General features: G+C 39.4%; 1 protein-coding gene across 1 annotated transcript; it reads right to left on the bottom strand.

The window, feature by feature from the left end:
* Positions 1–23,741: 23,741 nt before the first annotated feature.
* Positions 23,742–55,143, bottom strand: UGCG (UDP-glucose ceramide glucosyltransferase). The gene is made up of 9 exons (XM_090274566.1): positions 54,629–55,143; positions 37,793–37,934; positions 30,414–30,516; positions 29,601–29,702; positions 27,839–27,951; positions 26,347–26,525; positions 25,321–25,407; positions 24,677–24,866; positions 23,742–24,201 (listed from the first exon to the last, which is right to left on the bottom strand). Exons 1-9 carry the CDS (start codon positions 54,724–54,726, stop codon positions 24,031–24,033), a joined length of 1,185 nt encoding a protein of 394 aa, XP_090130692.1. The 5' UTR covers positions 54,727–55,143; the 3' UTR covers positions 23,742–24,030.
* Positions 55,144–72,089: the final 16,946 nt, after the last annotated feature.

The raw sequence follows: 72,089 nt of genomic DNA, 5'->3' as shown, positions 1-72,089 counted from the left end.
CTCACACTATTGGAGAGTCAAATGGAAGACTTGGAGAAGCTATCCCAGGAAGTGGCAGGAGCTTTCAGAGAACACATGTTTTTTTCACAGAAAAAAACAAAAAAACAAAAAAACATGTGACCTCTGTGGAAAAAAAATAGATAAAAGATGTAGTAAAGAAATCAACTGAGATAAAACAAGGAAGCTAGGAGAGCTAAAAAAAATAAAAAAGCAAAGACCAAGGAGCAATTAACAAATACATATCAAAGAAATACCAACCTGAGCATCATTTATGCTACAGTCAACTTAATGTGTGATGTGAAGAGCAGTGTAAAAATAAAAATCACATAAACTTCAGATGACAACACAAAGAAATAAAAGCAATGAGAAGAAGGGAGTAAGGCAGTGAAGAGCCAGCATATTCTTTTGCCAGATGTTATTGGTTGTTGACCCAAAGGTCGATCCCAACCCATTTCTCCCTTATTATTTGTATGAAATGAAAAAACTAAATACTCAATATTTCAGCCTCCTCAGAAAGATACACATCTTCTGACTTGGAAATTTGTCGAAACTGCTTTCAGTAAAAAAAGCAGATTGCAGAACTGCACACAAAAATCATCGTTTGTGTGTTATGGGTGAGTATGTACTCCCCCCTCAAATGTTAACGCCCTAATCCCTGGTATTTCAGGATGTGACTTTATTTGAAGATAAGGTCTTTAAAAAGGTAATTAAGGTTAAATGAGGTCATTAGGTGGGACTTTAATCCAGTATGATTCGTGTCTTTATAAGAAAAGGAAATAGGGACCCAGACACACACAGGGAGACCCTGTGAAAACAGGGGTAGAAAACCGCAATCTGCAAGACAAGGAGGGAGGCCTCAGAAGAAGCTAACCCTGCTGACACCTTTATCTGAAACATCTAGCTTCCGGAGTTGTGAGGGAATAAATTGCTGTTTAGATCACCCAGTCGGGCCCTGACTGGTATGGCTCAGTGAGTTGGACATCATCCCGCAAACCAAAGGGTTGCTGGTTCGATTCCTGGTCAGGGCACATGCCTGGGTGCAGGGCAGGTCCCCTGTTGGTGGTATGGGAGAGGTACCCGGTCAATATTTCCTTCCTCCCTTTCCCCCCTCCCTTCCCTGTCTCTAAAAATAAATAAATAAATAAAATCTTTAAAAAAAAAAAGTCACCTCATCTGTGATACTGTACTTTATTACAGCAGGCCTAGCAAACTAATACAGTGTGTATAAGCAACAAAATAATACTGAAAAATAATCTATTAAACGCTTGCTGAGTTTAATTCTGGAGGGGTAGTTCTATAAGGGACTTTTAATTATACATTTTATTTTATACATTTTTATTTAAACATTAAGTACAATTTCTTTCTTAATGAAAAATAAGAAAACTTTTGAAATTATGTAGGATAAAAGCAAGAAAAGAGCTAAATGCATACTCACTGACACATTTCTGAGCTGTCAATAATGCAATTCATTCAAGTGCATCTTGTCTTGGTTACAGAGTTCACCATATCCCTGAGACAAAAGCCCAGATTAGTGGTTAAGATGAATACACTTAGTGTTGTTGATAGTGGAATCAGTCGAGAATGTTCCACTTGTCCTCACAAAGGTGACATTTTGAGCATTCTTCTAATCCGCAGTGTGGCTGGTTCCATAATGGCTGTTCTCTGCCAGCCCTCGGTATTACAGCAAGCACAAGCAAAGGCAATTTTATGGGGCCAGGGTCAACGTACTCTCCGATTTGCAGCACGCCTCAGCTGGCCTGCTTTACTTGTTTACCTCCCTGTCTGTGCTCTGCGAATATTTAAATTTGTAACCCCATTGTAAACAGAGCATGGATGGAGGCAGACCTTGGGGAGTGAGACCCTCCTCTTCCTTCTTTCCTTCACCTGTGCTCTGAACAAAACCAAAGGAGCGTTGCCTATGATCAGCTGTGGAAAAACTTCGTTATGTCGACCTAGTAGTTTGGTCTGGGGGCAAGAATTGGGGGTGGGAGGTGTTATGGTACGGTCTTTTTTTCCTAACATATACTGAGCCCTTACTATATATGTGAGTCAATTATGTTACGTGAATTTCATTTATTATTTCATTTAAGCATTACAACAACCCTGTGAGGTAGATTCTATTACAGTCTCCATTTTAATACATGGGGCAGCTGAGCCTGAAAGAGGTTAAGAAGGTTGGTTAAATCTCTCAGCTAGTAGAGGTAAAAGCAGGATTTGAACCCATGTTGTCTGGCTGTAAACCCAATGTTCTTTTCCTCACTACACAGTGTATAAGAAGGCCTGATATCAAATACTAAGATGGCCACTTACTTAGATAAATGATATCCGTTCCTGCTTTTGAGACTTATTTTCCCCTTTTGTAGAGAGAGGGGCTTCACCTCGGTACCTTCCAAAAAAAGGCCTTCTAGCTTAGCCATGCTGGGGTTGGGCCCAAACCATTGTTGTGGTGAATGGTCTAAATGGAAGACTGCACCAGCAGACGCAGCCTTGGCTTCAGCACAGGACTTGGCTTAGCTGTAAGAAGGCAACTATTTCTCGAGGGCAGAAGTCGTTGCCAGGCCAAATGTGGCACCTTCTCTGCAAGATCTGCCCAGGATTAGGACCCATCCATGGCCAGGCTGTGCTGCAAGGTCTTGGGGCACTTTTACGACCCTGCTTGCCTTCTCTTCCTGTCCCATCCCCACTTTTATGTCTATTCTCTCACTGCTGTCTTATCACTGGCCTTCTCCTGGTGACAGCTGATGGCAATACACCTGCAACTGCAGGTATTGGGACCAGTGAATCTATGATGAGTAGAACCCCTAGTAAAGGGCCATTTTCCAATGCTCCTTCTCATCCAAGACCTGACTCCACAAAGAAAATGACTGTCATCCTCACTCCCCTGGTGCCTCACAGCTTTACAGAGCCTCGTTAACACTATGGCACCTTGCTTTTTCTTCTTACAGTTTTTAAAAAGATTATATTTTATTTTTAGAGAGCGGGGAATGGAGGGAGAAAAAAGAGGGAGAGAAACATCAATGAACGAAAAATGCATTGATCAGTTGCCCTTCACATGCCCCCAGTTGAAGGGACCTGGCCTGCAACCCAGGCATGGGCCCTGACTGGGAATCAAACCAGCGGCCCTTTGGTTTAGCAGACCGATGCTCAATCCACTGAGCCACACCAGCCCGGGTTTGCTATGAAAGCTACTTTCTAACAGCACTCCAGGAGAGGCCTTCCTTGAAGAAAGGGCTGTCATTGATTTTCTTCCCACAGCATCACTTCCACCTGCATCTTCTTTCCAGCGCATGCTGAAAACTACCTGGGAAGGCAACAGAATTAAGCAGACTGTGGTTCATGTTCCCTAAATCCAGAGAGCTGGCTGCAACATATCAGAACAAGAGCAGTCCCAGAGATGAGGCAGGGAGAGGGGTGCACATTTATTCAAGCCCGTGTTGGGGTCAGAAGGCTTAAGGCACGTAGAAATCAACAGGGCAGAGGTCACTGAACTTCCCACGCCCAGGAACACTGAGCAGCAATAGGCTCCCTCGGTGTTCAGATGGGAAACTAAGGCCTGAAGAAGGGAAGGGGCCTATGAATCAGTGATAACCTTGGGTTCCTGAATATTATTTCAAGGTCATTTCCATTGCAGCCCTTATCGCATTTGAAAGCTGCCTCCTCCAACTGCATAGCCTGGGAAAGGCCAGTGCTGGTGGATCTGGGTAACATTTCTGTTTCCAGCCTTGATCTCGGGGTATGCATAGACAGGGCTTTTCAGAACCCAAGTTGAACTTTCTTTACTTGTCCCTTTTATTTTTTATTTTATTATTATTGTTGTGAGCAACCTTTTAAACAATTATTGAAATGTAATGAACATTGTCAAATGCACAAATCTCAAATGCACAGCTCAAGATCAAGATATAGAACATTTTCAACCCTCTAGAAAGTTCCCTTTGGCCTCTCTAAATACACTATTCTGATCTCCATCATTATAGATCTTTACTCCCTCCTTTTAATTCAGAACTTTTGTTAAATAAAAAAGTGGAGAGCTATCAGAGGTTAAATTACAATCTGTACAACTTAGTTAAATTACAGAACACCAGCTTTTTAAACATTTAGTGGTTATTATACACTTTTTTATACATATGTGACTTTACTCTTTGCTCAGCAAACTTTCAAGATTCCCACTAACTACAGCTGAAAAGCCAAATCCTTGGCTGACTTTATAACCCTCCAAGGTTTGGCCCCACCTACATTTCTAGTCTTATCTTTCCCTCTTCTACCCATGATGCCATCCTTCATCCAGGCTGGACTTAATTCTTCTCCAAGGGTACAGCCAGCCTTATCACCCTTCTGAACTTCTGGCTCACAGGACAGCCTCCGCTGCCTGAAATGCCCTCTAGCCCCTTCTTCACATCTCTAAATCATTGACACTTTTCCAGGCATAGCTTAGAAGTCCCTCCTGCTTGACACCTCTCTTCCAATTGGAAGTGACCTCCAGCCCGCCACCGAGCTCCCATTGTAACTTATCCATTCTTGTCCTAAAGCACGTCGCACATCCAACCTCGCAGCAGAGTTAGCTAGTAATCTCCCAACTGGACTGTGACCCATGAGACAGGATTCATGCACGTCCCACAAAGCTTCTTTGATTTCCCACAGCACCTAGAATATATTAGTGAGTAATGAACCAAGGGTGCCTGAGTTCGGAGCATGAGTAATGAATGCACTGAGTGGATACCATTTTGGAGACTCTGAGGCATGAAAGTTAAGAATGGAAGAGAACAGGGCTACTCAAGGGAACATTTATGGTGGTGTGTGGAAACCAATGACCTTAAAGTGGTAACTCAGGGGAGGGCAGAAAGGTAAGGATAAAAAGGAAGGAAGAAATAAGTACTGAGGTTGTGGAAAAGAACCGAGGGCTGCCCACTCAGCTGAAGGGGAGGGAAGGGCAGGATGTGGCAGAACCCAAACTGTCCACCCTCCCCTGAAATTCTCATCCCTGTAACACGCGAGTAGGAAGTCAAGTCCTTGCTCTGCTGGGGACTCCGTGGTGGGGGTTGGCGGAGGAAGCAGTTAGAGAGACAAGGAGAAGCAATGCTGATCAAAATGTGAAGTTAAATACACGAGAAGAACATGCATGAATGCAGTCACTTCCTCAGAAGGATTAGGAAGAAAAATGCACTTCTACTGTCATAGGCAGCTTCCCCCCCCCACCCCCCGAAAGAAGAAACACTCATTTTGAGCTGGGAAATGCAGTGGGTCTTGGGATTGAAATGAGATGAGACTTCTGCTCTCAGGAGCTGGGACCCTGAGGTTTTAGGTGGTTCCAAGTGGAACTGATGGTCAAGTTTGAAAACGCATCTGGGCGTAGCGCTCTAGCTCTAGGAAGACACCTTGAGAAAAGAGGCTCCGTGCACATGGCACCTCAAGGTAGACTTGTGTAGCTGGAGAGCTCCCACATTGGATGTGACTACACCTGAGCATAATAACACTTTCAAGGGAAAGTATTATCTCCCCCTCTGCCTCTGGGGAAAACATGGCCAGGCTACAGTGACTGGGTGCATCTTGATAACCAAAGTACTTTCTTCACTGGGCAAGGCCCCCTGGTTTCGGGAATACCATATTTTTTGTGAAAGTGATATGTAGGTCACCCCTGTGTTTGTGGTAATGGGTTAGAAGAAGCACAGAGCTGTGACATAGCGAGTAGTGGTCTTTCCAGCCTCTATTGCGGAAGATGGCAGGGAGAATGGGTTCGTTATGAGTTCTCTATGGCTGCCATGGCAAATTTACCACAGAGGTGGTGGCTTAGAAACACAAAGTTGTTGTTTTACAGTTCTGGAGGTCAGAGGTCTGAAGTGGGTCTCACTGGGTTAAAACCAGTGTCGGCAGGGCTCATTGCCTTCTACAGAACCCATTTCCTTGCCTTTTCCGGTTTTCAGCTGCCTTCCTTGGCTAACTGCCCCTTCCTCCATCTTCAAAGCCAGCAATGTAGCATTTTCAAGTCTTTTCTTTCTCCTCCACACTTAAAGGACCTTTGTAATTACATTGGGCATATCTGGATAATCTCCTCATTTTAAGGTGTGTTGCTTAGCGAGCTTAATGTCATGTGCAACCTTAATTCCTCCTTGCCAGATAATATAACATATTAACATGTAACATAACATATCCCCCTAATCCAGGGATTAAGATACAGACATCTTTTGCGGGGCTTTATTCTGCCTATCACAGCTAGCAAACAAAGAGGCTCTGCCATGGAAACCACGGAGAAAGAATCCTTATCCTTGTTTTACTTCTGTTATTCTCATCAGGTAGAAAGATCCTTGGATCCAAGAGAAAATTAACACTGTTTGGAACCAAAGCTCAAGATGGGTGAAGAGTTTGTATAGCTCTAGGCTCCCAGATCAGAATGGAATTCACCCCAAGATACTGATAATTTAGAAATAAGATTTCCAAATTGTCCGTGAAGAGTTTTGAGGACTTGCAGAGAATAGTCAGCATGTTAGAAGACTAAAAACGGGCAAAACTATGTACAAAATTTAAAAGGGAGACAATAGATTCCCTAAACTATAAATGAATGAGTCCAATATTGCTTCTGAAATAATTTTGAATGAAACATGGAAAAGAATGTTTCACAAGAATCTAAAAGGGTTTATTGCAATTAGGAAACAACATGGGTTCACTGAGGACAAATCACATCAGACATATCTTTCCTGTGTTGACATGGTCTCCCCCTTATAGTTCTAGAAGGAAGATAGACCCTGTGCACCACCAAACTATTAGCACCATACGGAGCTTTCCTAAGGCAGAGACCATATGTGGTTCATCTGCACTTTCTCAGATGTGTGCTGGAGTTGGCTCATGCTGACTCACAGGAGCTGATTGTGCAAATCTCTTCTGAACTCCATCCACATGCGGTTGATGTCACATTGGTAGTTTGAAATCTGCCATGTTGGAAGTAGTTGTACTGTGGGAGTCAGCAAACATTACAAACCAGGGATATTGTTTCTGCGTAGTTGGTTATTAAACATCCACCAGCACAACACTGCTTATACCCTAAGTATCTAGTGCAGTGCCAAGAAACAGCAGGTGCTCAATAACTGTTGTCTGAAAGAATAAGTAACTTGAACATGAAACTTGACAAAGTCTCCCATAATATAATTGTGGTCAAGAAGTGACATCTTAACTGGACACCAGTGCAACAAGAAATCAAAAGGAAAAAAATAGAAAGGAAGGAAGGAAGGAAGGAAAGAAGGAAGGAAGGGAGGGAGGGAGGGAGGGAAGGAGGGAAGGAGGAAGAAAGAAAGAAAAAATATCTATGTCAAGTTGGTGGACATTTTCTAAGAGTTGATTAAAGAGCTCTGTCCTTTGTCCTATGAATCTTGAGTAATTTTTCTGTCCACAGGAGAGAATGAGCATGATGTTTGATACAAATAAAACTTCACCATCTGGAATGATGAGCTGAACCTACCAAGGTGAAATTTCATAGGGACAAATGTCAAGTCCTGTTCTTGGATTAAGTGAGAACTAAAATAATATAACAAACTATGCAAGTACAGGATAGGGTAGGGCTGTATGAACATAGCTAAGCAGTGTGAGATGTGAAAAATGAGTCGAATTTCTCCCAACTGGCCTGATGATGACTTAAAACACTACGTCCAGATCCGGGCACCACACAGCTGAGCATTCCAAGAAGAGTGACTGGAATGATGGGAGACACAAAACTGTCTTGTGAGGAATGATAAAAGTAATTTGGAGGTTCTTATTGGAGAAGAGAGGACTCAAAGGAATATGAGGTTGACACCAAATGTTTGGATGACAATGACAAAGACAGAGCCATCACCCTGCCCAACTCCAAGGGGGCACTGTTTACACTGTAGTCCGAGTGAACAGCAACACCCAGAGCTGGGCAGTGCATGTCTGCACAATCAGAAGTGCAACTCCTGCATGTGAACAAGGGCTTCCTATTCCCAACAGTAGAAGCCCCAGGGAGTTGTATTTCAGCTGTTTCAGGAAGAACCTCAGAACTCCTGAAGAGGGTTTTCTCTTGCCTTGGGCAGATTCAAAGCAGAAGCTGGGTGATCATGTGTCTTAGATGTGCGATAGGGGATTCTGGCAACAGGAAAGCAAAAGGAGGGTATTATGTGGATGAACTTTAACATGTTTGCAATTCTGAGGGTCACTAATTCCAGGGATGAGAACTACCATTTAGGGAGCTTCTACGTGCTCTATGCATTGTATTAGGTACTTTATATATCTGATGTAATCTAATCTGCAAAATCACCCTACAAAGTGGGTATTATTATCTTTAATTTACAGATGACGAAATTGATACTCAGAGCTTATTTGTCCATGGTTCTCCAATTATTAAGTAGCTTAGCCAGGATTTAAACCTGGGAGTACATGACTTCTTGATTCTTCCTGGATCCCTGGGGATTGGGAGAACTAATCATGGCACACACCAGGACTACTGGGTAGCGGGGTAACCATTGTCGATACCAACTTATGGCCAGGGGATCTGAGGGAGGAAGTTCCCTGCAGAGAACATGGAACCGTAGCTATGGGTGCTATTGACTGGCCAGGGGTGGCCATGTTCCACGGGTAGGATTTTACACCTGGCCGGAGCTGACTTTGCTGGACCAGACTCCTAGTTTGCTCCTTCCCTTGTGCTGTCCTCACAAATTCATAACACCCTGAAGGAAATGAAGAAGATGCTCAGAGAAACACAGTTCCTGACCGAATGTCTCTGGATTAACAAATGAGAGTCAGGAGTCCCCTTATCTTGCCTGTTCACCTAAGACGCTGAAACTCAGGTCTTGATGGTGACTCTGTGGGCTCATTATCAGTGCCCGGAGTGTTTGTGTGGAGCCACCGACAGACGGGAACAAGTTCCTGGGAGCTCCCAAGTAGCTAGCAAACCAGGAAGCGTGATCTATGACTCATCCACTCATGACGCAACTCGGCGGCACTCCAGCACTCGGGTGTTCACCTTGTGTCACCGCATGCCAGAGCCGCACCTCTCCGCTGCTGGAATAGCTTGCCTGGCTGGCTGTTGAAGCATCAGAAGATATTTGTTGACTTGGACGGATCCATGCCTCTCTCATTACCTAATGAGCTGTGTGAAGACTGGCATTCCTATTCGCTAGTAATTGTTCAGTGTGAGAATTGGGCTGTGGGCTGGTGTTGTGTGTTAGGCAACTACTCTGAATTTCTCTGGTACCACCCCTGTTGACTAGACTGGTACTCACACCGAGGATTAAAGTCTACTTCCTATCAGAGAGCATACACCTGACCTCCCAGAGAACACAGACAAAGCACCATCAGAGATTCAGAGCTCACTCTCCCACGGGCTCTCAAAGGCACCATTTATTTCAGTCTTGCCATTGTTCTGAGTTTTCTCCCTGCCATCCAGGCACTCTAGACGCCAACATTATTCTGTCCCTCTTCATTCTTTTTTTCTTCATTTTTTATAAAGATTTTATTTATTTATTTTTAAATAATTTATTTGTTTATTTTTAGAGAGAGGGGAAAGGAGAAAGAGAGGGAGAGAAACATCCCTGTGTGGCTGCCTCTCACTCGCGCCCCCAACTAGGGACCTGACCTGCAACCTAGTCATGTGCCCTGCCTGGGAATCGTGTCGCTCCTCATTCTTTACACGTCAGTCAAGTTCCCATGGAATCATAAAAATCGGTGCCACAGATGAGGAAATAAAGCACAGGAAGTCCCGCCCAACAAAAAACACAGCAAGTGAAATGCTCTCTCCACTCAATTACCAGGCCCCCTTAAATGAAAAACCACCATAACGTGTGGCAGGAACAATGGGAAAGAAACTGGTAAAAGGCAGTGAATATCTTTATTTTCCTAGAAGACTCTAATACTGCCTGGAAATTCCCCGAGCTCAGAACTGCACGTGTTTGGCAGGATGGAACACTGGGAATGACTGAAGGGGGCGGGGGTAGAATACATGCTAAGTGACCGCTGTTCCTCTTCAGACCCTTCAGCGATGACCTCGAAGCAGAGAGGCAGATTGGGTCTAATTCTCTGGAGGCAGCCCGGGTCTCCCCATCTCACACAGTCCGCCTGCACCTGCTCCAGGTGCAGTGATTGGGTGCTCAGCCTGGGAAGAGCCAGGTGAGGCTGGTACGCTGCATCTCTAACCAGGTGCTCTGAGTGTGCACTCTGCTGGGAACCTTCTTGCCTCACGGCTGTATTCATGACAGCTGTGGTGACAAATGGGGGTTGTGAAGGTTCTCCAGCTAAAGAGTCCCTTCCTGCTGGAGGTCAGAACTAAAAATGACTTCTCCATTTGCACAACACTCTGGCATTTCCTGTGCACGATTATTCAAAGCCTCTATGGCAGTAGCAATGTTTAATCACTTTTTGCTCAATGTCTCCTATTGCATGGTCACAATCCTCTCATCCTCGTCATCCATCAGGAAGACGGAAGACCATGGACAGGAACAACAGGGTGGGAATTGACTGTGGGAGATGTGACAGGTGGGCGGGGCAAGGGAGAGCAATGGGGGAAAGATGGTAGAAATGTAATAGAAAAAAAAAAGGCGGAAGAGTTGGTGAATAGTTTGAGTCCTTTAACAACCATTTGTGAGGGATATAGTGAGCTGTCATCTATGTCATTCTATTGAAGAAGTCAGAGGAACATTTGATGGATGGTTACGTCATCTTGCCACTTAAAAAAAAAGTATTTATTTTTTAGAGAGAGGGGAAGGGAGGGAGAAAAACATCAGTTGTTTGCCACTTACACACCACCAATGGGGGACCTGGCCTGCAACCCAGGCATGTGCCCTGACTGGGAACTGAACCAGTAACTTTTCGATTTGCGGGATGATGCCCAATCCACTGAGCCACACCAGTCAGGGCCTTTCCATGGCCGTTTTTAATCCAGATGGGCTTTTGGCTGCAGTGCTGGTTATCTCATATCAGGTCTGCTGAGAACTCCAAAGACTGCTGCTTCCTCATTAGAGCCATCCTGAATGAATACTCCCTGAAAGAAAGATTAAAAATAAAGTTCATCTATGTACGAGAATTTCTGTAGAATTAGATCCTAGAAGTGGAACTTGTAAGTCGCAAGGCATGTGAGTTGTCATTTTCATACTGAAAATTGTACCAGTTTATACTTCCACCGGCAATGTATAAAGAGTGCTTATTTTTCCTATACCCTTGTAAATAAAATGAGTTTTAAACTTTGCCAATTTTATAGGTGAGAAAATAAAATAAAATTTGCACCTAGCTGTGGAAAAAACCCATGCTAAGTTTTCCAGGAGTCCCTTGCTATTTGGGGCCTCAGCCCCATTTCGTACATAGGGCTTCTGAAACCCTTGTGAATTCCTAAGAGCAGCAGAAGCATCTTGTTCTAATAAGGTGACTCTGGGTGGACACCTGCATGGAGGGTGGACACCTGAAAGCCATGATTAGAAGCTTGGAATCCACCCCACCCCTCCATTCTCCAGAGAAAGAAGAGGGGCAGGAAATCCAGTTGGTACCTATGTGAGGAAGCCTTCATAAAATCCCAATAGTATAAGGTTTGGAGAGCTTCCGGGTTGGTGAACACATCCACGTACCAGGAACGTGGCTCACCCCACCTGCACAGGGACAGAAGCTCCTGCACACGGGACCCTCCCAGACCTTGCCCTAGGTATCCATTCATCTGTACCCTTTATCATATCCTTTAATAAACGTAAATGTAAGTAAAGTGTTTCCCTGAGTTCTATGAGTCTCTCTAGCAAGTTAATCAAACCCAAGAAGGGGGTCGTGGAAACTTCATATTTATGATTGATCAGAATCACAGGTGACAACCTGGGCTTGCGGTTGCCATCTGAAGTGGGGTGGGATCATCTTGTGGGACTGAACCCTTAACTTGTGGGCCCTCACACTGTCTCCAGGTAGATAAGTGTCAGAATTGAATTAAACTGGACAACACCCATCGGGTGTCTCAGAGAATTGCTTGATGGGGGAAACCTTCACATACCTGTTGTCAGAAATGTTGTGACTGTAAAAGGAGGCAAAGGAGGCAAAATTGGTTCTTTTTCCTTATTGAGGTATGAGGTATGTCCTGGGTTTCAGACAGACCTCCTCCTGCCTCCATTGGAAAACAGCAACTCTATTTCTCCTTGATGATCTGGACAAATCATGCCAATCAACACCACAACACCCTTTTGCCTGTGCTTCAAGTGATCCGAGGAGCCCCAAATGGCCAAGTGACTGTTTCAGCTTCTTCTTCAGTGTCATCATTTTTGTGTCCCTCGTGGAAACATTTCATCTAAACTAGCCGAGCTCATAGTTGTGGAAATGAGCGTCAACATTTTCCTAAGTGAGTCATCAGATGTAATAGTGAAAGATGCCTCACCCACCATTTTTTTTTTTTTTTACTTCTTGCTTTCGGCCCTCTTCAATCCTGGGAGCATTGTAGGTCATGCACTAAAAAAGGTCAAAACAGCATGCAGTCATGTGGTAGAGAGTGACCCCCAAATCTAAAGTGTTCTGCCAAGCAATGTGCTTTTTTCTAATGTTAGAAGTTACATCTAGGCCCTGGCTGCTGTGGTTCAGTGGATTGAGCGTTGGCCTGTGAGCCTAGTGTCACTGGTTCGATTCTCAGTCAGGGTACATGACTAGGTTGCACGTCAGGTCTTCATTTGGGGGGGGCAAGTGAGAGGCAACCACACAGTGATGTTTCTCTCCCTCTCTTTCTCCTTCCCCCTCTCTCTAAAAATAAGTAAACAAAACAAACAAATAAATAATTTTTTAAAAAAGTTACATCTACCTCTTCCTTTCCTCTTCCAACTCCCTGGCCTTTAGGAGGGATTGCTTCTTTAATGAGGTGGCAGCCCCTGTATTTTCTTGGGATATATCTCTCACTTTAGGCACATATGTATCTTACCCAAGGTATCTGAAGCACCTGCTATACCTTGGCCTCTAAGTCTTATTAGTTTGATATCATCAATAGAATGGGCCAACATCCTGTCCATATATGACATTCTGAGCTAAGGATCACCTTGGGGCTTCAGAGGGGAGGAAGGTCATTGCAGGACTATAAGAAAAGGAGATGTTCAGTAGTGAGAAGTTTGCCCTGCCCTATAGATAGCTCACAAACGTTTATCTCTGATCATCTTCTACTATGGGCTAGGTCCCTAATTAAAATTCTTCTCTGTAGTTGAGTCAGGGATTGGGGGGGGGGTGCATAAGTTTCTTTTGTGTCTCCAGGGTCTTGGTTATCTTTAGCTCCAGACAATCCACATACATCTCGGAGTGACTCATTCTGAGCCCCTATAATATCACTGTGGGCTCCCTGACAGAAAAGGAGGAAGAGTAGCTGCATTTGCTGGCCAAAGACTCAGTGGGATTTGGCATACTCTGAATCACATGAATCCCCCCCACAAAAACAATTCTTGGGGACCTACTTCTTTCTGGTCAACGCCATACTTTTGCAATCGTCCTGATGAAGCTGTACATTTAACTAAGATGTTAATTTAACATGCTGCAGACTATTAGGGAGCAGCAGGAACAAGGTGGTCATCAAATCCAAGAGTGAGTAGGTGACTGGAACAGGGAGATAATGGTAATAGCACTGACAGCCAGTGGCACTTGGGAACATGGAGTGATGTCCTGGAGAGGTCAGGTAAGGGTCAGATGAAGTAAGCAGTGATCCTGACGTGGAGTTTCCTTGGGTGTCAACCTCCTGGGACTTGGAGAGGTCAGACCCCTCATAAAGGCAGATTTAGGATTATCTGGAAGGAGGAAGGAGTCCCTGGTAGAAAGCAAGCCGTTCGTAAGTGGCACATTCCCATCTGACATGCACAAAGGGAAAAAAAAAGTTTCTAGCCGCACTTAAGTCGTAAGAGTGGGAATGGTTCCAAAAGTACATGGAATTCCTCACCAGAATGAAAGCAACACCTTTCCTGTTGGTTTCTCTGCCTTCAAGGTCATGATCACCACACGCTCATGTGCCGCCATGCAGCAGTCAGAGAAATCTTTGTAACGCACAAAACGTTCAATGGCTCCCTGTTGCCTACAGGATAAAACCTAAATTCTTTAACCAGGATTTCAAGGTTTGGCATGGCCAGGCCCTGTCAACCTCTCCATTTTCAATTTCGTGTCCCGACCTCCATCCCTACCCTTGTTCTCAACCCTACAGCTTTCCAGTGAGAGAAATGTTCTTTAAAAGTGCACGACTTCTAATGAGGGTGGTTTCTGTGAAAGTGCCTATCACAGGGGCCTGGCTAGTCTTTTAGATTACTAAGGGAGAATCTTTTTATTATTATTTATTTTTGTTCAGCTAGGCATCTTGATGGGTTTTGGATCTGCACAGGTGTGCCTGGAGCTAAGTTTGCAATCTGTGGTTAATTTGCCCTGTACAAAGAGTGAGATGGAACCCAGAGGATGAGAAGGAACCCAGAGGATGAGAAGGTTAAGTTAGGGAGAGGGAGAGGAGAGGGGGGGGGGGGGAGAGGGGAGGAGAGGGGAGAGAATGGGGTACTACTGCCAGTAAGAAATCCTCAGTGAAAGAACAGACGAGGACTTTTCATGTCTAGGAAGCAATTTTAGGTTGTTTGCTGTGCGCTGTGGAATGGCCCTGCAGCTCCTCCCTTACAACTTATAAACCTCAACAAAGCTTGAAGCCACATTTACTTCCTGGTTTCTGTCACATCCCTGCTCCTAGGTGTTGAGATAACATAGCCATTCAGCTAAGGCTATTAAAATGTCCCCCATAATCAGTCTTATCTGATTCAAAAATTCTCATTATTCCACGTCATGCTGGCATCACCCATTTAGATCATGACTAATACATACAAGGTTCATTCCTCAGCACTGTCTTGTATTCTTGGTCTTCTCCCATGCAGACATTTTTGTTTGGGTTTATTTTCTCGAGTACTTTCCCCACCTACTTCTTCAAGCAGAGCGCATGGGTGGTAAACTTTATGAGGCCCTATAAGTCCAACAACGCTTTCTTTTTGCCTTCATCTAATAAATGATGTTTTGACTGGATATGAGATTGTGAGATCATAATCCATTTCCCTCTAAATATCATTCCTTTGATTTCCAAGAGGCTCCGATAGTGCTGATAGTCTTTGATGGCCTGCTTTTCTTTCCTTTGCTGATACATTGTTTATTCTTGCCGATAAGCATTAAATTTACCCTGGAAGCTCAGAAATTTCACCAGGACACTCTGTGTATGAGCCTGAGTCTTTTCATTACACTCACCTGGGACTAGGGAGGCCTTCAGGTCAAAATCATCATCTCTCCCTAATTTTCTTCTATCTCCTTTCTCCTTCTGGAACTTTTAAGTCTCCACCTAATTGCTCCACTAGGTCTTGTAGCTGCACTTTTCTTCATATTCAGTATGTTACGTTTTGTTTTGTTTTGCTCTGAGTTATTGACATACTCCCCACAAACACTAATTAGGTTTTCAGTTGCATTTCTAAATTTGGAAGTCATGCTTTCTAGTTCCCTAATTTTATTTTTTATGCTCTAATTCTGTCTTCTTAGACGTTCTCATTATGTTTTTTCCGCTCATTATATTTTAACTGAATTTCTCTTCTGTGTCTCCCATTAATTCTGCCTCAACTCATCGACATCTTCTGGCCATTCAGTTAGGTCTCTTTCCTGCTAGGACATGTTCCCTTTGTCTGTTATCTCTTTTGCCTGAGAATTTGGCTTCAGCTGTTGGTATCCCTCAAGTGGTGTTGGACTGACTGCCACTGTCATATGGGCCAGCTGTAACTGGGACAGGAAGGAGGGACTTTTCTGTTGAGGCTTTTGGGGGAGGGGTCTCTGTTCTCAGATGCAAGAAAGTGAAACCTTTCCGAGGCTGCTGGCCTCCCTGGAATGCTGTCAGCTTCCTCAGAGACTGTCTCAGCAAAAAGTAAGGCACCCAGATTTGGATCCTCACCCTGTGTCTGGACTCTTCCGTCAGTGGCTGAGCCGTCCTAGTTGGGAGGGACTGAGATCAGAAGTGACCCTCCAGGTTGTCACTTTCGGAGAATTCCCTAAGGCTGGACAGTGCAGGTCGGCTGGCTCAAATCAGTGGGGACTGTTGCCTGCGCTGAGGTTCAATCTCATTAGACACAGCCACGGTTACTCCTCCACTCGTTGCCCCCACCTTGGGCTATCCCATGAAAACAAAGTAAAAATTTTCAGTCCCAGTTCCCCTCCCTGGTGACAAAAGTCCAACTGGCAGTTTCCAAGAAAAAAACTATTTGAAAACTGTTAACTTTTCAACAACTTCTTCTCTGCCTCCATTTCCCGTTACCAGAACTCTTGTTTGCCAGCCGACATCTGTTGTTCCGTGTGGTCTGCTCTGCAGATTCCTGTGTGTTGTCGTAACCTCTGGTGATTACATTTCCCTTGGGCCACTATCTGGTTCCTTGTCAAAATTCCAGCGTGTGAAGGAGGAGAATTCCCCTCATGCCATCAAGCAATGCTCAGGACACCTGCTGGGTGTCCAAGAACTCAGCTCATTCCTGACACCATCTACATGGAGATACTGTCAGATCCCGCAGGTCAGGGCTCAGTCCTGGAAGACTGCTCCCCTCCCCCACCTGCAAATGTCAATCACAAGTCCAGGTTGTCACCCGCACTTCTGACAGACTGGCGATAGACTGGAGCTTCTCATACACCCTACATTAGCTCACAGAATTCACAGAAACATTATTACAAAAGCGTGGAACTCAGGGACAAATCACAGAGGCCCAACCAAGTTCACAAGGGCTGCAAAGCTCCTGCCCAACAGCATATGTGGCCAGAGAGTTTGTCAAGAGTTCTGAAAATGTTATGGCCATCTTTACGATGTAAATGACTAAAACTGACTTAAAAAGATGTTGAGATATGTGCTGATTATCATCAATTAAATAAACTGAAAATGTTATTGAGGTGCCAGGCCCCTAAAGGTTTCTGGTTCTTTCAAACTTTCAAGGAACAGATGATTCCTAGCTACGTAAGTTTTTTCTAGAGCATATATCAAAAAGGAAAAAAGAAAAATAAAAGCCCAATTAGCAACACCTCACTCTAAAGCCTAGAAAATATTAAATAAAATACTAGCAAATAAAGTTCAGAAACATTGAAAAACAGGACCCAAAGGCCACATAAGTTTTATTTCAGAAATGTAAATATATACAGACTCTGAAAATAGTGTTACTTCGAAGTTGAAAATGGTTTCGTGCTAAAAGAGGAAGGAAAATAACATTTGGGAAAACTGATTTTTGATATAGACACTTGTGTGGGCCATTTAGTTGCACAAATGCCTATCAATTATTTCCATGCCTACCTGCTCTTGCCTTGGGGAAACGTTATCCTAAACGTAAAGATTTCAGCAGTGTTCTGTTTATAATGTAAACTCTTTAATATGGTTAAAAAGTCAAGAGATGTAGAAGCAGCAATAAGAAAGCACTGACCCCCCATTAAAACAAGATTAAGAAATAGGAGATATTCCATTGACTGAAAATCATACATACAGAAATAAATACCCAATATTATCAGTCATTACAAAAACATATATTTAAACCATGAGGTACAGTATTTTCATTTGTCAAGTTTAGGAAGATCTAGAAGATAGCAATTCTGAGTCCTGCAAAGATGCCAGGTAGTGAGCAGTTATACACTTTCTCTAGAAGCATCTCAGTAATATATGTCAGAACACTGGAAGGAAATAATACATTAACAGTGGTTTTTATTTTTCCTTTATTTAAAATTGATATACAATTCACATGCCATAAAATTCATCTCTTAAACTGTACAATTCAGTGGTTTTTTAGTATGTCCATGAAATTGAGCAACCAGTACCACTGATTGCAAAATATTTTTATCACTCCAAAAAAAAAAAAAAAAAACAAAACCCAAACACCCCCCCTCCAAATCCCCAAACCCTGTATCTGTTAGGAGTTACTTCCCATTCCTCCTATTCTTCAGCCACTAGTGACCACTAGTCTACTTTGGGACTCCACGGATTTGCCTACTCTAGACAGTTTGTACACATGCCATCACATACTATGTGGCCTTTTGTTTGTGGCTTCTTTTACTTAGCATGTTTTCAAGGGTATATTGTGGCATGTATCAGTACTTTGTTCCTTTTTGGGGCTCAGTAATATTCCACCGAGTGGACATTGGGCTGTTTCCACTTTTTGACTATTATGAGTGATGATGCCATGAACATTCACATACCAGTTTCTGTGTTCCCCACTTCCAGTACTCGGGTGTGTACTAGGAGTGCTTCCATTCATTTATACTATTCTTATGATTTGAAAGCAATGTGTTACCTTAAAAAAAAATAACACAAAACAAGAACCAATAGGCTTCTAGTGTGTTGGTGAGGTGATTTACCATGATCACTTCTAATTCCTTCCTATAGCCACTGGCTTCTTGAAGTATACAAAAACCAGAACCAGAAGATTCTGGAAGAATAAAACAAAAATTCAGTATTTTACTCATATGCAGGGATATCCTTTTATTAAGCAGAAGGAGAAAACAAAATAGCAAATGCATTTCTAAGACAACGGGCAGGTGAAAAGTGTTACACAGCATTTGAACCAGAATCAATGAGTTTCTCCTTGACCAGCAATTAAAAAAAGAAAATATTGGCCCTGGCCAGCATGGCTCAGTGGATTGAGCATCGGCCTCAAAACCCAAAGGTGGGCAGTTCCATACATTGATGTTTCTCTCCCTCTCTTCCCCTCTCTCTAAAAATAAATAAAATCTTAAAAACACACACACACAACAAAGAATCTGACTTCTGCCCCTTCCTCCTTGCGGAACTGGCTTCCTAGGAGCAGCCATTCTTAAACTGTTTTCTTGGCACGAGAGCCAGATGGCCACTCTCAGGGTCAACAGCAGTTTCTGGTTCTACCTGAGGGTCCTGCTCCTTTCTTTCTCTCTCAGTGAAAATACATCATAGTGTAAAACAAGACAGATTCATAAAGGAGCTGCTTCATCTATCATTATGAGACAATTCACAATGAACTGAGATCTAACAACGCTGGTGTCCCTGCAGGGAGCTGCTCCCAAACTCACCAGTCTTTCTCATTCTTTATTGCCCGTGACACCACTCTTGCCCACTGCCTTCTTGAAACCTTTGCAAGGCACGGCGGCACTTCGTACTTCTTTCTTCTGTGAAAGGGGAAAGGAATGTACTATGCTTGATGCACATTAGCTCCCCATTCTGCATGGTAACAGACTTAGGCTCAGAGATTAAGTAAGCTGCCCCAAGTCCCACAGCAACCAAAAGGCTGGCCGACCCCAGGGGTGGCAGGCTCTGTCCCTGGATATTTTTCTCCCACTGTTATCTTTATATTGGTCCCCAAGATTCTGCTCCTGGCTCTCATCAGTGTACACTGTCATTGGCTAGCACATTTACAATCACCTGTTTGGTAATTAATCCCAAATCCTCACTTCTAAACCTACTCCGTTTCATGCACCAGGGCTGCACAGACATGGTCTGCTGGGTCTCTCCAGCATCCTGCCTATGCTCCCTGGCTGGCCTGGTGTTGGTCAGTCCTCAGGGAGGTGAAGTTCCAGGGCTGATGACAAGAGTAAGGAAACAAAGCAGACACAAGAGGACAATGGATGTCTTGATAACTAATAGTTTAAACAGCATAATGACATGAAACCATTCCACAGACACCCACAGACTCTGCTGATCTCTCCCAGGACTGGGGAGCGGGCCAAAGGGTTCAGGACATTTTGGTTCTCAGGCAACTAGTTGCTTAATAAACTGTTAAAGATATGCATTTTTGTTTTTAGAACATATGGAGGTAGGTATTCAAAACTATCTTGCATATTTAAGGCAAATGACTCGATGAAAAGCATATCCTTGCAGAACTGTGGGGATCACTGTTTACCATTTTTTCTTCTTCCCAAAATGAAACTGATGAAGTCAAACTATAATGTGAAATGAATAATTCAAACAATATATCCTACCTCAACTTCAGGAGGAAATATATTTTTCATCCACGTAAACATAGTCTTGTGGCAGGCACTAATCTTTTCTATCAAATGGTGCACGTTAGGCATTTTACCTTAACCTAGCTTTATAATAATTTAATTCTTGTTCTGCAGGTTTGAATCTGGTTTTCTAGAACTATTTTTAAGAGATGGTTATTAAGAATATGGATTTTTTATCTGGCATCTCTCTGATGGCTAGTGATGTTGAGCACCCTTTCATGTCTATGGGTCCCCTATATGTCCTCCTTGGAGAGGTGTCTGTTCAGTCCTTTTCCCATTTTTTAATGGATTGCTTGTCTTCCTGGTGTCAAGTAGGATGGGTTCTTTATATATTTTGGAGATCAAACCCTCGTCTGAGGTACCTGGAGAATATTGCGCTAAGTGAAATAAGACAAATATCATATGATCTCACCTATAACAGGAAACTTTATGAACAAAACAAACAAATGAGCCCAACAGAGCCAGAGGCGTGGAAACAAGGAACAGACTGACAGTGACCAGAGGGGAGGGGGGGAGGGGAGTAAGGGGGGGGGGAGGGAGAGGGACCAGTCAAGGAACATGTATGAATGACCCACAGACACGGACAACAGGGTGGAAGCGGGGGGTGGGCTGGATGGAGGAGGACAAAGGGGGAAATATTGGGATAATGTAATAGAACAATAGGAGTTTTTAAAAATAAATAAAAATATGGATTTTAAAAAATTTTAGGGTTTATAATGACAAGTGGTAAAGCTACTGTAGGCAGAACTTTAAATGTGGCCTACTGGTATAACATTCAACACTGGGACCTGATAAATATAAAAGGGCCACTCCCAGCTCTGTGGGCAACTGTCTACCTCACCCTTGTGACCACAACTTTCACAGCTGCCACCTCAGCTTCTTTACTTTTAAGGGCGAGGGCTCTTACACTCAACTTTTTGTTAATCATTTCTTAAATATTAGAATTAGAAGTATACTTTATGACCCAGGAACAATGAGCTTGAGGACTGGGTCAAGGCGGACAAGTGGGGCCACAGCCAGACCTCTTTCAGAGTCTCCCCACACCCCGCCCATAAGGTTGGTTCTCCAGTTCAGAGTAGTCTTCTTCCACAGGCTGCTGGTGTAGCAGGCCTGGGCGTGCCTCCAGAATGCGAGGAGCCTGGCCCTGGTCAGTGTCGGGGTGCAGCTCAGTCTGCCCCACATCTAGGTCTTCGGCAGCAACGCCATTCCATTCCTCTCCCCGGATCTGCCTTTTCAGGCTATGGGAGCAGAGTCAAGGATGTGAGCCCAGGTGAGAGGGGGCCAAGGGACCAAAGGGTCTAAATGTTTCATGGGCCGGTGCTTCTCAGGTCTGTCTGCACAGTAAATAAGGAGCAGAGCTCAGGCCCCAGCCCAGAATAAATCTCTTTTAAAAAAAAGGTCTCCAGGTAATTCTATCATACAACCAATGTCAAAAAACCAAACTCTAAGCCGTTAAGTCTACCTGTAGCGTAGGGAAAAGGGAAGATTTCAAAATCAACACTTCACACAATTGTTCTAATAATTCTGATGCAAATGGTGGAACATGTCAAGATGATTTACAAAAATGTAAAATAAAAGGAAAGACAGAAAACAAAAATACGTTATTGCTAGTGTTTTGATTGTATTCAAATTTTTATTTTTTTGAACAAAAAACAAGGACAATGATTTTAAATAATAAAACAGGGTATATTATGATACTTTTTAAAAGACAGTTTACTAAATTTGGACTTCTACAGTTCTGTTGTGATGCTTTCATCAAGATTTATATTATTTCTTACCATTTTATCATCACTCTAAACGTGCTGAACAAAAAAATCACTCTGTCTGCTTAAGTGAAGCTTCTTCACTTGAAGGAAATACTCCACTACCACATAAAACACACATACAGAACAGTCTTTTTTTTTTTTTTTTTTTTTTTTTTAAATATTTACAAAACACAAGAAGTCTGTCCAGCCATTTTGGTTCTGTTGTTCCTTTGCCCATTCTGAGATCAGCAAAAAGCTAAGAAATAAGCAAGATTCACTTCAGCAGAGCAAAGGATGGCATCAACCAAACTTCATTAAACAAACCAACAAATCACAAACATGGTCAGCAAAATTCAACTTGTATAACAATGATTTAAAACAAAGACGGCGTGGGTCACAACTAGACTGGTTTTCACTGTGCAACTTTCCTCAAGGAACAATACTACCCATTTCACATAGAAAGGATTATGCATCAAAGCCTTTGTTCATGAAGAAGATGCCCTTCAAACAAATTCATCATAAGGCAAAAGAAGAAAGAAAGAATGAAGCAGTTTGGCCCAGAGAAAAACTTATTATATAATGTGTATACATAGTCTATACACATTTATAGATATATTACAATTTAAACCATGAGTACAGTCATTCAACAGTTAAATGAATTGGCTCAGTGCAGTGAAAAAGTGTTTGTTTTCTATAAATATGTAGTTATTGCTAATATGCTACACATTATGGTTTGACAGGGAAACTACAGGAACTTAGAATTAAAGCCGCCATATTGCCAGTGTCAGCCCTGCAGCAGGCATTCATGTGGACAACATGCCACCCAATCCTAAAGGAAAAGAAAAAAGTCCACTGCAAAAGAAAAAAGAAAAAAAGAAAAAGAAAGGCTTATGCACTGTCCCTTAGATATTTACCTATTTTTTTTAAAACAAAAAACAAGTCCAGTTCACCACAAGTTAAGCACAACCTGACAAGCAAGTTCAGCGGCACGACAGGGAGAGGAGAGGAAATACAGCGTGCATTTACACGTAGCACTGACCTAGTCTATTTTGTCACACAACTGGAATACAAAAATCCAATTTAAATAAGACTAGACTAAATGTAATAGTAAAAAAAAATCAACTAAAAAAACCCAAAAAACAAAAACAAAAATACCCACACAGTAGACTGTTTGATACTAATTAATTTTAAGAGTAAAACTCATCTTGTCCCCTCTTAATACCCTACTGCAATTTATTTACTGATGGCTAAAATATTTACTTACTTAAAAAAGATATTAAATACCTGTATCATGAATTTACATTCTTTTTAACAATAAGACATACTGTGTAAGAAAATAGCTCATGTGTGAAATGTGTCTGAAATGCATTTTTCCTCATAACTATCAAAACATCCACTCACACGAAAACAAAACCACCCCAACCCCCTGTCCCTGCCCCCCCCACCCAAAAAAAAGAAAGTTAAGGAAAGATGGGGTGGGTCAGGTGAGGAGCAGGGAAGGAAAGGTTTACCAGCACAGTGATTAACAATGGTTCAAGACAGAACCAACAAGAGTTGGTCAAGAAGATGCCTTCAATACATGGTTATGATTAAAACTCAAACTCAACCACTTTGAGTTCATTGCAGTGAGACCAAAAAAAAAAAAAAAAAATCTCTCTCACAGATTCATAGAAATACTAGACTCCAGCTCATTTGTTGTTATTACTATTATTTTAAAGGTTTTCCGTTTGTTTCTGCAAGGCCTAGCTACCTTGTTACAATTTATATCTGCTCTGCAACAACTACGAGAGGTAGGCATAAAGCAGGAAAAAGTTTCCCAGTCAGTACCTCACCGGGGATTGTCCGCTGCATAACACCGTTTGCTTTAGACAGGAACAGTGATGACCGTCTAGTCTCTCCTACACCCTCAAACAAAGCTGCTGCCGTCTCATAAATGTTCTAAAAGAGTGTACTCCCAAATAAGAAACTTTCTCTACTGAAGGATACTGTCAGTGTTTGTTGCAGAGCGCGTATATATAATATATACACACACACACACACATACACACACACACACACATGTATATATGTATATACACACATACATACATATATTTATTTTTAAAAAACAACAAAAACCAAATCCAGGTTCCTAGAACCAATTCTTTTGATTCTCAACTTCCGCAAAATAAAGTATACCATTCAGCCAAGACTACAGATGAGTTTTTTTCACAGATGCAAGCGTCATGCAAAATAAATTAAAGAACAGATACCAAAACATACATTTGATAAAACTACTGAAGGTAGGTCTTTAAAAGCACTGATATAAACATAATCCATAATACTTCTCTTTTTCCCTGTATGTACAGTCCCAAAGCTGCAGTTATACATCTAGGATTTCCTCTGCTGTGCCCCCGCAGCGCAATCTGTAGCGACCAGTTCTCCAGCTGATCGTAGGGTCCCATAATGCTGACAAAAAAATGTATATTGTCATGGATTCACGGATGAACCAAGCTACTGCATAATCAAGTTTTGAAAAACACAGTGGGCCACCCTAGGAATAAAAAAAGAAGAAAAAAGAATTGATTTACTGTCAGGCTAGAGAGACACAGTAGTTGAAAAACAAAAAAATTTTAATTCACTCTTTTTAAGTATACTACATAAAATCAAATGTTTCTTTAGATCATTCAACTGTCATGCTATATTATATTGGTAAATAAAAGGTTAATTATGAGTAGATAAGCAATTAAAAATTGCTAGCTTAATATATCCTGAGTTTGAATACTTTTTGATTTGCTTAACATCTTTTTTGGAGTCTTAATAAAACTGACTGTATAACCAACTGAAAGCTGAAAATCAAGTTAACTTTTGTGTCCACATTCCACTAACAAAAGGCATGTTTAAACCTGAAATTAACCTTCAATGGGAAGCTAAGTTTGGCTCAGATAGATTTTTCTTTCTACCTTTTCTAAATTAAAAGTTTTAGTTCCACCAAGTGACTGCCAATCTTTTCATGTCTATCCACATACCTGGACACCCCTGAGTTGAATGTAGTCAAATATAAACCACGCCAGGCAATGACACATGAAAAATACCATAATATCCCATCTGAATACATGGTGGGCTGCCCAGCCAATAATTAAACTGGCAACAAAGCATTCTGAAATCGGCTCACAAATTATTGTAGCAGGAAGCATGTTGATTCGTAATTTGGTCCACCTTAAAAGAAAAAAAAGGACTGTCTTTAAACAATAGCCTGGTTATAAGACTAACCAATTTTTCCCCCAAATGATTAGTTCTCTACCCCGTTACATACAGGCTCACCTCTTTAAAGAGTATTTAAGGTATCTCTCCTTCTATTTTTATTTAGAATGTCAAGGAAAAAAGTCTAGAAATTCATTTGTATGGTCTATAGATGAATAAAGATTATAAAATTCAAAGTGCAGAAAATGAGAAAATAGAGATGAGCATATTAAAAAAAAAAACACCCAAATTCTCAACATCTCTTTTTTGAATGCTTTCAGTGTTAATGAAGAAGCTAAACTTTCTTTTCAGGAACTGAACAAAACCTGACTTGCAGATTTTTTTTTTAAACCAGTTGATACCACATAAAAAGTACTCCCTCTCTCTTTTCTTTTAACAAAGTATAAGAAGAAGAAAGCTGCTGATTCACCTGATCATTCTGGACTGAAACTGAGAAATGGAGTATGAGCCAGAGTTTTGCATGGCAACCTGAGTGGACATCGCAAACCGCCAACCTCTGAAAACGAAGACAATTATAAAGTGAGCTGTGATGACGCACACACGAAAGCGTGACTGGTGACGCATTCACTCATCTCTGTAAACAGTAACCGGGGTGAGTCTAGTCCTCAGATTAGCCCCCCTACTTAGGGCAGGTCATATGAATGGATGTTTCAGCAATGGTGGAGGCCACTGATAGTACCATTTAAGGGAGCTGGGAAGAAACTACAACTCCTCAGTTTACAATTTAAGGAACTTAAAATACAGGTATTCTCAAAGTTCTAAATGGAATGGGTTCTGCATTCAATCGTTTAGTTTCTGTCACTATTAACCAAAAAGGGGGGAAGGACACAATATGTGTGTGAATAGTCAATAAAAAATGTAAACAAAAAGTGACTATGTATATCTTGTGAAACACTATAAAACCATAAACCGCATGAATACCGTTCATGAGAGAATTTTAAAAACATACTTCAATTTTAAAAATCACTTTAGTAAATTATCACACAAGGCAAGGATCCCCTTTAAAAACAAACAGTATGCTTTTGTGATATAGAAATATTAAGTCAATTATGTGAACCATTAGATGGCTTCTTAGCAATACTCCAAATAATCTGAAAATTTCAAAATTTGAAATTATATTTTAAAAAATTTCACCCATTAGCTTATTTACACCCATAATAAACATTCATGATCACAGAGATACTTTCTTTTAATCACTTCAAACCACATTAATCTGATGAATGTAGATGAGAACATTTATTTGCTTCATTAGTATAACATTATCTATGAGTAACAGAAATTACTTTCTAAAAATATTAACCTATTCTGTATTCACTAGCAAAAAAATAAAAAATAAAATAAGAAAGCCCTTAATTCACGAGTTTAACAAACAGAATAAACCAACAGAAGTTAGGTAGTAAATATACTGTAGCCTAATATAATTTAGTTTTCTTACCGGTCAGCTATTGCTTTGGCCATAAAGTAATCTTCAGCAATGTATTGAGCAAAAGCTATAAGCCCTCCTGCTTGATCTAACACATCCTTTCTCATTAAACAAGACATTCCTGTTACACATTTGAAACCAGTTACATTGGCAGAGATATAGGACCTTGGATGAGAAGTTCCAAAATATACCTGCCAAAAAAACAAACAAACAAAAAAACCCCCAAACATATGTATTATACAGTTAGAATTTTAGGTATAGTGTTTATAAACTCTTATTCCTAATGAATTTCTTTTAAGTATGACTGAGTGAAAATCCTATTATTCTTATATAAACTACTGGAATAAAAATTGGTACAAAGTAGTGTTTACACCATGCAGTCAGTAATTTATTTGGTTGACTACTATTGTTATTAATTATCTTATTATTACTTCTAGGGAAAAGCATATTCTATTTTAAAATAATATTATATTCCCTAAAACAAAGGTTTATCCAAATAAATCTTAATTTAGATATAAAATAAGACAGGTAAAATATCATTCATTGTCATATAAAATATTAATAAATATTTTAACATCCTGCTTTCATAATGTTCATGTCATTAGGCACACCCTCCCCACATATATACGTGTCTGTCTATATGTGTGTATTATGTGTATGTATATGTATATATGCATGCATACATATACAAATACTACCTATAGTTATACCAACCTAAAGGACAATCATGTGTCTTAACTCCTTTTCTTGCACCCTTTCATAGCTAGCTACTTCTTGCCTAGTCACTGAGCTTCCCCTCAGTCGAGATTCTGTTTCCCATTTTACTGGCCTTCCCCTAGATACGCTTTGAAGTCATGAGATATGCAAGCTGCTAAATTAATGGTAGAATAAGATGGTCACCACCCTCCTCATTAGACATAAAACCCTATTTGTTATTCTAAGCGCAGTGGCCTTTCTCAATGGCGAGAGTTACATACACAGCAGGAGCAGGAGGATTATGGGGGAAATGAAGATAATGATTCTCGCTACCCACCCCATGTCCAGACTGTAAATGAAGCCCTTTGCGGCACTGAATTGAACCAAACTTCTAAGACCAGAAATATCTGAAGCAGCTATTAAGTGCAGGCTGAGAAATGAGGTGGGACTGGGAACCTGTAGGAGGCTCCAAAGATTTCCTTACAGAAAAGAATAACTCCTCTGACCTATTTCCATTCAGTCTAAGTATGGTAGATTAAACCTAAACTACGGGGGTGGGTACAATACAGGAGATGCTTATCTTTGACATATAAATCAACTTGGATATTTCTAAAAACAAAAATACAATGTGGCATATAAGAATTTAAAGCACTGTATTTTAAAGTAATTATCCAGAGTTTCCTTTATTAAAAAAATTCGATTAGCTGACAATCCTGTCCAAAATGTCATCCCAACTCTCAGAATAGTCAAGCTTCTGGGTGATTAGGAATCTGATAACAAGAATATTATTTCTGACCATTGTACTTACCTGTTCTAACGTCGCGGCAAAGCCCTGTCTGTCTGCTACGTAAGGCAGCCCATGAACCAGGCCTACTTTCTCTGTCATTTGGTTAACCATGTCAGTGAGGGTGTCTGGAAGTACTACATCAAAAAGGCAAAAAAGGGGCAAGGGAGAGAGAAAAAAATTCTTTTTAGTGCAATATCCACTAACGTAAAATATATTTTGTGAGTTGTTACTAAATTATTAAAAAGAATAAATGCTTTTTTACATTTGGATCTAATAACATAAATCTCAATTATACCTCTCTGAGAAGAATACACAATTTCAAAAAGGCCTAATTTATTATGTTAATTTATTCCATACATTTTTAGGCCAGTATGTACCTAATATGGAGCAGAGGGAGGACATACCCTGAAAACCTTACTACCCCCATTTCGAATCATCTAAACTGGAATAACGGACACTGTGTCCTAGTTGAAAGCTATAGGAGCAGAAGTCAAAGGACCTCAGCTCTTAGGCTGGCTCCTCCATTCTCCGCCACAGGAAACAGGTCTACACTTTCTTGGAGGGTAGGAGATATCCTATCTCATAAAACAGCTAACAGGAATCAAATAGGAGCATACTTGACAGAGATTTGTGCACTGAAAACATAACAAATATATGAGAGTATATAACTTTAGATAGCAGGTGTGATGAATATAATCTCTGATAGAGAAGTAATGATCCTGACTAATTAGGAGTGCCACACTTCTGTTAATTTTCAAATCTGTTTTGAGTTAATAGAAATAAATCTATTACATAAAAACATATCAGGAACCTTAAATGTGCATATTCTATGGCCGTAGTTCTGAACTGCTGCCCCACAGGGAACACCTGGCATGATTTAGAAACATTTCTAGTTGTCACTCTGAGAGATGGGCACCAATGGCATCTAGTGGGTGGAGGTCAAGGATGCTGCTAAACATCTGGCAGGACCACCTCAACAACAAAGAATTATCCAGCCCAAAATGTTAACAGTGTTGAGGCTGAGAAACTCGAGCTAATTAGAATGTAATAAATATTACAGAACACTGAAATAATTGTGAGTATAAACATTTAAAAATAACCAATTTCAGTATATAAAAGGCCTCCTATTAAAATCATCTAAGTAAAAAGCCATAAATGTATTCTAGTAAAACGTTTACCTATTAATTTCTGTCCCTTTATGTGAAATAGTATATTATATGTGCCACAAATAGATTAAAGTAAAAGATAAGTGTCATATAAACAAGGAAAATTTTACACCTATGAAAAAGCTTTAAAAATGTATAATGGACGGTGACTAATTTTTTTAAAGATTTTATTTATTTATTTATACAGAGAGGAGAAGGGATGGAGAAATAGGGGAACATCAATGTGTGACTGGTTGCCTCTTGTATGCCCCCAACTGGGGACCTGGCCCGCAACCCAAGCATGTGCCCTGACTGGGAATTGAACTGGTGACCTTTCAATTTGCAGGTCATCGCTCAATCCACTGAGCCACACCAGCCAGGGTGAGCAGTGGGTGGACTTTTTTTTAGTGGTTGGAATTTTCTCTTCAAAATGAAAACATGTTTGTATGTGTAACATCTAGGTTAGCATTAAAAAAAAAAAAAGTCAAAATCTTGGTATAATTTGACGTATTACCATGAAATAATGACGAAATGAATTATTAGACAAACACAAAGGACTGATACATTTATTTTCATATTCCTTTTGGCATTTTATCATCAAATGAATAGTTTTATAAAGTAAATAAGAAAAACCTCACCTCTTATTCCACTATCACAAATCCAGATAAGATCATATTTTGCAACTTCATATCCTGGCATTAGATTATTAATTTTAGGATTAATGCCAACCTTTTTGCCACCTAGAATTTTAAAGGTACAGCAGTGAAAAATTCATGCAACACCAAAATTATTTTCTATTATACAGTTAATATAGTAGAGAGAAGTGAACAGTACTTGCATATTTAATAACTGAAATGAGCATCCTTTAACATTACGGTTTACATTCCTTATTATTCACAAAGATATAGTTAGAAAAAAGATGTTCATTCTCAAAAGAGAATTATATCATTTATCTTTAAAACTTTATTAGTTTTAATTTTCCAATTCTTAAGTTTTTGTATTAATAGTAAGCATAAATCAATATTTAATTGAAAATACACCTCTAAAGAAGTCTCTAGAATAAGCTTTTGGAAAAATACTTTTTTGAAACTAAATAAAAGTGAACTCTATTGCTAACTCGCAATTACAGTGAATGAAATACAGAAAAGGCCACACAGTGAAAATATTAAAGAAGCCCAAATAACAAATTCTTGTATCTGATCGATGAGTTAAACATAATTTGGGGTTACTTTTTGTTATTTTGTTCATCCCAGATATGAAAAAAACCCTCTGTTTTTATAACTAAGTATTTTCATAAGGACACAAGCACCCTTTGCCACTCCAACAAACATGCATTAAGCAAACGTGCCAATGCTTCAGTGGGCAGCTACTGCGACCTATAGTTTAAAGCAAAGATTACTGCCACCTAATGCTGCTGAAGCGACATAGTTATTGTAGAACCTGTAACTTACCTATGAACAATCTGGCATCGACATTTGGATATTTTCCAAGAAGCTTTTTACATACATCAATGGCTGGATCATCGTGATCTTGTACACAAAGGAGTACTTCATACTAGTCAAAGAACACATTTTATGTAAATTAAACTCTTTTACAAAAAGCAGCACTTACTAGTATTTACTGATCGATCAAAAAGCATTACGGCCCTGGCCGGTATGGCTCAGCTATTTGGAGCGTTGTTCTGTACACTGAAAGGTGGCGGGTTCGATTCCTGGTCAGGGTACAGGCCTGGGTTGTGGGTTTCATCCCCAGTTAGGGGGCATGTGAGAGGCAACTGATCAATTTTTCTCTCATGTCAATGTTTCTCCCCACCCCCCAAAAAAGAAAAAAGGTGTTAAGAAAAACAAGCAACTGTACACGTAAAGTTTAAAAGTTATGAGAGTACTCATAATGGATGCAAACACTTATGATATTAAGTGTTGGGTGTAAATCAGAGCAGCTTTTTCAGAACAGGGACCTGTTTGCACGCTGAAGAGATAATGAAGAGATTGGCGGTGCCCACAGCCGAAGTCTTGCCATTCCCAGACAGGCAGGGCCTAGTAATCAAATCAGATCTCAAGCTTCTCCATGTCCTTCATCACTGCACATTCACTAAATGTTCACACGGTGTCTAGCAGTGTAAAAAGCAGCGTGGAAAGCAAAACAAACACATCCTCCATTCTTTAAGACTTTGTCTCTGAACTTATTATTTCATGAAGGGGCAATAAATTACATACTGAATCTTCATATGATAGATTTGAAGGACTTTGCCAAACTCCTCACTTGTGAAGGACAAAGCGAGATTAGGTTTTTTTGTTGTATAGTAATTTTTGGAAATAAAATAGAATTTGATTTGATTCAAAATGTGTCATCCTGAAAAGCATGCCTAACCTTTTAGCTATGAAAAAACTCAGGAAGTGTGAAGAGTGTGTGTGTGTGCATGTGTGTTTGTGTGTGTTCAGTGCTATGTTTACTCTTTGATAGTAAATTAAGAAAGTCATTTCTTAGCATTTTACAGGCTGTGTCAAAGTTACCCTGGCATATTTATTGTATTTTAACAAGAGTCTAAGACTGAACCCCAGTCTTACACTTTTGAATCAGTCTCTGGGATGACTTTGACAAGTAACCGGGTTTATAAAATCTTGACCTCTAAGTTACCATTTAGTAAACTAAATTTATAAAAAATGTTTGCTTTCACATACAAAGATACGACTTTGGTGTTTTGTGGGATATGTATCCTAAGTAGCAATTTTCTTTTTTCAAAAGTGGTGATAAATTCATGCTGACTCACTGACCAATCTTCTACTAATCCTCTTTCTAAAACAAGTTGGACATTTTTAAGCAAAAGAGGGAGGTTAATTATTTCCATGGAAAAATAACAAAGCTATGCATTGTAAAAAATAAAGAGCTAAGGGCAAAAGTTTAAAAGTACCTTAACATTCATGGACTAACTCGGGTTAAATAAATAGTGCCTATTTTATTTACTTCCATTGATAAGCATACACAAATAAAAAGTGGAAAAAAAATGTTTAGAGTGCCTTTGAGCACAATAATTAACTGTTTGCCTAATATACAGTGTCTCAGCAAAAACTAGCAATATAGAAATTAGTGATTTGAGCACAAAATAGATAGAAGGAAGATCCATGAAGAAGATAATGAGTTACAATTTTTTTAAATTGAAGAAAATGTTTTCTAATATTGTACCCAATTATCAACCTTTAACACCAACTGACTAAATTGCCACCCAAGAGGTATCGAAACCAACTTTACACCTACTTAGTTTCCTGAGACCAGATAAAAATCTAAGTGGAAGGGCCCCACTCCTGCTGCACCCCTGAAACTTCCCAAAGGGTTGACTTTGGGTCCTATACAGTGTCAGCCATCATACCAATTTGACTTTAAAAACAATGTTTGGGTGAGGAGCCAAAAGGCACTGACCTTAACAATGAAGATTAGAAAGTTTAAGTGACTTCCTAAAGGGTAATAGTAGCAATTAGCTTTCCTACTATGGTGAGCTGCTTAGCCAGGCTTGATCTAAGGAGTTCCTTGTTTTTCCAAACATAGCAGTTTCTTTAATGTTTTTATAGTTTACACTGTTTTGCAGGTATGAATGAATATAGTGAAAGAAATGTTTATAAGCAATATAATTCCATAAAACAGAATTAAAAAGCTAATCTTAGCCTTTTTCCCCAGCAGAAGAAAACTCTGTAAAATGTAGTATTAGAAATGTACTAAGTGGATAGTTGAAGTTATACTAGGTTATGGCAAAAATTTTTGAGAAGTATATGGTGTTAATATAAGTAAGGGAGTATGTATAGTTTTATATTTATTCGAATTCAAGGTTTAAAGTTTTTATTTTTATTGATTATACCCCTTAAACTTACTTTCAAATAAAAAATACCTTCTGATTAGCCTTGTTGTAAATAAAACTCAATTCACATTATCAAAAAGATGTTCAGACTTTTATTATAAAACTCACAACTTTTGCTTGTGTCTGATATTGAAAATTATACCAAATTGTAGGTAGCATTTCAAGAGCTTTCTAAAGATTAGATTTTAACCAGGGATCTTCATTTTTTTCAGCTATGATAATCACAACTCTGTATCTTCACAGTTTGATTAAGCATTTCATTGGCTAAGACTCCCTCTCTGTACTTGAATTGTTAAATCACTCTAACTACAGTATCCTACAACTAGCAAAACACAAATGTTAAATTGGTTAAAGACGTTTTTAGCTAACACAAAAATAATTTTTTCAGATGTTTTATACTATCTAGAGGATTAGGTATAAACATACATGTTCAAAAATACAGTGTTCACTAAAAATATTATACTTTACAAGTATCTCAAGAAAACATATACTTCATAAATCTCAAAGGGCTTTAAGGTAAGTAAATTCCACTATAAATGGATATGGCATGGATACACAAGATCTAGAAAGAAACTTCACAGCAGTTGAGAAGGTTAGCCTTCATCAAATCTTTAGCTAAACTACTTTCCCCCTTTTCCCAAACAGTGAGATGACTAAGAGGCTGAGAACAACAGTGTTACAGAAAACCCACAAACTGTGATTCAGCTCTTTGATATTTAAGAATTGAATTCTCTGAAACTGAAATAATCATGAAAGTTACTTTTTCTGCTTCTGAATAAACAGTAATATTAATAAAAATAATATTAGATTTAGATGTATAAACAATGGTAGGAAAAATTCCGTCATTGATTCAGCCCTGCAGACATTAGGAATATAAATTTTTACTATAGTAAACAACATAAAATGTACTCTTAAAATAGAAAAATATTTTACTACATTAATCAATTACACTGCATGTCAAGTAGGAATATCTTTATTTATAAATAACTATGTATCATGCTTACAGAAAAATCTTATGATGACATCTGGATTAAAGTACAATATAAATTCTCTGACAGAATGGACTTTGACCCCAAATGCCTACAACATTCTCTGGCACAAAGTAGGCGATTAATGTATTTGTTAAGCTAAGGCACTTATCCTAGGGTAACTTTTGAGTGAAAGTGAGCTGCCAGGCAGGAAGTGTTTTGTAACAAAACTACTCTGAATTTAAAGTTTACACAATATTAAATACCTACTTGTAAGAACGAGGTAGTTTATACAGTTCTTGAAATTTATTTGAAAAATTCCTAATCTCTCTTAGAAGTTTTATAACATGTATTTGGCTTCATCTTTCAATAATTAATCCTATTTTTAATCTTTAATTCTTTGTTGGAAAAACATTTGGTTAAAAAAACATTTCCGCCTTTGCTGGTGTGGCTCAGTGGACTGAGCGCCGGCCTGCGAACCAAAGGGTTGCTGGTTCGATTCCCAGTCAGGGCACATGCCTGGTTTCCGGGCCAGGTGCCCAGCTGGGGGCTCACAAGAGGCAACCACACATTGATGTTTCTCTCCCGCTCCTTCTCCCTTCCTTCCCCTCTCTCTAAAAATAAAAATAAATAAAATCTTTTTTAAAAATTAAAAAAAAAAACCCTACATTTTAAAAAACAACAAAAAATTTCCTCTTAAGGAAAGCTACAGCATTGGCAATAAAGAATTCAAACATGCTCTGGACCTGTAATGTTTTAAACCAATTTTACATTTTGAAAAAAAAAAAAAAAATCAAAATTACCATAGCCTGACTCTGTTAATCAATCTGACCATTAATTTAAAAATTCTTCATATGGCCAGAATTCACTGAAGTAAAGCCATCAAGCTGCGTTAGCTGCAAGCTACTGGATTTCCCTGCTACTGCTGCCGGATCTCTCCCAAATGCCCTCTATGCTGATGCCAAATGAGCATGCAATTTCGTGAAAACAGAACTGTATCACTTTCTCATCTTATCTTTTCTTCCAAGGAATAATTTCTTAATCAAGGAATACATATCAACAGCAGGTCGATTTAGAAGGTATTTAAATCACAGAAATCTTTCAAGGCAATTAGTATAGTAATAAGCTCACTGAAATTTAAACCTAGAAATTCAGAACAAGTGCTGGTAGTAAATCTTGCTTGTGTCCAAAGTTAAATAAAATTTTAGAATTTCAACCTGTGTTCTAATTTTTCCCCAAATGGCCTATAATGTTCTAAATCAAATAACAGAGGAAAAAGTTATGTCCAGAATGAAAATGCTTCCACACGTTTGTAAAACAATGTTCACACTCAACAAAATGCAAATATTCCCATGCACCAGGCCTGGCGTTCACACGACTGTTCACTTCATGAGTACGTGCCTCCTTGGTGACACAAAGGGGTCATCTGTTCCCACTCAGATCTATGTGATGTTTCAGTGATTTAACTTCAGTCTCTTGTGGAACATTTGCCATTGCATTTGGTCTTTTAAAAGCATGCACAATGGAATACTATGCAGCAGAAAGAAAGAAGGAACTCCTGCCATTTGCAACAACATGGATGGAACTAGAGAGAATTATGCTTAGTGAAATAAGCCAGGCAAAGAAAGAAAAATACCTTATGATATCACCTAATACAGGAAACTAAAGAGCAACACAAACAAAAGAACTAAATAGGCAAAGACTAGAATAGTTGTCAGTAGGGGGGAGGGGGAGGGAGAGAAGGGGGATAAGTAAGGGAAGGGTCTAGTCAAGGAACGTATATGAATGACTCATGACATGGACAACGGGGAGGGATATGATTGTGAGAGAGGGGGTGGGCTGGGCAGGGGAGAGAAATGGGGGAAAAATGGAACAACTGTAATTGAAAAACCAAAAAATAAAATAAATAAAATAAAATAAAATAAAAGCAAGTAAGATCTGACCAGTGTGCCTCAGTGGTTGGGTGCCATCCCGCCAACCAAAAGGTCCCTGGTTCGATTCCTGGTCAGGGCACATGCCTGGGTTGTGGTCCAGGTCCCCAGTTGGGGGTGTGCAAGATGCAACCAATAGATGTTTCTCTCTCACGTTACTGTTTCTCTCTTTTTCTCCTTCCCTTCCCTTCTCTCTAAAAAATAAATAAAATCATTTTTTTAAAAAAGGCATATAAAATGCCATGAGACCAAAATTTTCCTTTAGATTGCAGATACTTTGTGCTTTTCCTCTGCTTTCTAAATTTTCTCTTTACACAGCTAACAATACTTTTAAAATTGGAAAATAAAACGGTGATCTAAAAAGGAATAAAAACAATTCCTTGCATATACTATTACTCGTTTTATAAAAAGTGTCAAAACAGCTTTCTCCTAAACCAATTTAAATGCCTTGATGACATAATTTAAGTGGAAAAAGAACTAAGTGAAAACCAAGCTCAAGATAATCCCAAATTGTAATTAAAAAAAAAAATTCAGAGCAAGAAAGCAATTATTGATTCATCCCAAATGTTCATAATTAATGGCTACGTATGTTCCTGGAGTTATTTTTAAAAAACTCTTTCTACAATTAAAACCCACATTAACTTCTGCTACCATTTAACTTCCATGACTATCATCTCACAAAAGCTGGAACATAAAAACTCCATAATTAGATTTAAAAAGTAGTTTAGTGAGAAAAGGGGAAAGAGTAGGATGATGGTTAAAAATGGAAATGTGAGATTAAGTTTCACAAGAATAAATTCATATGATTCTTAGCTAAGTTCTGAGATTTATTCATAATCAATGACAATACTCTTTCATTCATAAAAATAAATTCTCCTTTGCATTTGCTTATATAATGTGGGGCTTGAAAAACTTCCATTTATCTAATGGCAAAACTTATTTTACAATTAATTTTATTTTTATAATTCTTCCTGAATTATAAAAGATCAATTTTTACATTTTTTAGTTTGAAAAAAGATCAAGTACAACTCAGCTATACAAAGATAAAATATTGCCATTTACAAAAACAGGGATGGACCTTGAGAGCATTATGTGAAGGGAACTAGGTCAGGTGGAAAAGCAACAAGAACCATACGATATCACTCACTTGTGGGATATGAAACGAAAACAACACATGAACGAACAAACAAACTCACAGGCACAGTTAACAATATGGCGGTTACCAGAGGTGCAGATAGTTGGGAAGAGGCCAAGGAGGGCCAACTATATGGTGACGGAAGGAAACTAGACTTTAGGCAGTGAGCACACAATGGGATATAGCAATGATGCATTATAAAGTTGCACACCTGAAACTTAAACACTCTTATTAAAAATGTTACCCCCCCAATTTAATTTAAAAAATAAAAACAAAAATTAAATCAAGTACATCTTATTTTTTAAAAATCACATATTTAATTTACTGGATAGATTAATACATACATATAATTCAGATCACTGAAATTATTCACTATATATTAACACACACTAGGAAAATCTAGAAAAAAATATGTAAATTTATTTTTTTGCTTCAAATTAGCTTAAATACCTGGACTCCAAACTCCAAAAGTGACAATACTAAAAAATAACTAAATGACACTCACATCTACATACTTAATAAGAGCTGCATTAGGTCTATCATGTCTGTGTCTTTTCTATTCTTTTCATTGGTGCTACCAAGAAAAATAAGGGCTAAAAGAAAGAAAAAAAAAAAAAAAAAAAAGCATAAATGCCCGCCACCATGAGAAGTGTGGTCTGTATGTATATTATCTTCATTCTCAGTACTTGGGCTACACTATCCTAAAGAAATAATAGAAAAAACTGAGGCAATAAGAGTAAAAATTAAGCCAAGTGAATAGAGTCCACAGAGGGGAAATTAAACTGGACAAAGAATTAAGCAAGTAGAAATTTCCCACCACCAGAATGCACTTTCAAAAGCAGCACCTCAAACAGGCAATTGAAAAAGCTGCAAAAAAAGTAATTACAAAAATCAAGGAACATGAGTTTCTCTAGCCCATTTCTAATGAGGACAATACTGTACTTACTTTGGGATAATCCAACTCAAAGAACGTTTCCAAGTTGTTGATGAGGTTGGGATCCACTCCTTTCAGTGGTTTCAGAAGAGACACACCTGGGAGCTTGCTATATGGCTGCTTGTCTGTCGCCTTCTTGTTCAGGTGCAATCGCCTAAAAGCAGATGACGTATATATTATTTCTGGAGAATATCTTAGTGCCAAATCTACATAGTATGTACTGAGTTATCAAGAATTACTAAATTTTAAGTTAAATTATTTTTTAATGGGCATTCTCCTATAGGGATAGCTGAAAATGAAGGCACGTAGAATCAGGGAAGCTTCCAGTTCAGGAAAACCAGAACTAAGCATAAGGAACAGTCCAATGAAGGTGGGGACTGAGGACTGTTTGTTGTCCCTTGTTGTACTTCCAGTGCCTAGAACTATGCCAGACACAGACAGTCAATAAATACATGGTGGGAAAAAAATGAGTAACAGTGTTTGTGCACACATTAACTGCTCTTCCTCCCACACTGCCATCAAACTGTCCAAGGAACTATAAAAATAGAGGGGGGGGGGGGCGACCCCATTTACACCATGAAAATATGGAAGGGTAAACAGAAAAAATTTGGAAAATTTGTATAACACAGTCCAGATAACACAAGTGAAAGAAGCACCAAGCCACCCACATGGCAAGCAAGAAAATGGGATAACTAGTAGAACTCCCAATATTCACAAGCTCCAAATGGCAGGAGTGAATGAGGGGGAAGTTGAAATAAGAAACAAACAAAAAAACTCAGTGATGAGAAATGTCTATTAGCAACACTGGAAAATATACCAGCGTCTTCAATTAACAGAGAAGTTGGCCAGGGTTGTCAGTGCTGGTCCACCCCAAGGGTGTTGCAGCACCCGGCTCCTAATTAGGGGAGTCTTGCCTTTAGAAAAGAGAGATGGTGCCCCAGGGAATGCCAAGCTGTCACAATAAGGAAATGAGATGCCATTCAGCAGAGGGGTGAGGCGTGTAAAGGAAGTCACCAAAGGCTGTCTCCCTCCTTCTCATAAGCAAGTCTCCAAGCTCTCCACCGAGGCTAGAACAATCACAGGGCCACCTGCAAGCTCTCTTAAGACATATTCTTTCACATTTTAATATCTCTGAAATCAAGGGTATCTCATAATTGCTGGCAGCCAGATGGCCTTCCCAACTTAATAGCATGAAAACCAACCAATGAGTCCTTCTAGATGATCAAGAGAACCCATGCATTAATGCATTTTAGGTCTGATGAACTGCACTGTTAATCCACGAGTAACTCCTGGAGGTACACCAGTACGGTCACCCAGAGGCAGCTGCCACAGGCAGAAATGTACCATAGTAGACACCTAATGTTTCAAGTGAGGCCAAACAAGCATCTTTGCAGAAAGAAAACAGGTTACCACCAATGGAAAAAAATTTAAAGCAACAAGATATTTAAAAGATGGTGTATCAATTTCATATCTACAAAACCAATCGCCCCGACAATGGTGCACCGCCCGCAGCTGTGCTGCTCAGTGAGGGGCCACCAGCGAGGGGCTTTGTACTGGTCTGCGGTGAGAAGAAATAGAGAGAGAACATTTAGAAACTTTCGTAGCTTTTTGACATTGCCAGGCCATCCAAATACATAATCAGTAATTTATTTTTATTGTATTTTACCAAAGTATCAGTCCATGACAGACCGGAAAACTAAAGAACTGATCTTTGGCCACAGATAGGTTGGAAAATACAGATCTATGGAGTTGATCGAGAGGGCTGGACAGAGGTTAACCCATGATCTAAAATTTACATAAGCCCTGGCTGCTGTGGCTCAATGGATTGAGTATCGGCCTGCGAACGAAGTGTCGCTGGTTCAATTCCCAGTCAGGGCACATGCCTGGGTTGCAAGCCAGGTCCCCAGTTGGGGGCACATGAGAGGCAACCACACATTGATGTTTCTCTCCCTCTCTTTCTCCTTTCCCCTCTCTCTAAAAACAAATAAATAAAATCTTTTAAAAATAAAAAAAAATAAAACTTACATAGCCACAAATATGACCACTATTCCATTTCTAACAAAATAATAGACTAGCCCATGCTGGTGTGGCTCAGTGGACTGAGCGCTGGCCTCCGAACGAAAGGGCCACCGGTTCAAGTCCCAGTCAGGGCACATATGCCTGGGTTGCATGTCAGGTTCCCAGTTGGGAACACATGAGAGGCAACCACACGTTGATTCTCTCCCTTTCTTTCTCCCTCTCTTCCCCGTTCTCTAAAAATAAACAAACAAACAAACAAATAAATAAATAAATAAATAAATAAAATCTTTAAAAAAAAAAAAAGAAAAAGTAGACTAGATGTCTAGAAAAACCCACCCCAAACAGAACATCTAGATTGCCGGGGTGGGGTGGGGTGGGGTGGGGGACGGGCGGGGGTTGTTATATACTTAATTGATTGAACTGGTAACATAACCACCATTTGGTTCAATTCATAAAAGTATTAAGAAATTCATATAAGTCTTCCTGTCCCCATGTCCCCCACCTGCCTCATTCCTACCACTACCTCCCCAGCATTATTAATGTACTATTTATCCTTCCAGAGGTTTTCTTAATACCTATACAAGCCAAAACATATACATATATACAAATCCTTATATAATATTTATATCATACGTTTCTCCCCTCTTTTTAAATACAAGTGCACTAAAAGCATGTTTTTAAATATAGGACTGCACTGTTAGGAAAAGACAGGATAGCCTCCCAGTACAGAAAGGAGAAACCTCTAAGTCAGTGAGTGCCACGGCAGGTGCTTGCCCCAGGGCCATCTGTTGGTGCCCGGTGACCTAGAGATAGTGACAAACCTGAGACAAGAATCATAGGAAAGCTATGCAGAGAACCCTGTATAAATATGGAATCCCTGCAAGGCAAAGTAAAAGATGGGGATGCTGCCTAACCTGGACGCAGTCTTGAGTGAAGAGGAATGAAAGGAAAAAGTCTGTCTGGAGAACACCTTACCACACGGCTTTGGAACCCTGGAGGCAAACTACCTGTGTTGCTGGAACAAAACCCAAGAGATGGAATAAGAGAGACCACTGCGTGACTGTGAATAGATTAAAAGAACCACACAATGTCTAGAAGTGAAAATTACGGTCACTGACATTTGAAACTCAGCAGAAAGGTGAAACAGGTGATGGGCAATTTAAACGAGAACTGGAATCTAGATTTGAAGAAATTATCCAGAATGCAGCCCAGAGGATGAGATGCAAAACAGTGAAATGATCAAAGAGGTTGAGAATTTTAATCTCTTGGTCCCACTGTATGATCACTAAACGCTGTTAAACTGTATCAAAACACACACGTGCAGTGAAGGACAATTACAGGGCAACCTTGCCCACTGACTGACACATTGCATTGGGCGATCTTTTTAAAAACAAGGATAATTTAAACAGTGCTAAATAGTCAAGTGCTGATCCTATTTCTTTCTGCCCTTTCTTCATCAAGACATTTTCCTTTTTTTTTTATTTTATTTTTTGAATCTTCACGGGCGCTTTATTCAGATGGGCGAGACATTTTACTTTAAATGCTAATACAGATATGTCTGTCTCCTATCCCTCGAAGAGCTTTTCCCATCAAGCATGGACTATTTTATCAAAGATGTATTCTGACTCACCAACAATAACGAAGCCCTCTCCAGGCTGACAGTGAAGCCAACTGAAGACAGTACCATTTGCCTGGGAGCTCAGACGTGGCCCAAGCGGTAATGTACTGTCCTTCAGAAGGGCCAGTTTAATGAGTGGCTCTGCCAGGGCCCTAACAAGGCTCACTGCTTTTCCAGCCAGCTTTAAGTATCTCAGGTCACGGCTTCTGTATTACCTAAACAGTGTGAACTTGAGCCTACTGCACCCACACATTACACAGGACTTCTCGCGGGCGCTCGTTTCTATCCTTAGCCCGGACCAGTGTGCTTGTTCTCTTCCAGGGTCTTAGGCACAGCACGTTCTCTGTTTCAGGCTCTGAATAGGGAATCCAGTCATACCTTCCTACCACGCATGTCGCTTACAGCCCTGACCTTTTGGGGGCTGGGGGGGAGTACTTTTAATCGATGCATATAACATACATAAAGTCACAAAGTATACAGCTCAATGAATTTTCTCAAAGTGAAACATCTATGTATCCAGTACCCAGATCAAGAAACAAGAGTATTACGAGAACCCCAGAAGTCCCTGCACATCCCCTTCTACTTATTCCCCTGACGGATAACCATTATCTTGAATACTAACACCAAAGTCAAATTTTGCTGGTTTTAAATTTTAATCTAACTGGAATCACTTATGATATGCTCGCTTATGTGATTCATCTTTGTGGTTACATTCACTCTCATTTCAGCACGTATTCCTTGTGTTACTATAACCATATTTTACTTATCTATTTCCGTTGATGGACATTTGGGTTATTTCCAGCGTTCGGCCATTACAAATAGTCTGCTGTCTTGTCTCTGTCCTTATATAAGTGTCAAAACCCTGGCCTCCCCACTCCCACACCCAGAACTTCAACTTTTGGACAAGATGAAGAAATAGGGACTTTTCATTCCCACACCTGAAACAAAATTTTATTTTTAATCAGACAAAATATAGGAAACAATGGCTTTTAAGATATTGACTATGAGGTAAAAAGGGACAGTGATTCCTAAGACTTGGAAAACAAATGACATAAGCCCTCCAAGGACCCCAGCTTCCTGCTGTGACATCTTTTCCAGGCGATGGCACAAGGAAGGGAAACCCAGGCAGAACCCAGCAGACACCCCTGAACTGAAGAGATGGAGTTGCAAGTCCAGGAATATACAAACATCTAGCAGGCAGCAAAGTTAAATGCAGAATGCCAGATAGCTAGTCAAAAAAATTACCAGGCATGCAAAGAACCAGGAAAACATAACCAATAATAAGGAGAAAAATCAATATAATTAGAAATCAACCCACAGAACTTCCACTGGAATTAAAATGAGCAGACAAGTCCAACTCACTGCTTTGCATTCTCTCTTCATTTCGGGGACCTGGAGATTTTCATTTCTTATTTTTGGGTGTGTGTGTGTAACCATTACAGCATTTTTCAGACTAGAAGCGGTGCTCACATGTGCACCAGCCACCTGTTCAGAAGCAACTTCTGTACAAGTTTCTATAAATGCAGTGTGATATAGGCTCTAAAGAAACAAGGTTTAGACCACTTTGAGAGTGGACAGAAGGAAGCATCTGACTTTCCCTAGGAGGTGGTTGTTTAAGCCTTCCACACCCCAAGTGTGGTCCACCGACCAGGAGCACAGACATCACCTAGAAGCTTGCTAGAAATTCAGACACTCGGGCCCCATCCTCAGAACTACTGAAACAGACCCTGCATTTTAACAAGATCTCCAGGCACATTCAAGCCTGAGAAGCACTGCTTTAAGACTCTGCTATATAAACTCTTCCTTGATTTCACTGACAAAGCCGAAAAGGCCTTTAGCACATCCAATCAGCAAGAGATAATCACAAAAGACTACCAGGAAGGAACAAGGGTCATTCTTGTGCTTACAGAACTTAGGAGAAAAAACAGAGGCAGGGGAGTTGGAAGGTGAGGGAAAATATATAAAGATCTAAAGGAAAAATATAGGTGTGCAAACTAGAGTTAGCAGGAGGTAGCAAAGGAAATGAAAAGAGAAAGTAAGAATTTGGAATTCATGGGGCTCGGCCCACAGGCAACGAAGAGGATGGAAGATGAGGAGTGTACGTGGACGAGTCCCAGGTTCAGGTTCATGTAAGTAGTGGTGCCCTTCAGAAAGTCTGGGCACAAGAAGGGGAGGTGGCAATAAGCATTATTCTGAAGACACTAACTAAAGTTACTCCTAAGACAACAAGCAACAGTTTCTTATTCAGGAGACTACTATTTTTCAACAATTAGTATACAGAATGCCTATTGGTAGAAATCATAATTTAATGGAGCAGTTACAGAGCCTATGGAAGTGCATTTTTATAAACATTCCCAATAATTCTGATGCGGGCTAGCAGTGAACAACACTTGAAGACACAGTACAATAACTATAAATTCTCCAGGGTCCAGCAACATAATGATACATAATACAGTTAGATATTTAGAGCTCAGAAGGTATGGCTAGTCTAGAGATAACACGCCATCAGCAGGTAGCCACAAATCGATGTAACTAATATCACTGAACCAGTAATGCATGAAGGAAACTAAGAGTAAGTGAGTGGCCAGAGAGTAGAAAGATAATCAGAAAGAAAGTCAAGTCACAGAAGGGTTTACTCGGCTAGGCTACTTTCTTCTTGAAAGGATTAAAGAAAGAACAACAGTGAATGTCAAGACAAGAACCGAAATGTTCATTAGCCTGTGTACTTGGTGACCTCAGAGTACTCTGAGCAGGGGTAGGTAGCTAAAAACATGTTAAGAAGCACATGAATGGGACGTGAGATGTGCTAACAGTGAACAAACATTGGTTTCTCTTGAAACCTGACAGTGAGTAAGAGGGCCAAAACACTAGATGGAGAAGGGGTCTTCAGTTTAACCTTTATTTTTAACTTTTCATCCTTGAGTATATATGGTAAAGGGAGAGAGCTAGTCAAAGGGTAAAGAAAGAGATAATAAAAAATAATTAATGACACATTAGGATCCAGTGTGAAGTAGGAGATACTGGTAATCTGACAAGTGTGAGGGAAGAATGATGAAGGTGAGAAGAGGTTCTGCCAGTAACGGGCGACAGAGCTAAATATGGGAACAAAGCACTGCCAGATAACCCTGCGGGCTCAGCTGAGATCCGAGACCATGAACGTGCAGTGGTACTGATCTGCAGGGCTGTGGGATCCCCCTGTGGAATTCTGCAAGTTAAAAGCTACGGATTATTTGATGGGTTGGAGGGAAGACTGATATGAGGTGGGTCAAGATAATGAAGTGATGATGAATTACTGTGTTCTGAGCTAGACGGAGAATTAATTGATGCAGATTCATTGCTTTACTTGCTCATTTTGAATGCAACTGCCATACAGCACACATGCTCACTCAATGGTGTCTACCACCCCCACTGACTAGTATAGTGAAGTCATCAGTGTTCACGCATGCGCATTCCAGTCCACTCTCCTTGGCTGCCAGGTTACATTGATGTCGTGCAAACCGTTCTTGTTATATTAACAATGGCTGGACTTTTTCCGGACAGACCCCATATTCCACACTGGTTTAAGAGTCTAGGCTGGAGGCAGACTGCCTGGATTTCTACACCAGCTTCATTCAGACCTGTGTTATCCTTGGGTAAGTTACTGCTCTACCTCAAGGGTTTGTTTGTTTTTAAGTGTGGATAACAGTACCTACCTCATAAAATAGTTGTGAGAAATAGATGAGTTCAGCCACCAAGAAAAAATTTAATGATACCTATTATTGGTAATTTTTAAAAACCGCTAATTTTAGGGACATTTTCCACCAAATGTAACTCCTCTTAATTATCATAGTTCTGATAACAGATTTAGAGATGCTGAACACTGATAAGACTCACACCAAAAATAGAAGAACTAGATACTCATATATTTAAAGATTGACATATATTTAAATATGGCTATTATGTTGGTTTTTTCAAAAAAGAAAAGTCAAAACAGGGCATAAAACACACTTAATGCAAAGTTTGAACTACATACAATATTTAGGATAAAATTACATTCAAAATTAAAACTACACCTAATATTTAGGAACCAATGTAAAGTTCTACAGGCATCATCCGAAATATAAAAACAATGCAAGTATGAGAGTGAGGAATAGAAATATCATAAATTACTATCCACTGAAAACAACCTGTTACCTTTTTTTTTTTTTTTAAGCTGAGGTCACCTTTTAGAACTATCAGATTCTCAGTTGGGCAGAGGCTCTGCATAGTCCTGGCTTCTCTTAATTCCTCTGTCTTCAGAGTCTGACTCAAAATGTTGGATTCTGCAGCCACAACAATCCCCCTTCACTTGGCTCTGCTAGAGGAAGAGGCTGTCACACCTGCCACACGCCCGCCCCCCTCCCCAGCTGAGAGGCAAAGGAAAAATAATTCCCATAGGTACAAAGTATAAGGTACACGTACATTACACAAAGGAACAGGTACAATGTACAAAGTAATTACTGACATTTTTGAAGGCTTCCAGGAGAGACTCTGTTCTGTTTTGTTGACCATGAAATCACCACACCTACCTAGCACAAGCCCCAGAGCAAAGATTACCAGGCAGCCTTCCCACTTAGTGCCCTTGGGAGGGCCCCACCCCACCCTCTCCTTCGGTGGTAGCATGTGCCCGGCATCTCAACCAGAAGAATCATAATTTGGGATTTCAATATTCTTGAAAGAGACTCTCTCCGCCTCAAAGGTACGTCCACGTGATTTTCACAAACTTGATTTTCTCACATTTTCAGGCACACACTGGGTATGTGTAAAAGGAAGAGACCTCCTCTACAGCAAGTCAATTGTTTTGATTTGTTTCATTTAAAAAAAAAAAAAATGATCCTGAAATGTAAGTGAGCAATTTTGGGGGGGCTAGAGCCACAGTCCAAAAAGGGGGGGGGCCCATTTATGCAATTAAAGCGCATCACCCTCAAGCACAAGGAAGGAGGGGCTCCAGAACACTGCGGCAGGCCCGTCTGTCCCTGCCAGCACAGGACAGGCGTGCAGGGACCATCCTGTGTGTTCTCAGAGTACACCCGCGTGCTAAAGATCATGAGGGATGAATCACAGACCAAAGAGAGAGGCCTGGAGGGCTCAGCTTTTTACTGGGAGCTAGAAGGACAGCTATTCAGGGAACATTACAAAGAAATTAACATCCGGGAGTGGGTTCTGCTGTTCTGACAGAGACTCCAGCTTGATGAATCCTAACCACCTCTGGGCACAAGGGTTTGCACCTGTCTAACGATGGGATGGTTTCCCTCTACCTACTTGATTTTTATTTCGAAACACCTCAGTCTCTACAACTGTAATTGTCTCTCTTCATCATTTTAGCTTCTTGTCTTATCCTTCTCATCTTTCAGCACACCTCCCCACTCGCTCACTCAATAGTTTATTTAATAGTTTGGACCATTTTCAAACGCTTCATTTTACAGTTTTGTATTCTAGTGGAGATTTTGAGCAGGAGAGAAGCCTGGTAGGAAGGAAAACCCCTTAGGGAGAGGGTGGGCGGTGCTTTTCCCTGTCAGAGGCAGCAGCCACCTTTGCAGCAACCTGAATACAGAGCTACTCTCCCTAGAGGGGAGGCACAAGCACAGGGCTGCTCGTAAGGATTCCTGGAGGGCAAAGTCCACCCTGCTTTACGGCCTGAGGCTGTGCTGTGCGATTCAGCTGAACCAACTGATCTGACTCTGGGAATTTATCTCTGCTGCGTACCACCAAGCTTGTTAATATTTCATGGAAAATTAGGCTGACTGCTCTATCAGCAGGTTCCGACTTCACAGGGTCCTGCCAACAATTTCCAATGATTAAAGGTTTCTGTTGTTGTTACTTATGACTGTGCCTTGGAGGCTGTTACTGTGTGTTTATCAGCAGTATGTGTCATGACTAATGTGACCTCCACACAGCACTTAATCTTTTCCAAAAGTGGTACTGCATCCGGAGGGGTTTCAGCAACACAAAGCATACCTTCCGGTGCGACCTGAATTCTTCACACACGAGATTCCCCAAAGAATACAAAATAACCAATTGTGAGTTCAATATGTAGGAAAACACAAACAACTTCCACCAGATAACAGATTTATATACTCCAGAATACAAAAGATCCCACTGACATAGAAAACAAACAGGAGATCTTTATTAATTTTGCTCCCTCCCCCCCAATCCTCCCCAACTCACTAACCCTTTGGTGACAATAGTTAGCCCTAGTGTATGAAAAACAGTATTTTGCTAATAGCAACCCAGCAGACGTGGTTTACAGCAGCACTGCCTAGAAAAACAGAAGACCCTCAAACATACCATAAACTCAAAATCCCCTCTTTTCAAGTCAAAAGGAAACTAATGGGCTTGTCCTGATCCTCTTCTACATAATTCCCCAAAACTAGTCTTTTAAAGCTGAATGTAATGTTCAAACTAAACTACTTTGTGTATAAAGTAAATTTCTCTGGATGGAGGAAAAGTGGGAGACACTTCTTACATGCCAACAAACAAGATGGCACTGGGGTGGTATTCCCCAGAGGACAGGTCCAAGTGGAAAGATTATTGACAGCAAGACAGGCATTCCCTTTGAAAAACCGTGGGGGGAAATTCGTATCTGTAGGTAAACATATTATATTGATAGTGCCCTGTTTCTATTACCTGACAATTAACTAGATATAGTGAGATCAGGATTCCTTCTGGTCCAATAAAGTTTATTCCAGTCCACGGCCACTGAAACCATATCAAATTCTGACCACTTACATCAAATCCCAATGGCAAAACAACACTGAATTGATAAACGAACAGAAAATCCACCATTACTACTAGAAAAAAACTCAAAGGTCATTTACTCAACAAGCAATAATTGAGCGCCTAGTTAACACTGGAGATACAGCAGTGAATGAGACGCTATTACTACCCTCAGAAGCTTACAATCTCATTGGGAAAAAGAGACAACTGAACACACATTTACAATGTAGATGGGTCCATTCAAGGTACTATGGAAGGACGTAAGAGGGGGCACCTAATCCAGTTAAGGAGCTAAAGTCTAAAATTACTTGAATGAGGACTTAAAGAGGAAGGAAGTGGGTGGGGGGGGGGGAGAAAGAGAATTCTAGAGAAAGTATATTGTATATTTTAGGGAATGCCAGTAAATTTAATGCTGCTGAAGATACAGGTACAGGGGATGGCTCAGCATCTAAAGAACTACATGTCTTATTAAGGAATGAATTTTAACCTGAAGGCAATGGGGAGCCAGGGTAAAATCTGAAGCACATTCTTTCAGATCAGTGCTCCAGTAGGATAAGACTATAAATAAGACAAATAAGGTTGAAAGGGAACAAGGTTGTAGGTAGAGAAAACCAGCAAGCAGAGATAGTTTTAAACTATCTGGATTGGAGACAAAGTATACTGAACCGATGACGTAGGAAAAGGGGGTGATCGTGAATCAACAGAACCATGACTGAATATTAACACTAAATTACAATTTTCATTTTGCTTTTTAAAGCTGTCAAAATCCAGTCCAATTAAGTGTCTTCCCAGGCTCAAGTTAAAGGGGCTCAATTGTCTTATGCATTTATCAAAAAGTGGTCATGGCAGCAATGACCCAGGCCAGTGATTTTCAATGAGTGTCTGGAAGAATTTTTAAAACATGCAGTACCTGACCGTTTAGCCAAGAAAACTGACCTCTTTTAGATGTTCAAATTTAAAAAAATGACAACAGCCAATACAATAGCCATCCAATGTGAACGAATCAAAATTATACATATGTTTGTTGTCAGACTGGCAAAAAATATAATACATTTTTTGATGTGCTGCATAATTTTGGTAGTTTATATGTGCCGTGAGGTTTTATCACAGTTATCCTGATACTATGAGTACTTAAATTCCATTCAAAAGCTATGCAGCAGGTATAAAAGTTGCAATACTAGAAAAGTTAGAAAAGGCAGAATTAATTTGAAAACAATCTCCAGGGAAAGAAACTTTGGTTTACTAGAGGGTAGTTAATAATTACTGATATAAGATGTATTTCCACACAGACCTGGTGCCTCCAGTCAATTAACAGAAAAGACAGAGTCTAACACTAAATATTATTAGCTCGTTACGTACGGGGAGGGGGTGGGGGGTAATACGTAATCTGAGGAAAGGAGGAATAGGGAAAAGAGAGCAGAAAAAGAATGGACATGGAGGAGAAAAAAGGCAAGGTGTCTGGCTCAGATACCCTTGTCATCCAGCAATATGGCTCCTTAAGGGCTGAAAAGGGGAAAACACCTGTTTCCAAACTTTTATATGATTTCATTGCAGCCCCCAAACTATCAGATCACACAAGCTCTCAAAAAAGAAAAAAAAAAAAAAAAAAACTCATAAAGATCACTTAACCACTTCTGCATACTGAGGCTGCAATCATTAGTTATTGCTAGGAAAAAAGAAATTTTGGGAATAAGAGACTCGAATCTCACCTTCTCTAATCTGATTATTTTCAACATTATAGGCAGAAATCCCACAAACATGTGCCATCTAAAATGTTACAAAATGACTAAGCATTAGTTTAATATTCACGTTGGAAAGGAACAACGCAGTAGGTAGATACACCAGTGAATACAGTTTCAACATAGTAAAAATGATTTTCTGGTTTATAAGTTCCCTCATTTTTTAAAAATTGCAGGCTTACAGGAATTCTAAAGACATTTGTGAAATGTGAACAAATAATTCCTTTTGATAAGAACTCTTCACTGTATTAATCACATTCAGCTCCATTTTTTAAATACGCAATGCTCAGCTCTTTATCTCATTTTAAGAAGATACAATGTAATAAAACATCAAATTTCAATTAAGTAGATATCACCACACACCTCATTTAATTTTTTAAAAATAACCAATTAGTTTTTAACTTTCTGTTTTTAAAATATTTATTGTTTCTGCTATTACAGTTGTCCCGCTATTTCCCCTTTCACCACCCTTCATCCAGCCTGCCCCCCACTTACGTAATCAGACCCTCACCATTGTTCATGACCACGGGTCCTTCATGTATGTTCTTTGACCAATCCCTTCACCTTCTTTCAATCAGTCCCCACCTCAGCTGTCAGTCTGTCCCATGATTCTATGCCTCTGGGTCAATGGTGCTCATTAGTTTATTTTGTTCATTAGATTCCTCTTCTAAGTGACAACATATAGGATTGTCTTTTTTACAAGTGTTTTTTAGTTTTTCTCAACAATTTTACTACAATATTTGTATTACCTAAACATTTTTTTTTTACAATTAAGAGCCCACAGATTACACACCTCAACTTGAAAACCAGACATAGAACCATATCAGTTTTTAAAATAAGTTCAATTTCCACGAGTTGCATACACAAGAAAAAGGAGAGTATTGATAAATGCTTATTTCAATTTATTTCTATTTTAACTTATTTCAAAAGGATTTGAGGGAACATAGAACACGTGTTTAGAAAATATTTTTCAGTAAAATACAGAATGTTTAACAGTATTTTAAGCAAAATTGCTTCGTTTTGAGAAATCAAATTTGCTAGAGGGAGAGGAAAAAATCTTAGTTTTCTGTTTCAACACAACTCAAATTAAACTGAGAAGTATCTTTACATCAGTAAGAAAGGAATCAAATTAAACATGCCAATAACTTTGAAGGTGAAACAGAAGAAAGGAATTTATCAAAAAGAAAAAGGTTAAGATTTAATTTATACATATGTAAAGTAAGCTCTTGACTATTTGCTCTCTGTTCAGTTATCCATTTCAGGAACGCATTTACAATATCCCTTTAATTAGCTAATCATTATAATCTGTTATAAATGAACTGCATTTTCTGCATTCTATTTTCACAGAACTTTTCTGAATCTTGTTACTGTCAATAAAAAAGGTAACTTTGTGGGATACTAGAAAATAAATACAAAGCCTCTCTACAGTATCTCTCCACTAAGCTAAATGTTTGCACTATTCTCAAAAACCAGAAATATTTTAAGAAAACTCTGCTGTTTATCACTATACATAAAATAAATAACTTAAAACAATTCTGGAGCTGTCTGTCTCCAGTCTAAACACTCCTGATGGTTACTGGGGATATTAAGCTATATAATTTGTGTTAATTTTAATTGAAGAAGCGTGACTTTATCATTAAGTAAATATAAAATAGAGGGTAGGGAATATCTATCTTGGTGCTATGTTGAAAAAAGTCAATTTTCACCAAATGGAGCTGTAAATTTAACAATTCCAACTAAAAACAAGATTAGAAAGATTCTAAAGTTCAACTTTAACTAAAAAATGTGTAAAAGCAAAAAATGTTTGCAAAAGTATAGGATGGAGCTTGCCTTCATCAATTAAAAGAATGGATCCTGATACAAGAACTAATAGAGCAATGAAGTAGCAGTGGAAGCATTGAAGCATGCCCAAGAATTCAGAAGAATTTACTCTATAATAAATATAATATTTCAAAAGTGTGGATTAGCCAAATAATCATTTAATAAAATGATTCTGGGAAAAGTGGCTAAATATTTAGGTGAACCTAAAAATTACGGCTCTAAATCCCATACAACAAAATGTAAAAAAAACAAAACAAAAAATAAAAAACAACCCTGAGAAAACTCAAAATACTAAAAACCAAAAAAACAAAAACAAAAAACCACCCCCCCAAAAAACTAACTCTATAGTAATTGGAAGGAATGGAGAAGATATAAAAATTACACCAGAGTCAGAAAACATTAGAAGACTTGACTACCTGAAACACACAGGCACACACACTTTCTCCATGTTAAATATGTGTACAAAGTTGAAAGACCAAAAAAAAAAAAGACAGACTGGGAGAAAACTGTAACATAACAAAAACAATATTCATATCAAAAAGATTAATTCAGCAGTAGACTGCAGCCCAGGCAAAGCATTATGAGCACGTAACTTACAACTAAATGTAACTAACATAGATATATGAAAAGCACTCAATGGGACTAGTAATTAAAGCAATGAAAGAAAACCCAGAAAGTGGTAAAATGCTTGATATTTAAGAGTAAAGGGAAATGGGGACCATCATACAATGTTACCAGGACTATGAATAGATACAACCTTCCTGTACAACAGCAATTTTCAACTTTTCATCTCATGACACACACAAAGTAATTACTAAAATTCTGCGGTGCACTGAAATTATATAGTTTTTGCCAATCTGACAAAAAAAAAAAAATAGGTGTAATTTTGATTCATTCACATTAGATGGCAATTGTGTTGGCTGTTGTCATTTTTTTATTTGCCAGTCTAAGGAAAAGAGGTCAATGCCCCTGACTAAACAGTCAGGTATTGCATGTTTTAAAAATGCTTGCAGCACACCAGTTGATAATCACTGCTGTAGAACAACATGTATGCTACTGTAGAGCAGTATGTATTAAAGTTTCAAATGTGCACCACTTCCAGCCTAATAATGCCTCTTTCAGAAATGTAAACTCAGGAGGTATCTCTCAAACATGTATGCATATGAATTCATCACTGTTGTTTGTTAATCTTGATAAGTAAAACATAAATGCCCATCAATAACAAATACATATTTGCACATCAGAAATGAAAATGCCATGCATCTATGTAAAACGATGCAGAGATTATAATTTACTAACACGCAAAAACTATTCATGATATTTTACACAGAAGCCCCATGTGAGCAGCAGGATGTCTTGTTCTTCAATCTTATTTCTAGCACAGTGCCTTGTCCAAAAGAGCGTCCCTAAAATCATATATTAAATACCTGAATTTTAAAAGCAGATTACAGAATAACCATAATAAAGTCCCTTTCTCTCTCCTCCACTCCCTTTCTTCTCATCCTTCCCCCAAAAGAAATATAACTCGAAGAACAGTCACAAACGAAAGGATGACAAAGTAATGGAGTTTAAGTTGTGGGTTTAACTTTCTTTTTTATTCCTCTATTGTCTAAATTCCTTATACAGAAGGCATTTTTTTATTTTTATGATTGGAAAAAGTAACAAAGTTGTTTTTTAAAAACTCATGTATTTAAAATAAACTCCAGAATGTATTCAGTGGCCACAGCTAACAAGCTCCAAAAACTAAAAACGACAATCAAGTGGTCTGATTTCTTTCATCTTCAAAGAAATATCAGTGTCTTGTACAATGTAGCATCTTTCTCCAGTACCAGGAGACGCCACATTAAACTAACAAAATGCACCACTCCCCAAAGGAAAAACATACTTTTTCTGTAGTAAAGTGAAAAAGAAAACTAAAGCTATCAATTTCTTAGTCTTCCCCACCTCTTACATAAAGATGACCGCGTACAACTATCTTTTCTTAAGCTAAAAATCCAGTGAATCTATATCAGTAATATGACCTATGTGATTCTCTCATTTCTTTGTGAAGGTTGATTTCAGTTTAAAAACATTTCAACAATGGAAATATCAAAACTAGCTACACCCCCCATGTCATTTCTCATCACCTTGTTTTATTTCACCCGTACTTTATCACCATCGGAAATAACCTCATTCGGACTTTTACGTCTCTTCCTTCCGGACTGTAAGCCCTATGAGGACAGGAATTCTGTCCTGCTCATCACTGTGCCCCCAATGAATGGCATCTAGTAGGCCTCAAGAAGTATAAGTTAAATTTACAATGAAAAGGTGGGGGGGGGGCGCGACACAAATCTAAACAAGAAAATTGGAAAAAGGGGGGAGGCGAAAACCACACTGAAACATAAGCACTGACACGACTCCAGGCCATAACGCCAGCTCGGAGGGTTGGTGATTTTTCAAGGTGGGCAGGTGCTTCACACCTGAGGGCACACACAGAGCTCTTCTAGGAAGAAGGAAATCCTCAGGGAGGTTTCCAGGTGGCTGTGTGCACCTTCCCAGAGGAGTGGAAACGATCATCACCAAAATAGAAAATGTGGCCCAGGTCAAGGAAAAAAAAATACACCACACATCTTGGCCCAGATGAAAAATAAAACACAACACACAAACCAAGCAAACAACCTTCCGCGCGACACGTAAGAACAGCGTAGTCCCGAGGCTGTGCAGTCGCCTGCAGCCCAGCAACCCCCTCATTCGACACTTTTCCCTCCAAGGACTCCCCGCCCCAGCTGGTCCAGGGGGAGAGGGAATGAAGGAAACATTCTGAGAATTAGCTCTCGGTACCCCAACCTAAGCCCAATCCCCTCCAAAGCGTAATCCCTCCCACCCTCGCCTGTCCCCAAACCCCGCCAAGAGCTCCTCCAGCTGCCCCTCACTCACGTGTAGATGATGGACATGAAATGCATCAGCCACAGCACCAAGAAGAGGACGAACCCAAAGACGGCCATTCCCTGCAGGGCCAGGTCCAGCAGCGCCATCCCCCGGCCCGGCCTTCTCCGGCCGCCGCCGCGGACAGCGCTCCCGCAGGAGGAGGACAGGATAGGCGCCCGAAGCGGGGGCGCAAGGAGGGGAGAAGAAAATGGGGAGAGGAAGGGGCGGAGTAGGGTGGGGACGGAAGGGGCGGGCAGGGCCTGCGCGCCCCCGCCCGCGCGCACTGGCCAGAGCGCTGCGCTGGGCGCGCTCGCGACTACAGGCGCTGCGGTGGTCGGGCTGGGTGGTCAGGGTGGCCGTGGCTCCGCGCACCGGCTTGCGTCTCCACACCCTCGCGGCCGCCGGTCGGACCCTGCGCGCCTGAGCCCCAGCCACCGCCGTTCCGTTGCCTCGCCACCGGACTCCGTACCCAGAACCTTCAGCCCAGCTCTGCCGCCGCAGCTCCGTGCACTAATCGAAACCAGCGGCTTGCGCCCCAACTCCTTGGCTCGTCCCGCCCCCGCACTCACGGTGCCCGCCCCTCCGCGGGGCGGTGCGCGCCTCTCCTCTCCGCCCACCCCACCGCCTTCGCGCCACCTGCGTCACTGTCGCTAGCAAACCCCTGGGCGGCTTCTTCTGTTGGTTGCTGGCCGGGCATTTCCTCCAGGCTCCAGTCTTCTGCTACTGCCCACTTAGGGCCCAGGCGCCTAAGGCGGCCAGTGTTGCTGCGGCGGCGGAGTGTGACCCTGTGTCTGTCTTGGATGCCGCTTTCCCTTTGTCCGGCTCTGGTGTTCCACGGCGCCCCAGAAAAAGACACGGGGCTCCAAGCAGACGCCCAGGTTGTCTCAAATCCAGCTTCCAACGCTGCTGCATCCGCAGCCTCTCCGCCAGGCATTGCTCGGAGCGGCTTAGGCCCTTCCCCAGGCCACGTTCCTGGACGCAAGGGTTTCCCATCCCCCCACCCCCCACCCGCCACCCCTTTTAATGCTGTGGAGGCTTGGATCACAACGGACCTGAGAGTAAAATAATCTTGTGCCTCTGATCTCTAAGAAACTTAAGAGACCGCGTGCAATATAAAAGAAATTTTCTAACTGGTAAAGAATCAGTTACTATTGAACTCCTCTTAAGACAATGGTTTAGGGGGAGGGAGAGAAGGGAGATAAGTAAGGGAAGGGTCTAGTCAAGGAACGTATATGAATGACTCATGGACAACGGGGAGGGATATAATTGTGGAAGAAGGGATGGGCTGGGAGGGGGGAGCAATGGGGGAAAAATGGGACAACTAATTGAATAACCAAAAAATTAAATTAAAAAAAAAAAGAATGGTTTAATAGGGTAGCCACATGTGGCTATTGAGCGCTTGACTTTTGGCTAGTACCAAATTGAGATGAGCCTTGAGTGTAAACCATGCCGTGGAGGTCTAAGACCACTTCATTAGTAAATTTTGTATTGATTACATGTTGAAACAATGATACATTTTCTATGTTGCATTAAATTAGCTAACTGATCTTGCCGTTCTTGTTTTACTTTTTAAATGTGGCTTGCTACTAGAAAACTTTTAATTATACAGGTGGATAGTTGTGGAGAGCAGGTCTGATCAAGATAGCGTAGAGTACATAAAGTGAAGTCACTCATGTCCATTAAAATGGCTATCAGTCAGCATGACCCTTTGGTTCAAGAGGGAAACTACCTAAGTCACTTGACACATTTGGCAAGGGGACACACTTAAGATATCTACCCACATGGTCAGAATAGACACAGCTAAGATATCTGCACATGTGATCAGAAGAGCCATGTCTGCAGAGCGGGACCACCCATAGATAGGCTCCTGGACAAATTCCAGACTTGGCATCAGGGGTGTCAAGATATTTATCGAAAAAACCTGGAAGGGTGGAGTGCACCACTTTCAAGGTCTAACTGAGGCAGGTTCCAGACCGCTGCTGAGACAGCCAAGCTCCACACACCAGAGCGCTGCTCTGTGCCACGCCGGTCGCCGGCGGCCGATGCCAAGGCTCTGCCCTGCTGGACTGAGGAATTTGCCTGCCCTGCTGCCCACCTGGCTCCAGAGATCCTTCCTTGCAAGACACTGACAACTCTGCCCACCATGGTATCTCCCAGGCCTGCAGACTGACACTCGCGGACTCGGGTTCGTTATCCCCCACTGATTGCTGTGTGTATATGTTATAATTCTCTTACATTGTTAGAGTGAGTAGGATATTAATGCATGTTGATGTTCTATTTTGAGCGAACCTGCATTCAATAAAATCTGAGTGAATAGCATAGTTACTGTGTGTGACTCTTGTCTGTTCCTTGGTGCGGGGCTGCTCAGCGTTCAGCTAGCTGAGCATCTGCCCAGCTGACATAGGAAAGACTATATCATGAACATACACTCATGCCAATAGTACGACTCTATAAAGGAAAGAAGTGGAACTCTGGATAGTAAGGTAACTTAATTTTTATCTGAATTTAAAATCAGTCCAAGGAGATGTTTTAATCTAGTACTAAATATTTCTGTTTGTTTCTTTAGCCTCAATGAGTTTGTTTCTCTATTGTTTCATGTTTAGACAATGTTTATTATTTTAAGTGATTTCCTTTTAAATAATCCATGACCTCCTTTAGAGGTTTCAGAATTGAATTCAATTTTGAAAAGACGTTTATTTTATCATTGCAATTTATAATAGTTGGTTAAATGAGCTACCTCAATCTATGGTTAAATGATAAAGTACAATCAGGAAAGAGTTTAAATTAATACCTGTATTGAGAACCAATCTTGGATTCGATGTTTTGTCAGCTTTAACATCAGCGAGAAAGAACAGAGCTTAGAAACCAAACTTCCATTGTTGATTGTTCCTGGCTGATAACTTAAAGTTATAGCAGGGTAGTGTATTAACATTGAAATAACATTAAAAATGGAAATTTTAAAACCTCATATTGCAGTTAATCAATTCTAAAACATTTTTTAAAAACCCTTTTTAACATTTCTGAAATGGAAATGCATTTCACAGTCAATGACATCTTACAATTAATTGGTGTTTTTTCTTAATCATATTAAATAATAGTGCATCTTACAATTAATACCCCCATAGCTTTGGTGAACTACATCAATTGGTCCGTTTAAGAATTTTGTTATATTCTGCATTTCTCCAAAACATTTATTGGAACCTTCTAAGGATTTTATGCAGTATGATATAATCAATTACATAGAAAATGAGGCCAAAGAAAGGTGAAGAAGCAAATATTAAGGATTAACAAATTTGCTATAATTGAGCATAAGCAGTTAATATTGTACTTGAGCATAGTTAGACTTGGTCTATCCAAACCTGGTTGCTGGTTTTAAAGCAGCAGTTTAAAATATGTAATCCTAACTTTCTAAAGATACTATAAAAATATAAATTTCTCCCAGGTAGTGCAGCAGCACAAGAGTCTAGCAAAGACCCTGTCCATTCATCACACTTTTGGTAGTTAACTTTGTTTTGGTTGCTTGTCTAAAGGGCCTCTCTTTTAGAAAACCAGTTCCACCAAGTTCAGTGCTTCTGGCTTTTTCCAGTGTCAATCCAGTAACATTAGTTTATATTAGAATTCATACAGCTTAAAGAGCAGTGTTTTTAGAAGCAAACAAAATCCAAATTGGACTGCCATTTAATGGTCCTAGGTATTTTAGTTTATAAAACCTAAACAAGAGAAGAATCCAAAATGTCTGTTCAAACCAAGTAGTTGGAACACATTTTTGGCTTGAACCAAACCCAAACCAAAATAATTTAATTATAGCTGATTCCAAACCGAAACTGGAATGAAATGTTATGTTCTAGTCCCATGTCCCAAAAAAGAGGAGCAGAAGGCTGTGAGAACATAAGTCAGTAAGTTACTTCAGAGAAACAAAACAAACTTGGGGAAGTTGATACTCTTAGTTACATTGTATCCAGAATGCCTATACTGTATTTAAAAGTTCCTGTTACATTTTTTAAAGTTCTAACATTTTCAGTAACCAGGATTCTTGATTTATGTTAGGAGAACCATCGTCTTCAGTGAGATTTCTATATAAATCAAGTTTAAAATGTGACACTGAAAAACGATGCACAGAAAAAAGACTGAAAGAAATTATACCAAATGGTTATGAGTATTTGTCTCTGAGAAATAAAACTTGTTGATTTTTAAAAATCTGCCTTTTTATATTTTTATGATGAAAAGTGACATTTTTCTATTTTACAAAAGTTAATCAATTATGAAAACCATATAGAAATTTTGCATTAAAAAGAAATTATGCATGGTACATGCCCTGACCAGGTAGCTCAGTTGTTTAGACCGCCATCCTGATACATCAAGGTTGCGGGTTCTATCCCACATCAGGACACATACAAGAAGCAACCAATTCATAAATAAGTGGAACAACAAACTGATCTCTCTCTCTCTTTCTCAAATTAATCAATAAAAAAGTTTAAGAAAAAGTAAATGAAAGACAGTTTTGCAATTACTTACAAAACTAAAACTACTCTTACCATGTGATCTAGCAAATCATATTCCTTGGCATTTAGCCAAATGAGCTGAAAACTTATGTTCACACAAAAACCTGCACAAGGGGGTTTACAGCAGCTTTATTCATAATTGCCAAAACTTGGAAGCAACCAAGATGCCTTCAGTATATGAACAGATAAGTAAACTCTGGCATGTCCAGACAATAGATTATTCAGCGCTAAGAAAAAAATGAGCTATCAAGTCATGAAAAGACATGGAGGAAGCTTAAAAGCCAATCTGAAAGGCCCTTTTACTCTATGATTCCAACTATATGACATTCTGAAAAATGCAAAACTACGGAGACAATACAAAGATCTGTGGTTTCCAGGCGGGAAAGAGGCAGATGAATAGGGAGGTCACAGAGGATGTTTAGGGCTGTGAAACTATTCTGTACCATGCTATGAAGGTGGATACATCAAAGCCCACAGAAGGTACAAAACCCAATGTAAACTGTGGACTTTGAGTGAGGACGACCTGTCACTGTAGGTTCATCAACTATAACAAATGTACCGCTCTGGTGCAGGCTGTTGATAGTTGGGGAGGCTGTGCCTGTATTGGGGCAGGGAGTGTATGGTTGCTCTGCACTTCCTGCTCAATTTTACTGTGAACTCACAACTGCTCTAAAAAATAAAGCCTTTAAAAAAAATTAGTGAGCGCTATGCTAAAAGGAAATTGCTAGAAATATTATATGTAATATGTCTAAATGAGTGAGCTAAACTAGTTTGTCATTAGGTTCCAGGGCTTTGCACTTTCGAGGTCAGCGATTTTCAACTTTTTTCATCCCATGGCATGCATAAACTAATTACTAAAATTCTATGGCACACCAAAAAATAGAGTTTTTGCAGATCTGACCAAAAAAAAAGTAGGTATAGTTTTGATTCATTCACGCTGGATGGCTATTGTGTTGACTGTTGTCATTTTTTTATTTAACAATCCAAGGGAAAAGAGGTCAGTGCCCCTGACTAAATAGTCGGGTAGCGCATGTTTTAAAAATTCTTACGGCACACCAGTTGAAAATTGCTGTTCTAGGCATGCAAGTATACGTTGAATGAGCGAATAAAATATACTGAGAAAAGTCACTGGAAGAATTGCTCAACTTTCTCTTTTGTTTCCAAATGCCTAAAAAATTGTTTTCTTGTTGAAAAAAAATACACACTACTATACCCCCTCTTTTATGTTACAAAATTAGATCACAGAGTTAGAGTAACTACATTTTAGTTCCCCTGATCACAACCCGAAGACTTGCTGCAATGTTCTACTTGACAGAGTCAACAGCCTATTTTAATGTCAATATTAGACATAGTTTCCATGTTTATCATTATTACAAAGACTCATATATAAACATTTTAAAGATCACAATTCAGTTTCCGATGGTTAATGTGTTGTTATTTTTAAAAGACAAGTATATTGTAAATTCTCAGCCGTATAAAAACCTTTTTAAATATAAGATAAAAGAAAAAGAGATTCTCCAGAAATTGGGTATTTTGAAATTTCAAAAACAAAGTTAGAATTGATCTGAAATTTGTGGGGCTAATGCCAAAAGAAGTTATTTAATTCCTGTCATTTTTTTTCCCACTAAGCATGTTTGAAGTCAGAAAATTGTCTCGTCTACTTATCAACGCAGGTGCTTAACTTACATTAGCTTTATTACCCATGATACTATGCTACTGTGAATAGCCTTCAAGTGCACAAAGTTTCCAGGCAAGCTGTTGGTTCAGGGCCTCATCTTGATAAAGCTCTGTGACAGTGTGTTGGTATGTATGGGTGTGGTCCAGGGGAGTGCCTGGAGTTCACTAGAGTTCATTTCATTCTCAGCTGTTTTGTTAACTCACATCCAAATGACTAATGAAAATGTTTTACCTCATACTCATTTGTCTCTCCAACTTTCATATTTGATTTTGTTTGAATCCATAGTGTGCCAGGTTGAAGGACTTGCTTCTTAAAGCAAGCCAAATTATTTGACATATTTCCAAGTATGTCCCGTGTAAATATCAACTATTTACTTTTTCAAAATCTTTTTTAAATTGCTTTATTTTTAGGTAGATACTTATGTCTCAATTCAATTTATTAGAATTCATAACGTTAAAACATTCACCTAGGCTGTGAATGTGTGTAAGCAAACTCGGTAAGTTTATTGGAAAGAGAGGCTCTAATATTTATTGAACACAAGGACATAAGTTATGTGCCAGGCAAAATTTTAAAATAGTAACTTGATTTTCAAAAAAGTTATGAAATGTATAATTAGAAGCCAAAAAAAAAATTAAGTTAACTACCCAGGTGACAGTTCTGATAAGTGAGGGAGCCAGGGTTTTGACCTACGTCTGTCTGACTCCAAAGTCAATACTCTTTGTATGAGCAAGCACAATATTAAGTTAATTTAAATGATATATAGTAGATGATCAAGCCTGAAAGTTCAGATTGCAAAGTAGATTTGGCTTAGCATTATTTAGTTTGGTAACCAATGTTCTGTGTAAGTCAGTTTCACCACCTGAGACATAGGAAAATATATTAAGAATAGATCATATATTTTATGCTAAGATACATTGTCAATTTAAACACTTTGCTCTCCTTTTACCATATCTTTTGTTTCAGTTAAGAGGATTTCATGAGTATACCGTCATTTCAGAACGATTCATCTAAAAGAGTAAACAACATACAGAATTTTCAAAGACAAGAAAATGCCAATAAAATCTGTTTCCTAGTCGATAGTATTAATGACACTATAATTAAAGTGTGAACTTAACTTTTACACCAGAACAAAGGCTGTTGAGAGAACCTGGATCTCCTGGGTTTAGGATCTCTATAAAACACCTTCCATGTTAAGAATGCTTTGTTTTAAGATACAGTGTAGACTATTGGTTAGACACATGCACTGTGTACACCAAACTGCCTGGGTCTGCATTCCCATTCTGCCCTTTCTGGCTTCTATGACCTATGTTGTGAGGACTTAAGTTAACATGTAAAATATTTAGAACAGTTCTAGGCAAGTATAAATTCTATGGAAGTTTTATCATTTATTCTAATTTCATATAGATCACTACCTTCTTCCCCCTCCATTTCTCCCTTTAGTGTTTCTACCTATAAAAAATAAAATTAACTATACTTATAAGGATTTTTAAAGCAAATCAGTCTCTGTAACAGAAGTATACCACACTCCATGATTTTTGTTTATTACACAAACCAGAATATTCTATAGAAACCATCTCCTTGTTAACATAACTGGCTTAGTCAATTAGAAACAAACACAATTAGATGACAATTGTATGGAATAGAAAAAATATAATTAGTAAAGAGCAAACAAAGATAATTTTATTCCATGAGGAAAACGAATTTTAAGCCTTGAAATAAAATATTCTACACAAGCAAAGAATAAGACTTAAAAAGTTATTTAGATATAGTAACAAATACTAGCACTTGAATAAGTGCTAATATTATTTTTGGTAATAAAATACTCAGAATAAAATGAATGCATCAGGACATCAGAATTAACAGAAGGCAAAGTTTTCAGAATCTAGTTTACATGACACTACATATATTTTTAGCTCATAATTGCTTTAAAAAAGTAACAGTTGCATGAATGAGCACCGAACTAACAATGAATTTGTGAAGATGAGTCTTCCACCCAGTCTCATGATTTTATGATTCAGAAATCATATCATATTATTTTTAAGCCTTTACTTCATTGTGGGTATAAATTTGAAACATTATCTCAAATGTGAGGAAGCATGAAACAGTCCATTGTACAATTCAAGGAAATAAAAACAACCACTGGAGACTCTTCTATACTAAGCTCATCCCTAAATTCGATCGCCCACTTTAATTACTTTGAGACCATTTGGGTTTAGGAGCCATCATTAATAGTCCCTATACAATGGCAAATACTTAGCAAAATTATTTGAACAGACGGTCAAAACGACAAAGTGAGCAAAGTAACAAATCCTCGTCATTTCTTTTCTTTTTAAAAATCTCTCTACAAACATCAAAAGCAGCACTGTTTCAGGAGCACATTGTCCTCCTGGTTTGGATACAAAGTTAAAAACCACAATCTTTTTTTTTTTTCAGGAGAAGTTCACTGTCGGCTGTTGAAGATAAACACAAAGAGAGGTGATTGTGATGCAATGTCATATTCAAGAGGTCTAAGGAGAATTGTCAGGGAGTTGGGAATGATTACTTTTCTTTAGGAAATTCTAGAAAGATTTCATGGCCAAGTGCTGAGTCCTGACAAGAGTAAGAGATTATCATGTAGCATGAGAGGAAAGCAGGATGCCTTCTGGGATTTCTTTTTGAATCTGAGTGTTTTAAAGAACCCAACAATCTGGGGGAGCATGCTGGGAGACAACCAGACAACAGTCTGGTTGGATCCAGTTTGAGAAACAGTGACGTTGGTTCACTGATAAGTTAATTAATGTGTAATTGAAAATTCAGAAATAGAGAGTGCGCCCATATAAATGATTGACTAAATCAGGACACTTTTGAGAAATAAAGGGAGCACTATTGACATTCAGGCTAGGAGAACGCTGTAAATGGGAACTGTCCTACGCAAATTAGCCAGCTGGTCGGCTGGGAGAGGGGCAAGGTTCAACCAGGGCTCCTGCTCCATTTTTCTGAGGTAGTCTTGGCTCTCTTCTCTCTGCGTCAGTTTTATCTTCAAGCTGACTTCTCTCATGTTGCAAGATGGCTGCTAACACTTATCTGTACTTAATGGTTTTCCCTTCACATGCAAGAGAAGGGAAAAACAAAAAAACAAAACCTTAGTTATTAACAACCACCAAACAGAAATCTTAAGTTTATTTATTTTTTTCAACCTTACTGAAATACCCTTGATGCCGCTTGCTAACAAGCCTATAAGGGTATGGCAGGGAAGACTAGAATGGTCTAATCATGACCCAGTGAAGCTGGTGGTAAGGATAATCACCGCAAACTGCATGGCAGTGATATAATGGGTGGGGAAAACACAGCTGGAGAGATCACCACACTGAGTTTTTCCGAAACAATGGAAAATTTCTAGGAAGTCTTAAATATGAAAGATCCCAGTTAACGTCTTTCAGCTTTTGTTATTGTTTCAACAACAGCTTTATTGAAATATAGTAACCATAAAATTCACCCTCTCAAGATATAGAATTCTGTGATATTTAGGATACCATAGAGTTGTACAACTATTACCACTTCATAACATTTCATCACTGCAAAAAGAAACCCCCCACCCATTAGCAGTCATTTCCCATGTCCCCCTCCCCCCTGTCCACGGCAACCAGTAATTTAATTTGTCTATAAATTTGCTATTCTGGACATTTCATAAAAATAGAATTCTACAGTAAGTGGCCTTTTGTGACTCCCTCTTTAACAGCTTCATGTTTTCTTTTTGATTTTTTGGATGAAGGTCTCGTGCTCCTCTAGCTGCTTCAAGCTGGACATGGTCATTGTCCTACCTACCCTTGGGTCCAGAAATTCCTAATAAGATTGGGGGTGTAGCAGGGAGGGTGGCCTTCCCACAAGGGGAAGGATCTCACAGACTCCAGGTCAGTTGAACAGCCTCATGTTTTCAAGGTTCATCCGTGTTGCAGCATGTTTCAGTACTTCATTCCTTTTTATAGCTAAATAATATTCCATTGGATGGATATACTACATTTTGTTTATCCACTCATTAGCTGAGTCAGATTTGAGTCATTTCCATTCTTTGGCTTTATGAGTATTCATGTACAAAAATGTAGACCTATATTTTTATTTCACTTGGATATAAACTGGTGAGTGTTGAGCTGTATGGTAATTTTATTTTAACCTTTTGAAAAACTGCCACTCTTTTGTAGAGTGGCTGCACTATTTCACAATCCTACCAGCAATAAATGACTATGTGGATTCCCATTTCTCCACATCCTCACCAAAACTTATATAGCTACCCTAGTAGGTGAGAAGTAGTATCTTATTATGGTTTTGATTTGATTTTTTCTTTTTTTAAGTATATTTTATTATGTTGTTACAGTAGTCCCATTTTTTCCCCCTTTGCTATCCCTCTGCCCAGTACCCTCCTTCCCCCAGCAATCCCACCCCCCTTAGTTCATGTCCATGGGTCATGCATATAAGTTCTTTGGCTTCACCCTTTCCTGTATTATTCTTAACTTCCCCCTGTCTATTTTGTACCAACCAATTATGCTTCTTAATCCCTGCACCATTTCCCCATTTCTCCCCCTTCCCCTCCCAGCTGACAACCCTCCAAATGATCCCTATACCTATGATTCTGGTTTGCTTAGTTGGATTTTGTTTTTATTTCTTAGATTCTGTTGTTGATAGTTGTGAGTTTGTTGTCATTTTAATGTTTGTGGTTTTGATCTTCTTTTTCTAAAATAAGTCCCTTTACATTTCATATAAAAATGGCTTGGTGATAATGAGTTCTTTTAGCTTTACCTTGTCTGGGAAGCACTTCATCTGCCCTTCCATTCTAAATGATAGCTTTGCTGGATAGAGTAATCTTGGTTGTAGGTCCTTGCTTTTCATCACATTGAATACTTCTTGTCAGTCCCTTCTTGGCTGCAAAGCTTCTTTTGAGAAATCAGCTGATAGTCTTATAGGCACCCCTTTGAGGGTAACTCTCTGCTTCTCTCTTGCTGCTCTTAAGAGTCTCTCTCTATCTTTCACCTTTGGCATTTTAATTATGATCTGTCTTGGTGTGGTCCTCTTCGGGTCTAGCTTGTTTGGGACTCTCTGTGCTTCCTGGACTTGTAAGTCTATTTCCTTTGCCAAATTTGGGAAGTTTTCCTTCATTATTTTTTCACATAAGCTTTCAATTTCTTGCTCTCCCTCTTCTCCTTCTGGGACCCCTATGATTTGGATGCTAGTACATTTAAAGTTGTCCCAGAGGTTCCTAAGCTTCTCCTCATTTTTTTCCAATTCTTGTTTTCTCATTCTGTACTGGTTGACTTTTTTTTTTTTTTTTTAATATTCCAGATCATTGATGTGAACCCCGGTTTCCTTCCCTTCACCATTGGTTTTCCGTGGATTTTCCTTCGTTTCACTTAGCATAGCCTTCACTTATTCCCTTATGTGTTTGCTGTACTCAAGCATATCTGTCAAGCCTGTGAGCATCTTTATCACCAGTGTTTTGAATTCTGCATCTGTTAGGTTGGCTATCTCCTTGTCTGTTAGGTTGGCTATCTTCTTGTTGCTTAGTTCTCCCACTGGAACCTTGATCCGTTCCCCCTTTTGGGACATACTTCTCTGCCTCCTCATCTTGACAGGCTCCTGTGTTTGTTTGTCTCTGTGTCTTAGGTAGAGCTGGCGCTCCTGTTATGTTGTAAGGGGTGGAGCCTTAGGGATTCATCAGTACAGGGTGACCCGTTTCACCATATTGTGGCTCTGTGGTGGGGGAAGTGTCTGAGAGGGAACAATGCCACTTGCTCAGCACTTGCCCCTTTTCCAGGCACTTCTCCCACTTCTGTGTGGGAATGGCACTTCTCTAGCTGTTGCCCTGGCCATCACTCCCAGAGTGGGTGAGTCTGCGGATGTTCTAGGACCGTGGGGGCCCTTTTAAACAAGCAGACTCTGCTGAAAGACCGGCAGTTTCTGCCTCCGTCCCAACGCCCACTGGTCTGCACAGTCAGAGGCAATGAGGCTTGATTTTCCCCGGTGCTGGGACCGTGAGCTGCGAGGTCCAGTGGGGAGCTGGGAACGCTCCCCAGGTGTCCCTCCTGACTTTTTAAAACGTGTGACTGCGCTTTTCGCTGGCCTGCTGCTGCTGTCACCACACCGTGTCCTCTCCGCCCTGGCTCCGCCACTCCTACCTGTCCAGATGAGTATTTCTTCTTTATATCTTTGTTTGTTGGACTTCCATGCAGCTCTATTTTCTGGAACTTCCGGTTTTCTCTAGTTTTGAGGTAGTTGTATTCTTTCTTAGTTGTGGAGGGAGACCCAGCATGTCTGTCTAGGTCTCCATCTTGGCCTTGATTTTTTCTAATGGCTAATGATATTGCTACAAGCTGAATGTTTGTGACCACCTTCAAAAAATTCATATGTTGGAATTGTAACCCAAAAGTCATGTTCTTAGGAAATGAGGTCTTTGGGAGGTAAGTAGGGATTGGTGTTCTTATAAAGGAAGTCCCACAGAGCTCCCCAGCCCCTTAGATTATATGAAGACATGGTCAGAAGGCACTGGTTATGAACCCTGAAGAGGGTTCTCATCAGAACACAATGATGCTGTTACCTTGATCTTGGACTTCTCAGTCTCCAAAACTGTGAGGAATAAATTTCTATAGTTTGTAAACCACCCAGTTTGTGGCATTTTGTTTTAGCAGCGTGAATGACTAAAATAGATGTTGTGCTTACTGGCCATTTGTATATATTCTTTGGAGAAATATCTGCTAAAATCCCTTGTTGATTTTTTTAATTGGGTTTTAATCTTACTATTACTATTGAATTGTAAGAGTTCTTTATATAGTCTAGCTACAAATTAGATATATGATTGGCAAATATCTTTTTTCCGTTTTGTGGGTTGTCTTTTTTTTTCCTCTTCAATGGTGTCCTTTGAAACACAGTTTTTTCAATTTAATGGTCTGATTTACTTTTTATTCTGTCACTGATGGTTTAGTGTCAGAGAAGCCATTGCCTGATTCAAGGTAACAAGGTTTATTCTTATGTTTTCTTCTAAGAATTTTATAGTTTTAGCTCTTATATGTAGGTCTTGGATCAATTTTGGAAGTGTTTCTATACGGTGTAAGATAGGAATCCAACTTTATTCTTTTGCACATGGATGTCCAGTTGCCCTGGCACCATTTGTTTAAGAGTATTCTTTCCCCTCATTGAATGGTTTTGGTACCCTTGTCAAAGATCAGTTGATTATAGATGTATGGCTTTATTATTAAACTCTCAGTTCCATTCCATTGATCTATGTCTACCCATTTGTCAATGTCATATAATCTTAGTTACTGAGATATGTACATAGTAAGTTTGAAATTGGGATGTATGAGTCCTCCAACTTTGTTTTTTGTTAAGGATTATTTTGGTTCTTGTGGGTCTCTTGAGTTTCAATATAAATTTTAGGATCACCTTGTTAATTTCTGCAAAAAAGACAGCTGAGATTTTGATAGAGGTTGCATTAGATCTATAGAACAATTTGAATAGTAATGCCATCTTAATAATATCACCTTCTAATCTATGAACATAGGATAACTTCCCATTTATTTAGGACTTCTTTAATATCATTCAACAAATTCAACAATGTTTTTTAGTTTTGAGTGTACAGGCCTTACATTTTTTCCTCAAATGTATTCCTAAATATTTAATTATCTTTGATGTTATTATAATTTTATTAATTTCATTTGTGAATTGTTCATTGCCATTGTAAAGAAATAAAATTGGTTTTTGTATATTGATTTTTGTATGCTAAAGACTTACTGAACTCATGAGTTTTAATAGCTTCTTTGTGGGTTCATTATATTTTTCTATATGTAAGATTACAGTCTTTGAATAGGCATAGTTTTATTTCTTTGTTTTCAACCTGCTTTCCTTTTATTTCTTTTCCTTGCCTAATTGCCCCAGCTAGAATCTCCAGTATAATGTAAACAGAAATAGCAAAATCAGACATCATTAGATGGACTTTCAGTCCATCACCATTATGATGTGATCTGTAGATTTACTCAGTGTGAGGAAGTTCCTTTTGTATTTCCAGGTTGTTGAATTTTTCTATTAAAGAGAGTATTGAATTTTATCACATACTTTTTCTTCATCCACTGAGATGATCATGTGATTTCTGTCTTTCATTCTATTAATACACTGTATTATATTGTTTCATTTTCAGATGTTGTATTCCTGGAATCTTGTATTCCTGGAATAAATACCACTTGGTCATGTTGTATCATCCTCTTTTTATACTGCTGGATTCAGTTTGCTATATTTTGTTGAAGTTTTTATGTCTATAGTTTTATTTTATTTTCAATGTCTTTGGTTTTGGTATTGGTAATACTGACATCATAGAATATCTGGCAAGTTCCCTCTTCTAAGTTTTAGAGAGTTTTTGAGGGATTTTTGTTAATTTTTCTTTAAATGTTTGCTAGAATTCACCAGTGAAACCATTTGGGCTTGGGCTTTTCTTCTGGGTAAGGCTGGTTTAAAAAAAAAACAAAAACTATTTTGATGTCTTGTTATAGGTTTATTCACGTATTCTATTTCTTCTTGAATCAGTGTCAGTAGTTTGTACCTTTATAGAAAAATTTACATTTCATCTAGGTTTTCTAATTTGTTGATTAACAGTTATTCATATCATTCCCTTCTAATCCTTTTTATTTCTGTAAACTTGGTAGTAATGTTCCCTCTCTCACAGCTGATTTTAGTATTTTGAGTCTTCTTTTCTCTAGGTCAGTCTAGCTAAATGTTGTCAATTTTGTTGATCTTTTCAAAGTACCAGCTTTCGATTTCATTGATTTTTCCTCTTTTTAAATTCTCTATTTCATTTATTTACACTTTAATTTTTATTATTTGCCCACTTCTGCATACATTAGGTTTAGTTTGCTCCCCCCCACCCCCGCTTTTTTTTCCAGTTTCTTAAGGTGGCAGTTTAGATTATAGATTTGAGGTCTTTCCTCCCTCCCTCCTTTCCTGCCTTCCTTCTTTCCTTTCTTCTATTAATTCTAGAGAGAGGGGAAGAGAGGGAGAGAAACATTGATGCAAGAGAGAAGCATCAATTGGCTGCCTCCTGCACACACCCCTACTGATGACCAAACCCATAACCCAGGATGTGACCTGACTGGGAATCAAACCATCAGCCCTCTGGTTTTTAGAAAGACGGCCAACCAACTGAGCCACATTGGTCAGAGATCTTCTTTTAAAGTATAAATTTCTTTCTACACATACCATAAGTTTTGGTATGCTGTAGTTTTGTTCCCATTCACCTCAACATATGCAAATAGGACTCATCAAAATGTCACTAAGCTAACTATTCTTACTTAGATTAAGCCATTTTTCTTAAACAAAGGCTCTTCAGATGGGAGGTCTTTCTTTGGTTAATTTCCAGAGTTCTGAAAAAGTTAATTTTGACAATTTTTGCTAGTGTTCATATTGCTTTCAGTGTTTCAAAAAGATAGAATTTAATATTTTTATATTAACTTGGAATATGTTACTAATTAGAAGACTTAGAAGCCAAATAAAGAAAGAGAGAAAAGGGAAGAACATGATTAATTATATCAAATTTTGCAAAGAGATATAATTAAATAAATCCTGAGAAATGAGCTTTAGATGTGGCAATAAGGGCAGTTGTGACCTGGACAGAGTGCTTTCACCTTTTCTGGAGTGGATATATCATAGATGATATTTTAAGTGTTATAAGGGAGAGCAGAGAAATAGGGAACTACATGGTGTCAAGGAAGATTTTGTTTTCCTTTAAGAAATGAGATATCACAGCAAGTTTTTAGACTAATGCAAGTGACCGAATAGAAAGCAGTGGCAATATATGAAAATACTAAAATGGAGGTGAATGAATGGGATGCAGGTAGCAAATGGCAGTATTTGACCCTAATCAATGTTTAGGGCTCCAGAAAAATGGGACACCAGAAAATAAGAACAATTAACTTTGAAATATTTTATGTTTAATATTTCTTTAAAGAAATGTGGTCATCATGGGGAAAATCTGATATTTGCTGAACTTCCATAAATTCACGGTTTGGTATTGTTTCTTATTTTGAATTTCATTTGCTAAGCAGAGGGGAACTCTCTTTCTAATGTTAAGTGCTTCCAAATGTCTAATAAAATCCTGGATGCACCTCAAATCTGGGACAAGGTATATTGTCCACCAGAAATTCTTAGAATACTTGTGACATGAAAGACCCAGTTTAACCAACTACACAATGAGCATGGGGAGTTATGGATGTTAGTAGGCTGAAATAGAATAAGCCACCATTCAGTTTTGTGTCCATCTTTTGAAAATGGAAATATAACAGAGCTTTCTTTTACTCCCTTGGGAAAAGCTTTCTCCTGTTTAACTTTCCAGCTATACCTTGCCTGACCCACATCAAAGAAACATGAAATAGAAAATTTGTCATCTTGTCTCTTAGTTTGGAGGGGGCTTTTTGGTAAATAGTAATACAAAGTTATGCTTATAAAGGTCGAGGGAATTGAGTTCAAAGATGGAAAGTTTCAAAATTTTACTGTGATTCCATGTTTAAAATTGTGAGCAGGTAAGGAGGGCTCAAGATATTTACTTATATTTTAAATGACTGATTTGGATTTTTCCTTTCATGGATGCACATAGGAAATTATGTCAGACAAAACGCACAAATCTGTTTCTTATATGCATAAGCCAAAAAATCCTGAGAGTGTTTAAAAGTCATTCTGAAGCATATAACATGCAGTTATGCTCAAGGTAACCCAGAATGAATGGTGTTCATGCTAACATCCACGGACAGTGAAAATGAATAGAGATTTTTAAAATGAGCTGTAACTCAATTATACTGAAGAATCTTTGTGGTGATTCAATGCTAACTTTGTGGTTACCTTAGAGCTCTGAAATGGAAGAAACTAAAGAAATGTGCTGTTTCAAATTGGAGCTTATTACCAAGTCCCCAGAACTGCTGATGGGTTCATGATGTAAACAGTGTTCAGAATCTGCACTAAAAAAAATAAGAGCTTTAATAATAATTGCAATCTTAGGGCCCTGAACAGTGTATTTACAAGGACTGCGGTAAAGAGAAAATCAGTATTTATCTCTAGAATAGCGCAGATTGTTTTGTACTAGCTCCTTTATTTATCAGCATTCCGAGCAAACTTGTGTTTAGTTCTGACAGTGTGTAAGCAACAAGGAGCTCCAAAATCCTAAGTGACGATTTCACTCTTCAGTGAGTGGCCTGAGGTGTGACCTCTGAAAATGGTTCGCTATTTACTTGACCCCAAAACCCCACAAAATCATGCCAATCAAGGAGTTCAGTTCTTCATGTTCCCT

The sequence above is a fragment of the Furipterus horrens genome, unplaced genomic scaffold, assembly GCF_987537825.1.
Source record: "Furipterus horrens unplaced genomic scaffold, mFurHor1.1.pri manual_scaffold_4, whole genome shotgun sequence".
Lineage (NCBI taxonomy): Eukaryota > Metazoa > Chordata > Mammalia > Chiroptera > Furipteridae > Furipterus > Furipterus horrens.
This window is presented reverse-complemented; position numbering and strand designations above follow the sequence as displayed.

Excerpts from the sequence above, each read along its gene's own strand:
- UGCG (XM_090274566.1), bottom strand. The coding sequence starts at position 54,726 with ATGGCGCTGCTGGACCTGGCCCTGCAGGGAATGGCCGTCTTTGGGTTC. Across the intron at positions 27,952-29,600 it reads TTGTGATAGTGGAATAAGAG|TACTTCCAGACACCCTCACT; the intron begins GTGAGGTTTTTC and ends TTTTTGATGTAG. Across the intron at positions 25,408-26,346 it reads GCCAAAGCAATAGCTGACCG|AGGTTGGCGGTTTGCGATGT; the intron begins GTAAGAAAACTA and ends CTTCGTTTTCAG.